At 32.8% G+C, this 72,089-nt stretch overlaps 6 protein-coding genes and 1 pseudogene across 16 annotated transcripts; all 7 read right to left on the reverse strand.

Moving 5' to 3' along the window:
* Window positions 1-8,178: 8,178 nt before the first annotated feature.
* LOC129309810 (transcription factor TCP14) lies at window positions 8,179-10,358 on the reverse strand. The gene is made up of 2 exons (XM_054951531.1): window positions 8,733-10,358; window positions 8,179-8,385 (listed from the first exon to the last, which is right to left on the reverse strand). Exon 1 carries the CDS (start codon window positions 9,985-9,987, stop codon window positions 8,794-8,796), a length of 1,194 nt encoding a protein of 397 aa, XP_054807506.1. The 5' UTR covers window positions 9,988-10,358; the 3' UTR covers window positions 8,179-8,385; window positions 8,733-8,793.
* Window positions 10,359-11,732: 1,374 nt separating this feature from the next.
* LOC129310192 (U6 spliceosomal RNA) lies at window positions 11,733-11,842 on the reverse strand (annotated as a pseudogene).
* Window positions 11,843-16,976: 5,134 nt separating this feature from the next.
* LOC129308695 (protein DOWNY MILDEW RESISTANCE 6-like) lies at window positions 16,977-19,327 on the reverse strand. 6 transcript variants are annotated; one of them, XM_054950011.1, is made up of 4 exons: window positions 18,362-19,325; window positions 17,970-18,291; window positions 17,797-17,845; window positions 17,289-17,428 (listed from the first exon to the last, which is right to left on the reverse strand). In XM_054950011.1, exons 1-3 carry the CDS (start codon window positions 18,706-18,708, stop codon window positions 17,813-17,815), a joined length of 702 nt encoding a protein of 233 aa, XP_054805986.1. In that variant the 5' UTR covers window positions 18,709-19,325; the 3' UTR covers window positions 17,289-17,428; window positions 17,797-17,812. The 6 variants fall into 6 exon arrangements, with proteins under 6 accessions (XP_054805983.1, XP_054805984.1, XP_054805982.1 ...); XM_054950012.1 differs by having other exon boundaries at window positions 17,320-17,458; window positions 18,362-19,327; XM_054950010.1 differs by having other exon boundaries at window positions 17,324-17,461.
* Window positions 19,328-19,760: 433 nt separating this feature from the next.
* LOC129308696 (NAP1-related protein 2-like) lies at window positions 19,761-23,916 on the reverse strand. Its single transcript, XM_054950013.1, has 10 exons — window positions 23,656-23,916; window positions 23,192-23,314; window positions 23,041-23,091; window positions 22,786-22,857; window positions 22,505-22,618; window positions 22,355-22,413; window positions 21,827-21,887; window positions 21,625-21,681; window positions 21,415-21,462; window positions 19,761-20,226 (listed from the first exon to the last, which is right to left on the reverse strand). The coding sequence occupies exons 1-10, from the start codon at window positions 23,776-23,778 to the stop codon at window positions 20,146-20,148; spliced, it is 789 nt and encodes a 262-aa protein (XP_054805988.1). The 5' UTR covers window positions 23,779-23,916; the 3' UTR covers window positions 19,761-20,145.
* A 3,198-nt stretch (window positions 23,917-27,114) lies between these two features.
* Window positions 27,115-34,422, reverse strand: LOC129308433 (zinc finger BED domain-containing protein RICESLEEPER 1-like). Of its 4 annotated transcripts, XM_054949540.1 has the most exons (3): window positions 31,353-34,422; window positions 27,806-29,976; window positions 27,121-27,699 (listed from the first exon to the last, which is right to left on the reverse strand). In XM_054949540.1, exons 2-3 carry the CDS (start codon window positions 29,277-29,279, stop codon window positions 27,653-27,655), a joined length of 1,521 nt encoding a protein of 506 aa, XP_054805515.1. In that variant the 5' UTR covers window positions 29,280-29,976; window positions 31,353-34,422; the 3' UTR covers window positions 27,121-27,652. The 4 variants fall into 4 exon arrangements, with proteins under 4 accessions (XP_054805517.1, XP_054805515.1, XP_054805516.1 ...); XM_054949542.1 differs by having other exon boundaries at window positions 27,115-27,205; window positions 27,806-34,422; XM_054949541.1 differs by having other exon boundaries at window positions 27,121-27,696; window positions 27,806-34,422.
* Window positions 34,423-37,425: 3,003 nt separating this feature from the next.
* Window positions 37,426-44,434, reverse strand: LOC129309098 (probable methyltransferase PMT2). 3 transcript variants are annotated; one of them, XM_054950476.1, is made up of 7 exons: window positions 44,295-44,434; window positions 42,609-43,381; window positions 42,286-42,496; window positions 41,451-41,739; window positions 40,386-40,754; window positions 40,078-40,155; window positions 37,426-39,868 (listed from the first exon to the last, which is right to left on the reverse strand). In XM_054950476.1, exons 2-7 carry the CDS (start codon window positions 43,245-43,247, stop codon window positions 39,637-39,639), a joined length of 1,818 nt encoding a protein of 605 aa, XP_054806451.1. In that variant the 5' UTR covers window positions 43,248-43,381; window positions 44,295-44,434; the 3' UTR covers window positions 37,426-39,636. The 3 variants fall into 3 exon arrangements, with proteins under 3 accessions (XP_054806451.1, XP_054806450.1, XP_054806449.1); XM_054950475.1 differs by lacking the exon at window positions 44,295-44,434 and adding an exon at window positions 43,907-44,106; XM_054950474.1 differs by lacking the exon at window positions 44,295-44,434 and having other exon boundaries at window positions 42,609-44,106.
* Window positions 44,435-66,694: 22,260 nt separating this feature from the next.
* Window positions 66,695-70,135, reverse strand: LOC129307968 (uncharacterized). Its single transcript, XM_054948923.1, has 4 exons — window positions 69,753-70,135; window positions 68,010-68,690; window positions 67,826-67,924; window positions 66,695-67,434 (listed from the first exon to the last, which is right to left on the reverse strand). The coding sequence occupies exons 1-4, from the start codon at window positions 69,906-69,908 to the stop codon at window positions 67,090-67,092; spliced, it is 1,281 nt and encodes a 426-aa protein (XP_054804898.1). The 5' UTR covers window positions 69,909-70,135; the 3' UTR covers window positions 66,695-67,089.
* Between the last annotated feature and the right edge of the window lie 1,954 nt (window positions 70,136-72,089).

Below are 72,089 nucleotides of genomic sequence, written 5' to 3' on the forward strand. Positions count from 1 at the left end.
TTCATTGTTATAATGAGTTTAACTAGATATCGAGAAAGTAATAGTTAAATAAAGGAGTATGACAATTTCATGTCTCACACTTGACTGAAATATCGTGTGACAAAAGAGATGTAATACAGTTACATGATAAATTATATTGGATCATTGATCCCCATATGACTTAGGTAGTTATAATGTCTTGTTAGAGGCCATTTGTGACTTATGGGCTAACAACATAATTAGCCTACTGCCAACTTCATGTAGGCTTATAAAGTTGTACACAAGAATAGTTCAACTTGAACTATAATGTTCAAGTTCATTAAATCTAAAATGTGTTTAAATTCAATAAATATAATGCTTTTCTAAGGTAAACGAATTATATATATATATATATATGAATATTTATTTGATAAATATTTGTATATATATATTTATATAAAATATAATGTGTGTGTGTGTGTGTGTGTGTGTGTGTGTGTGTGATTTTTTAAGGAGTTGAATGCTAAAAAATATAAGATATTTTTAGTCTTTTTAGGTGTAATTATTGTTTTTTTTAAAGTGCTCTTATTGATAATGACTTTATATTTATTATACAGTATTTAATAGGGATAAATATAAAAAAATAAGGTTAGTTAAAAAATAGATAACTATTTTATTAGGAGGTAAGATTTAGTTAAAAATGCTTTATATTTTTAAATGGAGGGAGTATAACATAATATATATATATTTCAAAAATATATGTGATATACATATTATCTTATATTGTGTTAGTTTTAAATTTAATTTTATATAATAGATTAAATTTAATAACTAACATGATATGAGAGAATATCATATCAGTTACATAATTTAAATTTATGAGATAAATTTAAATTAGGTATGATATGATATATTAAATTTATGAGATAAATTTAATTAAATTTTTGTGAGCTCTTCAAGTGGAAGGCGAAAACCCTAATCTATATACTATATATAGATAGGGATGTGCTTTAGAAAACCAGTAATAGTCAGAAAAGTCCGGATGGTAAAATGCAGTGAGAGTCACAAAAACACCCTAGAGAAAATATTGTTTGAGCATTGGCACGCCATTTAAGTTAAAAGCCATTCATGTGGATACTGGTAGAGGGAGTATATTTTATATTGTCAACTCTTGAGATTCAATTTCTTGAAGACAACATGTGAAAAGCTCACAATTAAAAAGGTAATTGTTATATTCATATTAACTTAGACGAGTTCATTTATTTGATCCGCATCAGGATAGAAATTTAAAATTTAATCTTCCGTTGTGCCTCCCTATCCAACACTCAATATATTCATGTAATGAGTGAATTCACCTTTATTTTTTATTTACACATAATATATCTTACTTGCAATTTTTTTTTTCCCGAATCATTGACGTGCTGCCATAATCAGGAACAAAACTTTTCCTCACTTTTGAAGCTTATGCATTGTATGGGCAAGAATGGAAAGAAATGTGTAGGGGTAGAAGAATGAAAGTTTAGTATTAGTTATTTTGTTGTTTCTTGTAATTATGATTAGTTTGGAGGCATTATAAATCATGACATTCTATAATGAAGACTAATACTGTATCATTTGCATTTTTAGAAGCAGACATGTTGTTCTTGTCATTTTAAATTATGTATTTTGGGACTTGTATTGAAGTAAATGTAATGCATTTTGTTATATAACTCTAATTTTATGTTTAATTTCATTATTGTTGAGCTGAAGTATCTGAATTTGCTTTGAAAACTAATAAACAAAAAAGGTACGCCTTTATATAAATTATAATATATGTGTGTATGTATAAAATGTAGTATGATTTATATATTTATAACATTTCTTCTATGAATATTTTACTTATATATAATATTTATCATCTATATAATATTTTTTTATATATTAAACATATGAGGAAATTAAAACACACAATTAAGTTTTTAATATATTTTAATTTAACTTTAATTTTTAGCAGTATTTTTGGCTTTTAAGCATAATTCTATTTCCATGTCTTACATACCAAATATACTTTTAAAATTTAATTCCATTTCAATTTTGATTCCAATTCTAATTTCATAAAAAACTATTCAATCATATTAAATGAGGCCTTAGTTTAGTTTTTTTCCTTTTCCTTTTCTTTTACTTTTTTACATTGAAATTCATATAAATTAATTAAAGAAAAATTATTAAAGTGCTCCCGCCATCCCAAATTATAAAATACTTTTAGATAAAATTTTATATATCAATAAATCTCATTAAATAAATTTAACAACTTTTTTTTTAAAATAAAAATATAAACTTCAAAAAATATTCAAATTTAATATATGGAAAAGAGAATAAATGTAAATTAATTATAAAGAGAGAAAAGGGTAATATTGAAATTAGTGTATTCAATGAAATCTTAATCTATCAAAAGTGTCTTATATTTTAGAATGGATAAACTCCTTCAAAAGTGCCTTATAATTTGGGATAAAGAGAGTATCTTATTTATTTTAATGTATTATTCATTCAAAATAATTTCTTATTATATCAAAGCAATAATTTATATGATATTTTAATAAAACATAACAAGAGTAAAAATGAATTTTATATATTTAAATAAGGATCATTATTCCCTATAATTTTACTAGACTTTGTTTTTACTACCCATGTGATTTGTTTTTTCAGTGTCTTTTAGTCATTGTAATTCCTATAATTTAACACTATCAGGAAATTAAGGAACAAATATCACCCAATTTTATTGAAACTATAAAGACAAAAAAAAAGAACTAAAAGTAAAATTATATGAACCAATCATTGGTTTTTTCTAATTTGAATGTGTATGGTGATTTTGCAAAAACTTAAAATTAATATTTTTTAGCTTTTGAATATTAAATCTCTTGATTTTACTCTTATACCACTTGAACTGTTGAACTAGCCTAGGTGACAATTAATTAATTCACTTAAAAGAACATTTTTTCCTTTTAATCTGCTAGCTAATCCTATCTTCGTATAAAGAGGACCTTACGCACATACACTTGATACACATACCTAGCGTGCGTCACAAAACAATCCTACATGAGAGTTTGATCTAGAACCTCTTGCTGCAAGAGGAAAGGCCATAAGAATGCAAATAATGTCACTAGATCAAAGGGTCATTGGCCACTAAAAAACATTTGATTCACTACAGAAAATACTTTTAAGAACGTGCTGGTGATAGAATAAATGTCATGGATATATCATATATTGTTGAGTCTGATTCATTAGAAAAATCTCAATTATTACTTTCCATTTATTAACGTTTCAACTGAATTGAAATGAATTGACTGACAACCAAATTGATAAATTAATGATATGAATATCCAAAAACATAATTTGTTTCTTTTTTTAATTGATTCCTAAGAAATTCACCGGACCCAATTCCATCATGGTTAGTACAATAAATTATCATCTAAATTTTGATTTGTTCGTCTTTATGGGTTGACTAGGTAAAATATTCATCTAACTTCACTTGAGAAAAAAAATAGAACTAATTAAGACGAACTCACAACTAAATGAATATTTCCCAACTCCAAAAACCCCCCTATTTCAGAGACGCACTTTTGAACGTGTCTATCTTCTCATATATCACAAATTAAAGAAAGATAAAACTTATGTACTTAGTTTTATATATTTAATATACTTTTATTTAGTCAAATTAAAACATATAGATTTTACTGTGTTAAAATATTATAAACAAGAGTTTATTATACAATAAATAATTTATAAAAGATTCACATATCTTGATTTAATTGAAAATAAGTATTTTAAGTAATAAGAATAAATATATACGTTTTACACACACATATAATCTGTGCGTATACATCCACTTATACATTTATATTTATGACCGTTATCATTTCTGTGGGCTAGCTTTTGAATGAAGTAATAACTTAGTTTGGCCATCTGATCTCTTTTAAGGTAAGTAGGTACGTAACTAACGAAAAAGATGAGTGAATTTGAATGAAAGGGGTGTAATTTACTTCCAGTTACTAACCATGATTCTTATTTCATTCGCTTTTTTATAAGTTACTTTCTAACATAATTTATTGAAACTAAAAAAAAAATCGTAGAACCCCTCAACCTTTAATACGTTATTAACTTTATCTCTATTTAAATATATGTACTTTTTCTTACCATCAACATTAAATTAATGAAGTGTAAAAAGGAGAAACATATATTAAAATTTAAAGTCAATATATATCTTATTATAAATCAAAGAATCGTTATTTCTCTACCTTCTAAATGAGATCGGAGGGGAGGAGTAACTTTATTCCTACCCGACCCCAAACTAAATTTTACGTAGGGACAAAAAAGCAGTGAATGTTGGGTTTAACATAGGTGGGATGGCAATGAACAAAAACAAGATTATATGGAAGTGATATAGAATAGGAGAGAGGAGAGACAGAATGATCAACGAGTAGATGAGGTGGTGGGTCTGTGTAGATCTATTATTGATAGAAATAATGTGCCAAAACTAGTAACCACCAACCTGTAGGCTAAGGAGCCACATGCTGTGCTGCTGCCGACCCTAAAATTCAGTCCACCTATATACCTCTGCCCATAAATATAATGGACCAAATCAGCAGCATTACATTCCATCTCAACACAAATCCCATTTCAATCACACAAAGTTGCATTGCTTGTCTGAAGATGATAGAGGACAAGAAAAAATGAAAATAAAGTGAACCAATATCATGTCTTAACCCAAAATCTTAATTACTAGTCAATTTATAGCTGGTCACATTTCAAAATTTAAACCACACTGACATGGGACTGATATGTGTGATTGATATCAGATTCTATTGTCAAAAACCAGTTAGCGTCAAATGGAATTATTGTTCGAGTATTGAAATTGAAATGTGCTGGATGGGGATCAAGTGGGGACATGATCACGTAACCAAATTACATCAAATAGTGTGTGGAGTTTAAAATCGGAGTCGATGCCCTAAATAATCCCGCAGATTTGCTCATCCTTTCCCAGCTACACCGTGTGGCTAGTGCGGAGCATATTTGATTTTGAAAAACATTAGATATGGATGTTTTTCTATAGCGGGACCATTTTTTGTTCCCCTGTGCAGCGTGTACGACACGGGATTAAATTCCATGTGAGCAATGGGTACGTACGCGACCCAGCTAGCTAGGTAGCATTTTCACTCAGACATTTAATGGTTTTGATGCTAAATAATGGCAAATCATGTGGTTATCAGACGAATTATTGAGGAAATTAAAGTTGTCTGCCTTGCATTTAATCTACGTGCTCGCTGGTGATATTAATATTCTGACGTATTTTTTTGATGCCATGCAGATAAAGTCTCAGTTTCAGTTAATCCGTAGTTTAAGATCAACCATACATTTCACCGCCACGTGCCCCTTCATATTTAACTCTTCATTTAATTACACATATCAACTTGTTATCCATTTTCTCCTTCAAGGTTTGAGATACAGGAGTATTTCTTTTCATCCCTATTATATGGTGCCTTTAAAAGAATTAATTATTTGATCTTTAATGTAAGGTGGTTGACAGGAGTATAATTATGTTTTTTTTTAAATTATTCCTTTTAAACTCATAAACAGTGAGTTGTATATATGAATTTTTCATTTAATAGGAAAAAAATTGAAAGTTTATTTTATTTTCAAATAAATTAATGACTTAACCACTTCTCATTTGCTAATAAGGTAGTTAAATGTATGTGCCTTATACTCCCTATTATAGGGCAAAGAAAAAAGATTTTTTTTTGTGGTTCCATTTATAAATCACCTTATTAAATTTTCAACATAAGTTTCTCTTTTACCCTCCATTAAATGTATATTAAATTTTTAAAAAGAAAAAATATGTTGTTAAATATATATATATAATATATATTTAATAGAGACAAAGTGGAGATTTTGTTAAATTTTAAAATAAAGTTAATGAATTTTAAAATTTTTCTTAATTTCAATAAAATATATTAAAAAAATTTATAAATAAGAACAAAGTAATCATAAAGACGGTAGGGTGCTACGTTAGTTGTAGCGCACGTACCTTCAGGATTTCAAATTAAATTTTAATCAAAATTCATGCTCCCAAAATCTGGATTATTTTCCTTTTTCCGTGAAAGGTAATTATCTGCGGGCAGAAATGAAATTTTTTTGTTGCTCTAGAAAGTGCTACAGTCTCAGTTGTCAATTTTCATTATGTACATATATTGATTCATCTATGCCACCAAACGAATAATGGAGGTAGAAAGAATTATCTTCTTTTTTCCAAATTTTAAAACCAAAACGAATTAGCTAGGGATATCATTTTTTTTCTTTTTGAATAAAAAGAAATATAACTTAAAGTTCTGTCCCCATATATGCCACCAAGAATTCATTGTTTTCTGGTCTTGTTGCTTTAAAATGGACAGTACATATTTAACAATGTGTCCTCAATCGCTATATATAATACGCAGCTGAAAGAGGAAATAGGTTCGATCAGAACACAATTAGCTTTGCATTCATACCTCATTTTCAAAAAAGTCCAACGTGGCTTCTCAACGAGTAGCTGTTCTATATTGATTTAAATCATGTCTGTACAATTTATACAATTAGATGAATGTGCTTTATAAATTAAAAACTGGTCCACATACGCAGTTATTACCATCTACCGCTCTCCTGACTTCTTGTGAAGGAGGTTTCGCCAGCGCCAAGTGATTTGAATTGAGAGACGTACGAGAAGACTGATAATATATATATATATATATATATGTAATGTATCGATAGCATAGCTACATATCTGTGACAAAATATAATTGAAACTCATGTTCTTTTTTCCTTAGCAGAATCTCATTATTCTTAACATGGCCAACCAGCTGGCGCTACAAAAATGATACCTCTGTGTGTGTGTGTGTGTGTGTGTGTTTATTATATATAATTTAAATACGGTTTTCGGGTCTGGCTGAGGTATACCTTATCCGATGGATATGAAATTGACAAAAGGATAATATGTTATACTAATGATACATGGGAATTGATTATGATTGAGGAACCATATTTTTAATTTGGTGGTTGCTTTAAAGTCGTGTCCGTATAAATAAAGGTAGCTTTGGATTGGGCAGAATAAAATTATATTAATTATAGTGGTGGGAATATCCTAAGCTAGTCTTGCCTTTTCCCTACCCAACTAATTTCAATGGGAGAATGATAATTAAGTTTCAAAAGATTGAATTAGTAATAATCAACTCCCCCATATGTTTTAAAAAAAAGTAAATTAAAAATATCAATTTAAACAAATGAAAATTTAAGAATTTCAAATATAATTTTTACATAATAATTAAAATTCTTATTTATAATTATCTACATTAATATTTGCAATTCATTTTTTTAAAAATTATTATTGATAATCTAATTGTGATTAATTTAATTTTTTCAGGAGTAGCTGTCATCCTCCAAATTTGAATTGTACCGATCATAAGTGTTTATTATATTTTAGTCAGGAAGGTAAGGGTATATAATTAGAGTGAGAAACATGGTTTTATAATCTGAGTGGAAACTAAAAGAAATTAAAGGTTTTTTTGGAGGGGGGGTGAAGAAATGCGGAGAGAGGCATCGCCAACTGGAGAGTAGCAGCAAACAAGGGAGGCCATGAAAATTGATATAGCGGAGAACCAATGATCAAATGCGACCATCGAAAGGATGGCCCACAGATTGAACGGTTCTGATTAATTGATGAGGGTAGTTGGTGGGCCCGTGTACCAGTAGGGGCATTATATTATTAGCTACTAGGATTTTTTTTTTTTCCCGCCTCAAAAAGGATTTAAGACTTACCATGGATCTTTCTGCAGTGCCGGCAACCACTGTTCCATGAGAAAGGGAAATTTTTGTTTTGTTTTTTTACAGAAATTAAAAAGAGAAAAAAAAAAAACAGAGAGAGAGAGAGAGAGGGAGACGGAGGAATGATCCACCTGTTTGTCAGTGAAATGGTACATTGGTTCAGGTAACCAGCAGCAGGTGGGGTCCACCACCTGAGGCAACACCCGGAACCGATAAGGTCACGGCCCCACAGTACTATTACCCCCCCCCCCCAAAAAAAAAAAATCACGCCTCCTCCGCTCTCTCCATCTGAAAAATCTTAATCATTGGTGCAGTAAAAGCCTCGAAATTTATGGCAAACTGTTGAGGATCTTAAGGATAAAAATTCCAAAAAGCGCTGCAAATTCAATACATTAATGCACTAAATAGCCACTGAATTTATATTTGCCTGGCGGTAACACTGTTCTATCCCTCTACTGTCACACGCACGAACTTGTGGCCCATAAAGGGAGTGACAGATTTTTTATTGTTTTTAGAAATAAAAGGAGGGAAAAACCCTAAATGCCAGTTAGGTAGGAAACTCACCAAAGGCCGGGGAAGTGAGTCGTTTTCCATCTTCTGTTGAACATCAAAAGCATAAATTACAAAGTAAAAGGCTTAGATATCAAAAGAAAAGAAAATTGCACAAACAATGATGGTAAGATATCGTGTAGTGAAACAATTCAAAAAAAGGAGACATTTCAAAAAAATAATAAGAATAAGAATAACAATAAAGAGCCACCCAAATACCCCATTCTTAAATGGTAGTGAATGTCATCTCTCTCGAACCCTAAAAAACCATCTTCTTCTCTCTTTCCTTCCTCACAGCTTCTCGTCCTCTCTTCCAAAATATTAATCACACCAAAAAAAATTTAATTTGGGAAGAAATAAATTAAACTGAATTTTTGAGAACAATCAAACCTCACTTGTGTCAATACATCATCAAACAACTACACATGTAAGGAAGCGCCCCATATTCGTGATCCTCTACGAGTGGTGGCTGGTGGTGTCATGCCGATCGTCGCCTCCGCGATGTGATTGGGACCCGCTAGCCTGAGACTCTGACAGCCCGATCACCGGCCGGTACGGGCTCAGCCCTGCCAGCATACTCAAATGTCCTTCGTTAATGTTACCGCCCGATACAACGCCACCGCCACTATTTATCGCCGACGAACCTAATTGTTGACCCGGCAATAGGGCCATAGGGGTAGGGAAGTTCATGAAATGCAACGCGCTCGACATGGTTCCTCTGTACAGCCCACTGTTGCTTACCGGCGGGAATGTCCATATAGGATCACCGCTCATGACCTGGTTGCTTGAATTCGTCACCATCCAAATGTTGGCCGGAATCTGAGCATGGCTCGCAGGGATCGCCCCCGCGCTCGACTGCAACAAATAACTCCCCATTTGATGCTGCGCTGACGACAAGTCCTGCTCCGCCGACCGCCGTTTTCTTCCCATCCCTTCTTCCGGTGACTCCGGTGACAAATCCAACGCTGTAGCAGCCAAAGGCGGACCCGCCCCGTCGCGAAGCTCTTGCTTGGCTTGCAACAGGTTCGTGGTCAGGTTACTGGATTGAAAATTTAGAAGCGTGGACGCTGCGGTATTATCGGAAGACAGACCAATTCCGGGGAACAAGCTCCGGCGCTGTTGGACAGGAAAATTGGGATTAAAGTAGGACGATCTCAGCTGTGACGGGACCGACATAGTGGATCCTGAGCTCCTCAACGATATGTTAAGCGAAGTGAAGTTAGCCGGGATGGTTCCCGTGCCGGTGGCGGCGATGACAGCAGGTTCTGCCTGCTGGAGCAGCCACTCGATGGTTTCACCGTCAGACTTGTGGCCGAGCTCGCGGGTGAGCTGGAAGACCCGAGCGGCACAGAGTGCAGGCATTCTAATGCGACGGCCACGTCCATCGACCTTGGTGTGGCGGTCCTTGGTGGAGGTTCTCTTGGGCGGGGGCTTCTTGCTGGAGGGTTCGGTGGAGGAGGGGACGATCTGGTTGGACAGATTCGGATTGGAGGAGTGAGGGTCAGCAGAGATGGCTAAGGAAGGATAAGGGGAAGAGGTGGAGCAAGAAGCAGCGTCCTGATCTTCTTTCTTCTCGAGGAGTTGAAATGGAAAAGTGGGACGGTAGTGGTGATGGTGGTGACGGTGGTGGAGATCATCACCTCCTTCCATTAAAGTAAGTGAAGCTGTTTAATTCGTGTGTTGGAGGGGAGAGAAGAGGGAGAAGAAGTGTGTGACAAGGGACGCTATATACTATACAGTTTAATCTCTGTGGTGGGTCTTTCTCATCAGTAGGGCTAGCTATATTTAGATTTTAGAGAAGAGACGAGCACGGGGTGAGAATGATAGGGGCGAGAGGGTTAATGAAATAATGAAAAAGCATGATTAATTTTGGTTGGGTGTGTGCAGAACGAGCAAAGATATCAAAAAGAAAAAAAAAATTGGGGAAGGCGAGGGCGAGGGGGAGGTTGGGGGCATTTTATTGTGGTTGGACAGCGTCTTTGGTTCAGAGTCCACGTGAGGTGCTCTTTTTTATCATTCAATCCATAAAGACAATGGAGGGGGAGGTGGGACCCGATCCCCAAGTCAAAAAAAAAAAAAATTTGGAGAGACCTGGAAAGTAGAAGGATTATGGGGGTGGGCCCCGCTCTCATTCAAGTCATCATTTCTCCTGTACCTTTGCCGGGGAGCCTCGGGATTCCACGGCTTGATTCTATTATAATAAAATTAAATTAAGTTAAACCCGGCCTTGCCCCTCACTCCAAACATCTTGGCCCCCAACTACTGCAACTATCAGTTTCAAGTCTCTCATGATCCATAATTAGCTTCCCGTACTCGTGTACATCCTTTTCACTTTCCAATCCCTTTTACTATAATAGGCATCTTTATGAGTTTATCAGTATCCCCTCCCTTATTTTTTTTACTGCACTTAACTATTAATTTTACTCGCCAACAGTGCTCCCAAGTCCCAAACCACCACCTGGGGCAAAAACGACAAGAGATGTATATATCTATTGCGAGTTCGGCCTGAGAGGAGGACCACCAGTAGCGAATGGCAATTGATGCAAATATACTTGGAACTAAAAGCCTTTCGGTTTTTTGAGTCAAACAGAAAAGTCTTTCGGTTTTTTGTTCATGAGGCTGACACTGTTGCTTCATTGAGTTCATTCTGATCAGCTCATGTCATGGGACTTCGTTTAGTCTTCGCATTTCTGATCATGGAATAGGTTGTGGCTAGTTTTCTTGCTACGATCTCCACCACGCCACACAATCCCAATATTACAATGACGCTTTATGATCCACTTAATAGATCCAGATGCGCGAGCTACCCAGTTATAGCCTTCCCCATCTCCCTTGTCCTTCTCCTCCTGGGTATGTCATTCTTCAGTGCTGTGTTATATTTAATTTTTGTTGTGTGTGACATTGAATCGAATTGGCCACGTACAGGCAGTAAAAAAATTGAACTTGTACAATGCGTTAAATAATTCATGGAGCAACTTCGGTTATTATCATCACATGCAATAATGCATCTTATATCTGTGAATGACGACAAAGAGAGTCATCGATACAAGTGGTACGTACATATCTACTGTGACATGCCAAAAGTAAACGAGTATCATATATAGATGATCAAAGTGCAGTATAATAACTTTTTTTTTCAAAAAAAAAAAAAGATAACAAGTGTGTGTGCGCCCTTTTTTTTTTTTTGCTGGCAACCGTGACTAATTTTTCTCGAGGCATTGATAACAAAAAATGGTGGCAAAAAAAAAAAACAACAACAAAAGATGAATCCCTATCAACTAGGTTCGTTAGCGAAAAACTTGGAGATAAGCCATTTAATAACTACTTGCTTAAAGAGACAAAACTCTTTTGCCAACTTAAATGAATCTTAAAACATAAACTTTAACCAAAATGGAAAAAAAGTAACTTTAGTTCCTGAATTTTTCTGGTGTGTCTCATTCTTGCACAGGGGTGATGCTAATCTTCTGAACATCATTCCGATTTTATTGGATGTCCTTGAATGGACCTAAATTTTTCTTCAATTATAGATTTACTATCTAAATTTTAACAGTACAATTTAATTCCTAAACTTTATTGGCTCAAAACAACTTGGGTCTTATAGTTTTCTTGACCACTATAACTTAGTTCCCATAATTTTTTAACTCAATAAATCAGAAAGATTGAGTTGTCATAGATTAAAGTTTAAGAACTAAATCAATAATTGAGAGTAAATATTAAGAACTACTACTATATTATCCCAAATATAATATATGTAATTGTAAAAGACTAAGAAAATCTATGCCAGATGAAACTTATAATATAGAAAAAATCTGTAAATAATAATAATTAAAAACTTAGAGAAAGCCAGTATATAATATATATATATATATATATATGTAACTGCGCATAGTACTGGGAAAAAAAATAAAAAGAATTCTTAAGTTGTGAGCGTTTCGAGGCATTATTATATTGATTAATTGATTGATTCCGAAGAAGTAATAGTATCAATGTATCATGATGGCGAGGCAGAATAAAAAGAAAGAAGTTATTCCAAAAGAAAAATAAATAAAAAGAAAGGAAATGGAGTGAAAATCAAATGTGTTTACTTTTTGGTTGTGAATTGAAATGGAAATTAGAAAAAGAAAATAAAATGTGGAGGACACAATGAAAAGTTGGCCACATGATTCCCCAGCTTTTGTACACCATATCTTGTCGCCAAATTACTTGTCAAGCCATGCAAAGACTAAACGTACCGACAAGTTGACTGAAAATTGGACGCTTTCTTTCATATTCTGATGATGACTCCTTCTTAGCTTAATTTGTGCTATCTAAATCAACCTTATTAACATTATTGCTATCTAAATCACTCGGGATATGTTTGTTACACGGCGCGATTAGTTTCGAAACTGTCTCCTCCTATATAATTTCTGCAAGTTAGTTACTACTCATATGTCATAATTTTAATTTTAATTTCAAAGCAAGTAGAAATATTTACGTTAGCATAAATGCCAAAGCCATGACGAGTAATTGATAATTTTTAGTGTGAATAGTATACTTCTCTCTCTCTTTCTCACTCCACCGCGCGTCCACACTCAAAAACTTTGTAATTTTTTACAATTATAATTGAAATTGAGATCAGCTCAATCAAGACAAAACTAACATGTATGTCACTTAAAAGTCAATTTCACCAGCCCTAAATGCAAAGTACAATACATCAAGTAAAAAATTGATAACAATGAAGTTGATCGTTATTCTTAAAATTTAGAATATACTTTCTAAATGTTAATATCATTATATGAATAATCCTTTTTCTCAAGTTCAAACTAAATTAATATTTCCTATAGATAAATATATTACATGTTCATAATATTAATATATACGTGTGTGTAGCTAGATTGATTATTACAATTTACAGTCCCTTTCATCCACTAACATATTTTTGGCGAAAAGTACCCTACTTGAGAACCAATAATTTTTTTTCAAAAAAAAAAAAAAGCACACTGAGATTTACGGTAATCAAAATTTACCATATATATGTATGTATGTATGTATGTATGTATGTATGAAGTGTTTTTGCTTTACCTTTTGTTTTTTTTTGTGGGGTAAAATTTACTTTTGGTATCTTAAAGGAGAGAATAGTCTTTGCCATCAATAAACAATACTTCCAGCTGGTCCCAAAATAAAAAAAAAAGATAAATTTATGTAATTCCTGAAAAATAAAACAAATCATGTTTTACTCTAAAATGTTTTTTTTTATCATGTTAATATTTGTTTTGCTCGAAAATGTTTTCTATCTTACATAAAATCATCACTAGAGGGAACTAAAAGGTAGGCACTAATAATTTGAAATTATATTTTACAAGTTGGATTGAATTCACAACCTCATACTTATAAAAGAATTTACAAGTTACTAGACTAGTCTACAAGGCCATTGGCGGAAAACTCCAATTTTGTCAATGATTAACTCTAACTTCCCTATGCTCAATTATTCTCGAGATTTATATATGATTCTAAAGTATTATTTATTTTACTACAAATGTAAAAAAAAAAAATTGAAAGCTAACTTTTCCCCAGACAAAAACAAATCATAAGATGGAAATTGCTTTAATTTAAAGTATTGACAATTGTTTTCTTTAAAATAAAATATATAAGGATGGAAAGAACAATTTAATAGTATTATAGTGATATTAAAAAAAAAACAGAGAGAGACATGCACTTACACACAAACCTATTACAACCTTCCGCATTGGGAAAGGAAAAACAGACCTTGGCGGATCATATAGTGATTATAATCCCAAGCAAGTGGAAGATTGTGGGCATTTTCAATTCATTGTAAATGCACAATTAAACACGAACATATATCCTCAGCGTGGATCATGCCTCAACACTCTACTCTTAATAAACTTATATATCTACGACCCCGATGAAATTGCGAATATTGTTAACAAATCTTTCGTACATGTATACCTACATTGTCCTCAAACACAAATTCTACCCAAAAAAAAAATCCAAAAATATAAAAAAAATATCAAACTCAAGAAGAACCAACTTTGCAGTGAGTTCAAGACAACTTACATACAGATTACATTGTATGCATGCTCAGACCGGTCACTTGAACACAACCATCCCATGTGTAAGAAATAATAATCATATATCTAAGAATCAAGGCAAAATGTAAAGCAAATTATAAGCAAGGCATTCAAATAAATTTGAACTAGATCGAGTTACGTGCTCAGAAGGGGGCGCGCGCGCGCGCGCGCACGTGTGGTGGTGTATATGCATGTATGTACGACCTGGGGGTGGACCACGGAGAAATTAACCATTGTTTCCATTTGTGAGACCACATGGCCTTGATAGCTTTTGTGTGTGTGTGTGTGTGTGTGTGGGGATGGGATCTCTAACAAGACAGGTTACTATCCACTAATCTAGGCACATTTACATCTCTCTGGTACTCCAACCTTCATTTCCTCTATAATTCCACAATCTGCTAGCTACCTTGCCTGCCTCCCTGTGTGTGTGTGTGTGTGTGTGAATCTCTCTTTCAGCCAATTCATTATAATACACGCGTTTTGCTCCCACCGCCTCTGCTCCATGCTAGTTGTCATCTATGACAATGATCTCTACCTAGGTTTTCATGTATTGTTTTCCTATTTTACAGCCTTTTTTTATTTTTATATATATATATATATATAATTCCAGACCCATGGCTAGCAAAAACTATACATGTAATATGAAGCATGCATCATCTTTTGAACACTCGCATTATATTTCGTCATCTTTGTGTGTGTGTGTGTGTGTTAGTTATTATATACGTACATAATATTATGGCATCATCTTTTGAACACTCGCATTATATTGCGTCATCTTTGTGTGTGTGTGTGTGTTATTAAATACGTACATAATATTATGGCGTCACTTAGCATAAAATATTTAGATTCTTTATAAAAGTCACAACAAATTATAGCTAATTCCCTTAAATATGAAATAAAAAGAAATGATTGGAGAAGAAGAGTTTAATTGAGGGTGTTAGTGTGTTGTGGGGAATGACGGAGGATTGGGACGATGAGTGGGCATGTGATGAAGGGCCACAGTGGGTAGACAGTTGGAATCTTTGCGAGCATGCAGACCCAGCAACCCCCTTCAACCTCCTTTGATTTTTCATCATTTCAATTATTAACATGTACTAATTCGGATAACTATAATTCTTCCAAACACCTTCTCTTTACATTCAACATCAACTTAAATTCGAGACCTGGCCTTATACTTAAGTAACCATAGATGTTTTTTCTTCTTCGAGATGTACTTCTATATATAAATAATAAGTTTGAGGATCATATTTACACTTTTAACATTTGAACCTCGTTAAAATGTGTGAAAAATATTTACAGAATAAAAACAATTTAAAAATGTATGAAATCTAATAAAATGGCTAGATACTGAAGGATCAAGAAAGCATTATCCAAAGCAATGCTATTCAAGTTTTTTAAACAACACAATTATTCATATTGATTTTTTTATTCATAATGACATTGATTGATGGTTTAGATTAATAAGTAACCGGGCTTCTGACTGAAGGTCTTTCCAACTTAAATTCGCAAAATCACCCTACAAATGATACAATGTTAAAGATAAAACGGTGCGAATGTCTTAAAATTTTGTCTCTAATCTAGCCATTTTTCATAAAAAAGCAAGACTCACATCGACTTCTTCCAAGCAAAAGAGATAGCACTGCTGCTAAAACATCTAGCCGTTTAGCCATTGACAAGTGTCATTGAGAAAGAAAGCATGCAATAAGCAGCGAGAAGTTTTAAGTTTTTTGGGATCCTTTGCATCCCAGTCAATAATATTATTATTTTACGCTGAATCTGAATTTATTCATTTGTTTTAGGGGCCAAAGAAGCAAAATGGTATTATTATTTTTTTATAGGATGGTTTCATTTTTTTTTGGTAATTTTTTAATTAACTATCAAAATTAGCATTTGTTAACAACAGAAATAATATTTTACCGTTTTGAAATATTGAAGGGAAACTTTGTTTCAAAAATAATTTTAAGATTTTAGATGCTCCTCACTTATAATTTAAAGATAAATCTGCATTTTAATTTTTTAATTTTATTTTTGCCTCATCCAATGCTTTTTTATGGGCCCGCTTTTCGGCTACCCCTTTTGGGCAATGGCCACATCAATGTACAGCTAGAACACTAAGCCCAAAAACAAAGAAAATTATATAGATGGACTGTAGATTCAAGATCAATTTTAACAAAATCCCTTACAATCATCATTTACAAGATTCCAAATATAAGAAAATTATAATGACAGTATCGAAATAAATTTATAGGGACATTTACCAACAAAAAAAAAAATAATATCCCTGAAAATCTCAATAATTCCTCATTAAAGTCAACTCATTTTCCATGCTCAATGGCCTCACGCCCAAACCAACTCTCAAACCACACATTTACTGATAATTACTCGACACAATTTCTCCCAAAAACCCCACTGTTCCTGGATTTGCATATTCATCAAATCGTTTTTAGTTGGTCCTCTACGTGGAAGATTACTACTAGGAACATGATAAAATGAGAAATTAACAATGCCTTTTTTCTGAAACTCAGAAAATAGTGGCAAGTATTGGAGAATAGAAGTTTCCACATTTAGTCATTAGAACATAGAATAGGAATATATAAAATTTGTAATGTATTTAACCAAGTAGCTTAAGCTATTTTAGTGAGGCAGACAATTCTCAAGTACGCTATAGATAATTTGACAGCAAGAAGCTCATTAAACACAGGTATACAAAGATGGTTCTGTTACTTACATAGACAGAATGCAGGGAAGCAAAACTAGTGAGTAATTGCATAATGAGAGATGTTGATGGCATCCTGAGGACAAGGGGGTGGATGAGTCTTGTTTCTGACGCGAAGCTGCTGGTAGTCCTTATACACAAACCCTCTGTATTTTGGTGCCTCTCCCGCCTCTTTTGTGAACTGTGCCAGTGGCTCCACCCACTTGTCTCCGTGCAAGTTGTAAAAGAACACTAACGAATACCGGCTTTTCCCTTTTGTTCTCACCACTCTGTGCGTCCCGCTCTTGAATTTCTCGTTGCTTAGCACCTTCCATGTTTCAACACAATCAAACCCAATCTTCTAATCATCACAAAAAAAGGTCTAAGCTTTCCAAGAGTACTCCCTTTGGTTGTTTGAAATAATATGAATGGAATAGAGTGATAGGAACTAAAATGATCGCGAATGGCAATAAAAGTATTCGAGAGGTGGGAATAATAATTGATATGTACAAGATTCTGATCACTATGGGAGGGATTATTTCCATGATTATAGTCACACTAGCATTATCTATATAGTTGGTGAACCAACTTTCAGTTAACAATATACTCAAAAGCTTAATCGTTGATAAAGTAAATATCATGCAATTCATGTAGCTATGTCATCCAGTGTGATAAAGCTTGTTATTGCTGTTGTACCTGTTTATAACTGTTTCTAGAAATCCCATGGAGCAGGTGCTTTTTTCTCCTAAACCCAGCATACATACAGTTTTAGTGCATAAAGAATGTCCAAATCTGAACAGATAAAGAAAAGACGGGGGAAAAAAAAAAGAAAAAGAGAAAGAGAAGAAAGAGAATAATTAAATGAAGACCTGGATAACATCGGCAATATTGAAGACGATGGTGCCTGGTGTAGGAACAACAGGAATCCAGGCACCATCGTGACGAACTTGGAGGCCTCCCACTTGGTCTGGAATCACGAAGCTAAAGCAATTCCCATCTTCATGTTCAGTGATTCCATTATCTTCACTTTCAGAAGCTGGGAAGTAACGCAGGGCAACCATGAAATCCCAGCTCCTGTCATCATTAAATTCTTTGAGGACATCTGGAGGCATCCCCAGACACTCATTTATTATGCCCTCCAAAAGCATACCCACCTTCTTCAACTCCTCAAATACTTCTTCCATTGCTTCCCTGCAAGCAAGCAACTAGAGTTACTTAAAAAGCTGTGTCCATTCACCATGGATTAAGAACTTGAAGTTACCTGAAGCGAGGAGGGTTTTGAGGGTAGACGTTGAAATCGGATCCAGGAGGAAAAACCAACAAGTACTCGTTCTTGTCTGGGGAGTGGGAAGGTTGCCGACTGTAGCCGGCGGGAAGTGGACCGTCGAAGCGAGGGCTGCTCTTTTGCTTTTCTTCATCGGAAGAATTAAAAAACGTCCTCGATAGATCCAGGCATCGCTCCATTAACTCCAAGGACACCTCGTGGTTCATGATCTGAAAGAAACCGTACTCACAACAAGCTTCCGTTATCTGTCTTATGGCTTTCGATTTGCCATCTTCATCGCCTTGTTTCAGGAAAGCTGAGATGTCGATGGTGGGAACAGCCATTCCTTTATTCCTTGATAACCGCAGCTTTGGGAAATCAATGTCTTGCAAATAAAACAAAGCTTAGACAGTTTTGTGCTTAATCATCTAATCTTTCACCGACATCATAATTTTAGCATTTCAAAGTTGGAATATATTTTGGCCCAAAAAAAAAAAAGTCGGAATATATCATTTTCCTTCTTCCCAGGCGACCGTCTCATACGAATGTGATTTCTCAGCAGGCGGTGCTAGAGTGATCCGCGAGGGCGCTTTGCATTGATAGTAAATTCATGACAAATCACGACAGGCAAATTCCTTCTTTGTGAGAAAGCATGGCTTTTACTCTTCCCCATTTATGTGAGATCAACCGACACAACAAAGAAACGTCGACCCCACCAATTTGTTTGAATGTGGCAGATGATGATGACCTGGTCGTATTGTACTTGAACACTGTTTTACACAATATTTAACCCTCACAATTTCATCATATTTTGTTTTTAATTCCTGTAGTATGTTTTCAATATTCAATTTTCATAATTTCAAAAAGATTAAATAATTTTTATTTTTTAAGCCCCTACAATTTTTATTTTTTTAATGATTTTCATTTCTATAAAAACTGAAAACACTAAAAAAATTATAAATAGTAGAAACGAAATATGATAAAATTATCATGACTAAATTGTTTCCTTTTTTTTTTTTAACTAAAGTAACACCACCCCACAAAACAATGGTCGTTCACCCTCCTCCTCTTCCCATTTAAAAAGAGGGAGGTTGATCAAATATTACAAAGTTTGAACATTTTCTTCCCATTTAGCGAATGTTCAGCTATATTACTTCGATGTATAGCCTCATTGCATCGGACAGAAGAGACGCGTTAACAGCAGCTCAAACTACTCTAATAAATTAGCAAGAGATCAAACATTCAAGATGGAATTAAATCAATCAGAACAAATGAACTATTTCTTTTCCCTTCTCTCTCTCTTCAAATGTATTACATTCATTAGCTTTCATGAATGCATGCAAATGAACTCAACTGATGATATAGGTAAATCCAAACGTTTAAAAGCACACGGAAGTTTGAGGGGGGAGAAAAAAAAAGTGATCACATTAAAATAGCTTTCGATACTAGAATCTTGCATACAAAGAGAAGCCAAACAGCTATTATACCCTAATTAATATTATAGTTAGCTCCAAATAGACAAGGGGAAAAAAGCTAATGTAACGTTAAAAGCTGGAGAAGTGCATCAGGGGATGAAACCAGCATGGCAGAAACAACCTCAAGATAATAAAATAAATAGAATAGGATCACAACCACCGACCAGCCTTCGTACACCTGCTGGCATTAGTTAACACCCAGAAAGTAGAATGGGTGGCCTGGTCACCATCCCCTAAAGCCCACTTTACATACTCCTATAACCACAAAAAAAGAAGGGAAAAGCAGCCCCACCATGAGATATTCTCTCACTTGCCATCATCTTCGTCACCCTCATCATCTTCCTCCTGGTCTTCATCATCGTCCTCAGAGTCATCTTCGTCCTTTCCCTGCCAATGAGGGGGCAAAAAATTGATGATGCATGCTAATATTGGCATCTACTATATCTAAAGTTCTGCCATCATTCACTTCAAATGCAAAGCATGCCAGACATGGAGATGGATCTATCGAGAAAAATATAATGGCGGATGTTTAGTGCACTAAAGGGGGTTGCATGCTCCCATTGAAGAAGTTTGCAATGTCGGTATTTTTCCTAATATGAGCATCAGTGTGATAGTCAGTCTGTCACAGTGCTCTACAGAGGCTTCAAAGCAACAGCAATCACTCGGATTCATCCCACTGACGAAAAAACTTTCTAGTCAACTTATCAAAACAACCTCGACAGGTAAATAGTGTGGCTCCTTGAGGACTGGGGGTTGGGGGAAATAAAGTGGAAAGAGGGAAATATTAGAAGTGGAAATAGGGTAATCCTACACAAGGCCATGTTTTCCGAGCTCTGCAGGAACCTTCTAGCCAATAGATTAAAAATGAACCAGTAGAAAACAACCGATTAACTTATAAAATAGAGGCTAATTTCACAGTTAAAGATTGCTTGAAATAACAAGCAACCTGCGCAGCTAATTTATTTTCAAACAGACAATATCTAATGCAAATCCCATAACTTTAGAATATGCTACTTTGTGACAAGTATTGTGCCTTTCTTTTTTTGGGGGGAGGGGGGAGGGGGATTGCAGTTCACTGATTGAACCAAAATCATGTATAGTCAAAAATAGCAATTATTTCTGTAGATTATCCCCAACCTTAATTTTCTTTATTTATCAAACATCTATCTTTGGTAAATACTATGGCTTGAGTCCATGAATATGATTCTGAATTTCAGCTTACATTGTATCCTCACAACCTTAAGCTCCAAATCTCTCTATGATCAACTTTTATATATTCGAAGACTGAAATAAAATTCCAAGTTTCAAACACACTAGACTATTCAAGTACAGATAGCATTGCTACAAGGCTCTCCTAAATGCTTGATGAGGACTCGGGCTATCAATGACTTTCTCCTCCTTTAATAAAGTTTTGACTATACCATCCACAAACAACATTACTATAAGACCTATATCCAACAATGAACCCAGTGATTACATTGCTCCAATAAAACATAAAACTTTTAAATTAACATCAACATTAAGAATACTTTTGGATCATCTAAGCTATTGTGACAAAAATAACACTTCAATTACCTCATCATCGCCATCTTCCTCATCAATATCCTCTTCATCAGGCTCCTCCTGCTCCATTAAAGTATCAAATACAATAAAAAAATGAGAAAACAGATATTCAGAGAGAGAGAGAGAGAGAGAGAGCAAATATGAAAGAATTCTTAAGCGTCGCTTAAAAGTACAATTGACATTAACAGGAGGAAAATATACAAAATTTAAAAGTAAACTCACATTATTAAAATAAGTTAGAGGATTGGGCCACAGATCATCCTTGATTAATTCTGCTATCTGCAATTTAGAATAAAACATAACATCAGGAACAATGAGGTAGAAAAGGAAACAAGCTGAAGGAAATATCTGTAACAGAGATACAGGATATCCATAGCAGGGATGTTCAACTCTAGAAATAATAATAGAAACGGGAAAATTTTACCTCATCATGCATGTCATCCATATCATCTTTTTGCTCAACATCACTGAACCAGCTAAAGAAACTGCACTCAAAAATTTGCAGAGTGAGGTGCATCAAAGAAATGCTAACTATATGTTGCATCAATTGAAGATGGAAAAAACTCTTCAGCTGTCTCATTCCTTTTTTATCGGTCAACTTCAGCTGTCTCAAATTCACATATCAGGTATGAGCAAAGTTCTATCTCTTACCTTGTTCTTTGGCACATCTTTTACGCCTCTTGCTTGTTACTGACTACAAGAGAAGATATAGAACTTTATCATATTCACATATCAAGGTATGTGCAAAGTTCTGTATCTTCCCTTGTAGTCAAAAACAAGCAAGAGGTGTAAAAGAAAGTGCCAACGAACACAAAAACAAGTAATAAAAGATCAAGTATTGGTAATTGGTCAGTAAAATAAAGGAAACATTGATTTCCTCTTTTTTTTTGTCTTTTTAATCAGATCAGGGTATAAAGAAACAATATTCAGAAAGAAAATAAATGACCCAAACCTATCATCAGTTGGAGCCCGCTTGTTCCCTTTCTTCTCATGGACTCCATTGGGTATGCCCTTAAATTTCCCCCCAAAAAATGTACCACGTTAAAACAAACACCACAAATAGCTCAGAAGCTACACAGGAAGAAAACAAAAGAAGCCTCACCTTGCCCTCTTTCCATTTTATAGGCGTAGCAGTGATCTTTGTTGTTCCTTCTTCAAGGAAGGTATAAGTCTTTGTAAGTTTTGTATCCTCAAAATATGGATTGGGATTGAAATTCTGAAAAAGAAATATTAAAAAACAGTTTACTATTCAATGAAATATACAATTTAGGGGCATTCAAGCATGCGATAAGTTTACACAGTCAACAAGTGATCTGCCATTAGTTTATAGCAATGAAACATCGACATAATGGAAGGAGAGAGCAAGAGAGAAATGCAACTTACAAAGGTAATTGAATAGCCCGATTTGACATCTTTAAAATCTTCAACCTCCAAAGAACTCAAATACTTAAAAATCTACTAAATAAGAATTCAATAAGTCACTAGACAAAGGCCCGTAATCAAACAAACAGAAATATGAGCACTTCCTCCAACGAACCTCACATAAACAAAAGAGACATTTACAAAAGTAACAAAACGATGCATGAAAGTGAGAGTATATAGTGATTTGCAAGATTCAAATTTTAGTGGTGTTCAAACCTTTTGATCTTCTTCATTCAGAACCTCACCAAGAGCAGGATGACTCAGAAACTGAAAATAGGAGCATGGTTTAGCAAAAAATTCCTAAATTAAAAGCACCAAAAAACTTCATTGCCAGAGTCAATTCATAGACGAAGAAATCAATACTGACAGCTGTTGTCCAGAAGTCAGGAATAGTTTTGATAATCTCATTCCGCTTCTCATAGACAGGCTTCCTTATCTCATTGTACTTCTGCTCTATTTCGAGAACTTTATCACTTGCCTCCTCATTAATCTACAATGTCCGTCAAAAGGGGAAAAATGAATATTCATTGCAGACTAGACGAGGTCAATATAACTCACAAGCCGTGGTACAATAGAACAAACCACAGCCGGACCTTGATGCTAGTGCATTCTTAAACATGAATTACTTTTACGTTTTTTAAATTCCGAGACCCCCCAAAAAAGAAGCAAATAACCAACCGCAAAGATATAATACCATCAATATTTCATTGTTCAAGTTAACATTCAGAAATAGCCATAGGATCTGACATGAAAGTTCGGAACTTTAATTTCGCAATGAACATACAAGGAGACCAATTATGACACACGAGCATCTGTTATTGGCTATGATACCTTTTCAAGCTCGTCCTGGGTCTCCTGCAGCTTCTCGATAGATAGGACAAGCTCTCCGTCAATTTCCTCTAGGTTCTCGCCCTTCTCGGCAACTTTCAACCTCTTGGTCTTGTCGGCCACCATCTTCGCCCTCCTCCTATTTTGCTCTCCTTTAGAGTAAAAAGAGGCAGTCACTGACTCCTCTAATTGTCTAAAACCCTAGCACTGTATCCTTCAAAATACAAGGGAAGAGCAGGGAAATGAGAGTCCGGGAACGAAGGCGTTAGGGTTTTGGGGTTTATATTTCGTCAGAAAGTGCGGCTTCATACTGTGGATCAACCACCGCTTGACAACTGTCGTTACGGGGTACATTCGTCATTGCACGACGATGAATCAAAGGAAAATAGATTTTTTTAAAATAATATTTAAGGATATTCAAAAAAAATTAATTACATTTAAAAAAAAAACAGCTGAAATTGGGCCTAATACAAAGAGTTAATATTTAACAACATGAATAATTAAGATTTAATAATTAATTTTTTAAATTAATTTTCAGCATTCATATGTAAGCTTTTTTATATTTAACTCTTACCTTTTCATGATTTTTTTTGGCCAAATTACCTTTTCATAATTTACTTTTAATATTTTCAATACTATTTTTTCAATTTTTTAATACTTAGATCTTTTTTCATATGCTAGATATCTAATGTGTTTTTATGGGCTATTTATTTCATTTAATTATGCTAGTGTAATAATATAAAATTGTTTACAAACTTGATATTCAATAATTAAATGGAGAATTAAGAATATTTGAATGCCCTAATGATTTAGATTTATTTTTAGTTTACAAAATGAATCATTTAAATTATGAGTCATTGTTCCATCGCTCTAAATCATAAAAGCATTTGGCAGAATGTGTTGAGATTTGGAAAAACTCAACTTTTTATGTTTTAATAAAGGTCATTGGCGAATGCAATCCTAACCCCAATTTCATCTATAAGAGATTACCCAATACCATTATCCCTTAGTATTAGAAAAACAATTGTGAGATTATGTTTTAAGCCAAAAATGCCCTTCACCCCATCCTTATGTGTGTTTATCTCCTTCGTCCACTATCGGTAACATCTTTGTCGACAATACTACCTTCCACCCACAGCAACATCCTTCATCCTTATCGATAGTGCTATTCATCTCCTAGAGGAATCATGAAGGCAAAGTTTGAGGCTATTTACCTTTGGTTTTCTTTGTCTTCACTGTTCGTAATTCTTTAATGGATCTAGAGGCTCATTGAGATGGCAAACTAACCTATTGAAGATAAAGTTGGACTACTAAATATAGCTAGGTTGATGGTGAATCCTTCAATCAATTTGTTTTGTTTTTTCTTTCAATCTATAATTTTTTTGGCAAGATCGATTTGGTTTTGATACAAATTGAGGTTGACGACAAACCATATGGTTTTGTTTGTAAGCTTGTCCTCCATCTCATTCATGTCAATTTGGTTGACTTTCATAAAGGAGAGGACTCAATTGGCTAGTATGATTTTTTGAGCTATTGGGTTGCACGAAGGAGGGAGCACGAGGGGAGAAAAATAAGGATAACTATGTCTTTTACCATCTTTCTTTAATTTGAGTAGTATCATCACCTCTTAAACATAATTTTTAAACTTATTCCCACTCTCATTTTTATGTGCGATCCCATTCCCAATTTTTTTAAAATCCAATGCCTCATACCAAACAAAATCTAAACAATAGACCTTTATAACTAGACGTCACTTAAAGTCTATCAAGTTGGTTTGACTAATAATATATGTATAATATTTAATAATTTATGTTTATATTATATTTAAAAAATGCATTGAACATTATTATAATGTAATATAGTTTAATATAATATAATTTATAGTATTATTTTGTTTTAATTTTAAAATAAACATACAATGATATAATATTACAATTCTTCATTATTAACATGTAAGTTTTAAATGGATTTAAAGCTTATTTAAAGCAGAAGGTTATCTATTTTTAACATATTTTATCCACAAGTTAGAGATGAATGTGAGAGAATGAGAGCTTTTAGAGCCAATGCCAGAAGAGAGAGATGCACTTATGTGGAGTAAGAAAAAGGTTCAAGCAGGGAAGGGATGTTTTTCCAATGATCAAAGTCTTGTTCCAAGGGTAGAACCTTAGATGAGGGATAAAGGAGAAAAGGTCAAGGGTGAGAAGGGAGTAGGTGCTAAGAATGGAGGTGATACAGCTAAAACCTGGAAGTCATACAAATAAGCCTTTATGAAAGGGAAGGATGAGATGAAAGAGGAAGAGGACTAGTACAGTGATGATAAGTAGAAGTCAAGAATTTTGGTGAAGATAATGCTAAGGGGACTAATGTTATCATCCCTCCATTATAAAAGGAGAGACTGGCCAAGAAATGAAAGAATACACTGATTGTTATGCTTTTAGGTTGTATGGTTAGATCTAAATATATGGAAAGCAAGCTTCAGCGAATGTGGGGATGGCTTGGTAAAGTTGCTATGATCAACATGGGCTTAGGATTTTTTGTGGTGCAATTTGAAAGAAAAGAGGACTACAATTTAGCTTTAAGAGGTGGGCTATGGTTATTGTTTGATCATTATTTGGCAGCATAACAATGGAAGGAAGATTTTGAACCAAATGAAGAAAAAATCACCAAAATTATAGCTTGGATTCGCATATCTCAACTCCCACTAGATTATTATGATAGAGGCATATTATACGTACCATGTTCTCAAGTTGGCCAAGTCCTGAAAGTTGATATGACCACAATAAAAAGGAAAAAAGGTTGATTGGCTATATTTGTGTAAAGTTAGATCTGACTGCCTCTCTGACTCCTATTATTCTTATTAATGGGAAAGAGAAAAGAATTCAATATAAGAGTATTCACTTGATTTGTCTTAACTGTGGTTAGGGGTGTTCACGGGACGGGACGGGACCGGGACACCCCTATCCCGTGGCCCGTCCCGAAAAATGATCGGGACTAAAAATTTGTCTCGTGTCCTGTCCCGTCCCGGAAGCTGTCCCGTCCCAAAAAGAGTCGGGACGGGACTGGGACGGGATCGGGATGTCTCAAATCAACGAGATTATTACAATCTTTCAACTTATTACTTGACAAGAAAAAGCATCCAGATCTTTTTGTTCACAACTCAACCATATAAATTAAATTTTTTTTGTAACTCAACACCCAGATCTTTTTCTTTGAAAATATTTTTCAACAATGTCCTAATGTTATAGGAGATTTGGAGAGAAAAAAATTACCTCATATTACTTCCATTTGAACAGCACTTGAATTCTTCCCAAATTCTCAGTCACTTCAAATTCCTTCCCTGCAAAATCATATTGAAATAAAAAATTCAGTCTTGCTGTTCACATGAAGTATTCCTATAATTAATTTATCATTAATTGCAGAATTGAAATTACTGTAAAAACACATTAAAGTTTTGAGAAAGAACCTATTTTTAGCATGCCCCTGTAATTTATAAGTGTTTCACTGTACTCTTTAGGAAGCTCTTTCACATCATAACCCTAATACTTAAAAATTGCTATGGCAAAGAAAGAAACAAATTAGAGGACAAATTAGAAAACACAAATTGACTGCATGCTTTGCAAGCAAAGCTATACTATATCAACTATCAAGGTACTAAACCTGCTACTTTTTCTCGACCTTCGTCATGTAATGTAGTCTCAACTAATTATGCCATCATCTTAAATATCAAAATTTTGGAAATATCAAGATTTTGGAAATACCAAGATTTTGGAAATATCAAGATTTCCTACTAAAGGACAAAAAAGCAGTAATAGAAAATCAAATTAAATCAAGTCTACGAAGAACATTTCAACAGGCAGCAGCAACATTCAAAAGACAAATAACAACAATAATTCAACAAATACAGCTTAACAAAGACAAGTAACTTCTAAGTAATAAGTGCAACAACAAGTCAAGAATCAACAATTTAAGCCCTAAGTACAACTTCAACTTCAACTTTAACTCATTGCTCTTCCTCTTCAACTGAGATATTTGCAGCTAATGATTCTTCTGAAAATAAAACAATAAACACAATATAAACAAAAATGATTAAATATATATAAACAAAAAGTTAAATCATATTAAAAGAAATAATCAAATATAAAAATGATATTACCTTCCACAGCTTGCTCTGTATTGTTAAAATTATCAATATCAACACCTTTCAGTTTTGCAGTTGATGGAGATAGCCAGTTTTGGGCACAAATTAGTGCCTCAACCATCTTTGGAGATAGGGAGCTCCTAAAATCATTAATTACACGACCTCCTGTGCTAAATGCAGATTCTGAAGACACAGTGGAAACAGGCATGGCCAATACATCACGTGCAATCAATGAAAGGACTTTATATTTAGCCGAATTCAATTTCCACCATGTTAAAATGTCAAAATTTAGATCAAGTGCTTCAGCTAACTCATCGTGCAAATACTTGTCCACCTCTGCATACTTATCTGCTTGAACCTCAATCTCTTTTTGGGCAAGAAACCTTTGAAATGAAGCCCTAAACATAGAACTTGAGAAAGTTAAAGGCCTACGATCTGATCTAAGTGATTGAGTCAAACTACTTTCACTTGCTCCTTGTGCCTGACTTTGACTCTGACTTTGAGTCTGAGATGTGTCAACCCCACTTGAATAATGATCATATAAATGATACAAGATATCTGAGACCTTTTTTGTCATAGCTTCACGTTGTGTAGTCTCAGGAAACATATCCTCAAAAGCAAACTGCAAATATTTCATTTTATACCTTAGGTCAAGTACCACTGCTACCACAAGCAAAAGATTAAGTTTCTTTAAGTTCTCCCAATACTTATTATACTTGGTCAATATGCTCTTAGCCATATCACAAAGCAAGGAATCATGATTGTTTGCATTTTCATATAAAATTGCAAAGACATCAACTATCTGTTGAAAGCAAACATTTGAGGTCACATAAAGTGATCCTGAAAATTGCAAAGTAATATCATAGAACACCTTCAAAAAGATCACAAAATCTTTTGCATCCTTCCAATCATTTTCATTAGGGGGACCAATCAAATTTTTATCTAAGAAGAAGTTTCTGTAATCATTATCTTGCTGCTCCATCCTCTCAAAAACGCTGCAAAATTTAATAGCACTCTCTAACATGATGTAAGTTGAATTCCATCTAGTTGGACAATCCATGCTTAGTAGCCTCTTTGAATCAATTTTCATTTTTTCCACAAGCTCCTTGAATTTATGAAACCTTGATGGAGAAGATCTCACATATTTAATGGCATTTCGAATGCCTTCAATACACTTGTGCATATCCTTCACACCATCAGAAACAATCAAATTTAAGATATGTGCACAACAATGCAAGTGCAAGAACTCCCCATCACAAACTAAACCATTCCAATGCCTCAAGACCCCCTTTAAAGATGCCAAAGCAGTGTCATTAGAAGAAGCATTATCAACTGTGATTGTAAACACCTTATCAATGCTCCAAAACAGCAAGCATTTCTCAATTTCTTGAGTAATTGTTTCTCCCTTATGATTTTCAACTACACAAAAATTCAAGATTCGCTTTTGATATGTCCAATGCTCATCAACCCAGTGAGCAGTTAAGCACATATAATTGGCATTTTGATTGGAAGTCTAAGTATCAGTAGTGAGTGAAACACGGATTTGAGATTTTTTAAAATACCTTTTCAACTTTCTAGCTTCTTCAAGGTACAACTTGTAGCAATCCCTAGTAAATGTCGCTCTTGAAGGGACTTAAAAGCGAGGTTCTAACCTTCTCATCATCTTTTTAAAACCATCACCTTCCACAACATTAAAAGGCATCTCATCCAATATCACAAATATCGCAATGGCTTGTTTGCAATCAAGTTGATTAAATAGATGATGACTCAAAGTTTTAGATGACCCTAATTAAGAGCCCGATAGCAAAGATTGTGCCAACTTATTTGCTTTGTTTGGATTTCTGAGACATCTTTTTACATGTTTTCTCATTTCATTTGTACCATGTCTTGTAGAGTCACAACCAATTGTTGTTGGGCAATACTTGCACTTAGCACGGGGTTCTCCATTAGTTTTGTTCAATGGCAACCTTTCAAAATGTACCCAAATAGCTGATTTATGTCTCTTTCTTCCACTGTCTCCTTCATTCTTTGACTCATTTCCCTTATTTTCCTCTTCAGTATCAGGTGATAAAGCATTTTCAGGATCTCCTTCTATTGTTTCAACATTTTCTTGAAGGGTGGGTGTAGTGGCCATTTTTCTTTGCAATGTAGATTTAGCCAATAGCAGCAGCAACAACAACCCTTAACTGATTAAAACCTCATATTAAATATTCAAATAGATTTGAAAGAGACCAGTCTGACATAGTAAGCACGATAAATCATCAAAACTTTCAACAAATTGGTAGAGAGATATAATCCATTAAATCTCACAGCAAACAAAAAAAAGTAAGCAATTAATATATTGTTGTAGCACTATTTTCAGCAAGCATAACAAAAGCAGAATTAAAATATCACCTTCCTGGAAAGAAGATGGAATTAAATGATATTAACACATTTCCTAACCAATATTTATTTTTCTTAAAAACAAGAATAAATAGAATGGGCATATAAACATATCACCGAGATAATAGATTTACCTCTTTGCAATTTAGAACAATTGTCTTGTGAAAGTTTGCTATAGTATTATTTATAAATTATAAATACTATAGTATAGAACTCTAACTTTTATGATTTAGAAATTAGAATGTATGGAAGGAGTGAGATTTATTAGTTAGATAGATTCCAAAACTCGTGTAGGTTCTTTTTGGTTGGTGTGTTTACTGTGAAGTAGTGCAGGTCCATTATAAGCAACAGTATATTTGTTTTGGTAGAACTTAGCAAGAGTACAGTTTGGATCCATTTCTTTACAAATTGAGAAATGAAGGGTGGGCACATGGGTGAGTCGGCCCACATGAAACTGAGGATTTGCCAAATCTAAATGACCATGTGCGCCAAACGGTGTGTGCCCCATGAAACAACTTTGATTCAACCATCCATAAGCAAACCTCAAGGGATTAAATTAAAATCACTCATCATTCTGTGATGCTTTAATATTAAATTATATTTAATTAAAGCTTAACTTTTTGTGATTGGGTAACAATGTATCTAAAAGGCCTTTCTCAACTAAAATGCACCAACATGAAATCTTTTCCTAATCGAGTAACAATATTGAACCGTTCTTTAAACATGATTGTAAATGCATATCTAAATAATTAAAAGGATTTTTTTTAATATGCCTATTTACTTAGATTAAATTTAAGCATTGTCAAGCTTACCTAAGGGTAACTCTTTCACATATGTTTTGTATATTTATATTGATTCGAGTATGAAATCTCATATCCTTTTCATTGAGATTAACCTTTGTTAATTAAAAAAAATATTTTAAAAACTGAAAAGTCATACAAGTAACTATTTAAACCACTAAGAGGTGTCATTTTCATACTGCTCAAACATATCAATCTCAAGTTCTCAACCATAAAGGAAGCTCAATTTCCTTTACCCTCTTTAAACATCCAATTGCACAATAGAAGTAAAATTTCCTCCCCTCACCCACGACATTACGGTGTTCCAAGAACAATAAAGAACAAATGAGTCTCACAATTAGATGCAATGCCATATCTAGAAGAGAATTACGAATCCTCACCTCTAACCAATCATGATGAAGCAAGTAGAAAAATTTAGAACTCCCTCAAATAGAACAGCGTCGAAGAGCAGGGGAAGGAGACAATGGCGAAGTATAGCATTAAAGGAATGAGTTGGGTGTTTGATGGAGACTCCTACGTCTTTAAAAGACGGTGACTCATTTCATGGGAGGAAGACATTACCGGCGCACCCTTGTAGCTGCTCAAACGGAGGAGAAAGATGAAACTTCAACAATATAAGGCAGGGGAGGACCAAAACCATGAACTTGACGGTGCAACCGACAGAAATATGAGGCAACGCTGGGAGCCTGGGACAAAGATTTGGGTAGAGATCTGGGTTGAGGCAACAGATACCTTACACTACAGCTCGAGACGGAGGCATGGAGGTGGGGATAGAGGTATGGTCCAGGTCGCGAAGGCAGAGGCGTCAGCTCTAATCTTTGTGTGTTGAAACTCGAGTAGAAAGATAATGTAACTGAAGGACTGAAGGTTTGCTACTCTGCTTTGTCTCTGTGGCTGGGCGACTGATCTGCGGCGGAGGGATCTTTGGAGTTGGAGTTGGAGGCTTGGAGCTTTGGAATGGAAGGGAAAGATGGAAACCGAACTGAGCTTTGGAATGGCGGAGGCGGAGGGATCTGGATCTGGATTTGGAAAGTGGAAACTGGAAAGGGAAAAGGAACTTCAAAAATCAAAATGGTCTCTCTGCTGCTGTGTGCCCGTGCCACGTGTCTGTCTCAGAAAAGCTAAAAATAATATTAAAAATCAAATAATCAATTTAATTAAAATAAATAAATAATAGTTAAATTTAAAAATATATATATTTATATATACTGAATAAACGGGATGGGACGGGACGTCTCGATGGATGGCTCGTGTCCCGTCCCGTCCCGTCCCTATTTTGTCCCTATCCCAAAAAAGTCCCGTCCCAAATTTTTTCAGACTAGGACAGACCCGTCCCAATATGATCGGGACGAGCACGGGCCGGTACAGGTCAGTCGGGCCGGGTACATCTTGAACACTCCTAACTGTGGTAAGTATGACTATGACAACGATTGTTGTTCAAAGAAGGTACAAACGTCGGAGAAAGAAGAAATGCAGAAGAGTTCTTAAGTGAATGTAAATGTGACGAGTGCAATTATGGCTGTAAGTAGTGAATAATCAAATGAAGGAGGAAAGGATGGTGATGACAGAGGAGAGGTGATACCATCTGAGGTTAATTATGATGCTTGGATGACAGTTCAAAGGCGACGATGGCTTTGGCGAGGTGGTTGGTTGAAGGGTTAGGGGAATAACCTAAAGTGGGATATTAGGGAAAAATCACTAAAAAAGGGGCTTAAAATCACATTATTCAATTTTAAAGGATCAAGAGGAAGTATGGAGGAGGTTATTCCAAGAAAACAAGAGGGAAAAGCCCCGTTAGGAGATATTACTAATCTAAATAAAGGAAAAAAAGCCAGCTGTTTTAGTAATAAGAATGTGGGAATAAGTGTACCAAAACAAAAAATGGAGCAAAAGGGGAAGTATCAACATAATGGGCCTAGTACCAGTAACTTTGAGAATGGGCCAGCTTCAAAATCAAAGGCATCGAGTGGTATGAAAGAATTAAACAAGGCTAAGGAGAAGTTGGGCCTTCATAAATTAAGAAGTAGGGATAAGCAGGTGGCCCATAGAAGTATGGATTTGGACTAGGATGGAGTGATGGAGGATAAGTTAGGATATGAATCTAAAAAGTCAATGATGATAATCCTATGAATCTAGGTGCTAATAAACAAGTAGACTTTTTTGTACACTCTAATCCTTTATCTATGGGCTCGTTTGAGGAGGATATGGAGGAGCTTGTAGTTAATGCGGATTATGGCCTGTAGGTTGGTCTAAGCTATTTCTCTTTTCATATAATATTTTTTTATGGATTGTCAAATTCATAATTATAATATTCTTATCTGGAATGTAAGGAGAGTGGGAGGATGAGGTTTTTAGAATTTTCTCTTAGAATCATATCGTAGATATAAGGTTCAATATCTAGCCGTTTTGGAAACAAGACATGATAGTTCGAAAGCCAGAGTAATAGCTCATAAGATTGGCTTGTTGAAGTTTGATTGTGTGAAAGCTAACAGGTTTAATATTGGAATCTGGTCCTTCTAGGGGGAAGATGTTAAATTTTAAGTCAAGGAGAAGCATGATCAAGTGTTGCACGGTTGATTTGATGAGGGAACTAATGAAGAATGTGATTTTTCTATTGTTTATGGGCACCCTTATAATGCTTAATAGAGTATGTTATAGGAAAGCTTATGTTAGATTGAAAGGAATGGGGTGTAGAGATGGTGTATTGGAGGAGACTATAATGCTATACTTAGTGAAGAGGAACGTTTTTCCTTGTCTTCTTCACTACTGAGACCTGATAGGCATTTTAGAAATTGATTTACTGAAACTGGCTTGATAGATTTGGGGCTCTAGGGACCTTAATTTACTTGGAGTAATAGGAAGTCACGAAGTAGAATTGGTTGTATATGTGTTAATGCCTCGTGATTTGAGTACTTTCTTGAGGCTTCAGTAGTCCACCTGCCCAAAACTAAATTTGACCATTATCTTATTCTCTTGAAGTTAAGAAAAGAATGTGAACAACCTAGAAAGGAGTATTCCTTCTATTTCATTACACCATAGGTTACACATGATGGCTTCAATGATATGGTTAAAGGTTCCTGGTGCAGTTCGGATAGTTAGGAAGGAAATGTGAATTGATTTATTTCAAATGCTATGGATTGGAACAAGCATGTGTTTGGAAATGTAAACAAGGAAAAGGTTGATTTGCTTTTTAAGCTTGAAGATATTAATAGTAAAAGAAAGGGGAATATGAATTCAATAGCATTGGAGAATGAATGTCATGATACCTAGTACAAGTTGGAGGGGATTCTTGTTCAAGAGGAAATCATATGGCTATAACAATCAATATGTAATTAGTATTCTCTGAGAGATGAAAACACCATGTATTTTCATACTATGACTAATTGTTGTAAAATGAGGAAAATGATTGAAGCTCTTAAGAATGATAATGGTGAGTGGATTTACGATAGAGAAGTGTTAAAGAACATAGATACTGATTATTTGACTAGTCTTTATTTTGAAGAGGTTGGTGATTTTAATAAGATTATCTTTGAAAAGGGTTATCCCTTAATTCAACAAGATTATATTAAAATGCTGGGTAATGCAGTCAATTTACAGGAAGTGGAGAATGCTATTTTCTTTTATGGGGCTACTTAAAGCTTCGGGACCTAATGGTTTAAATCCTATCTTCTTCCAACACCAATAGGAGATTATTGGTGATTCTTTATTTGGCCTTGTGCAATAAATTTTTCATAATCCTAAGTTGGTGGGTTGCATTAATGACACTAATATTGATTCTTAAAAACAAGACTCTTGAAACTATGAAAGATTTCAGGCCTATCAGTCTTTGTAATGTTGTGTATAAAGTGGTGATTAAAATTTTGGCTACCAAGTTGAAGGGTATTATGCTTAAGATTGTTAGCCCTAATTAATGTAGTTTTATTCCAGGGAGGCAGAGCACAGATAATATCATTATGGCTTAAGAGATTATTCATTCATTTCTTAGAGGTAAGGGACAAAGAGGATTTATGGCCTTAAAAATTGACTTGGAGAAAGCATACAACAAGGTTAGTGTCACATCCTGAAAAATGGGAGTGACCAGCATGGGATGTGAACTATATCACACATCCCTTAAGCCTCAAATAAAAAAAATATTCTATTTTTCAAACATAGTTAGATTTATATTGTAATTTTGACATCCTTAATAATATTCATTATAATAAAAGCTTCAACATTTTTTTTTTTGCAAAATTTTGACAAAATCTCCCTTATAAATAGAGTCTTTCAAAATCTATATAGCAAAAAGTATTACAACATGTATTCAATAGTTCAAAGTTACGCTCCCCAGCAACAAATAGTCAACATAGTAAAATAAAATCAGGATTCTTTCTATAGTTAATGTGGATCCTCTAAAACATAATTGCAAAATAAATCACATAATCAAATATTTACATCAAAGAAAAAGCATTTAAAAAAATAAAAAAACAAAAACAAAAACAAACAAACATTCACCTAACATAGTTGTAGGCCCCTCAATGACAAGCAGGAGGTCTAACATCAGCTAATGAATTTAAGATCAAAATATTTTTCAGTGAATAGCATCCTTAAAAATAAACTTCAAAAGAGTAACATAACATAATAAACTCAAATAATTAAGTAAAATAATTGAAGAGATGATAAATCAATATAATAAAATCAATAAATCTTTAAGTTTAATCATAACCATAAAATGAGAGTGAATTAAAAATTTCTTTATTCTATCTTAAAGAAATCAAATTATTCATATGTAAATCAAAGTAATAAATTCATTAATTGAAATCATTGAAATTTCAAATACCAAATATTAAGTAAAAATTTAAAATTTTGAGGACTTAACAGAACAATTAACAAACGTGGACACATAGTCCATGAGGGTAAATAACTAAATGTGGCTTATGCCACGAAAATAAATATGGACACACAGTCCACGAAAATAAGTAACCAAATGCAGCCTGAGCTACGAAATAAACGTGGATACACAATCTACGAGGATAATGCTAACCAAACGACGCCAAAGACACGAAACAAACGTGAGTACAACACCCGCGAAATAACAAACGTGAGAACAGAGTTCACGAAAATCAAACTAGCTAATCATTGATCAAGATGCGCCAAGGGCTAACGGAGCTGCTGTTAGCAACTAATGTTCTATATAAAGTCTCCTTCAAATTCATTTTCAAACATGCGAGAAAATAATCACTTTTCAAAATATAAAATCCTCTTTTTAGTACCAAACTCGCATGAATCAATTCAAAATAATCAATCTTCTCAGTGTAAAAATTCATAACTAACATCCTATAAACTTTTTCACCAATTTTCATTATTATCTTTATTGAGTAAAGGAACATTAAAATTTGTAAAAATCATTTTCGTTAATCTTTTAAGTATATCTCTTAAGAAAAGTACTAACACAAATCATAATTTAATTAACAAGGTAATTAATATTCATCATAGTTGTCAATAAGAATAATATGCATAAAAAATGTAATAATTTCAATGAAAGACTTTTATTGACAAGTTGACTAGGATGCTATTCACTCACCTAAAGGGTTTTAAAATATAATTTGCTTCCAACTTAATCTTCTTGTAATGATACTTGGTCTTTCATCTCCTAGTGTCCAAATAATACTATAATCATTTTTTCTAAATACACTTTACAACCCAATATCTATAGTTCAATTTAATTCAACAAAGAAAGACAGATAAATTTTAACTCCAACAAATTTTTTTCCCTATTATATCCATTATTTAATAGAAATTCTAAAGACTAACATATTAATAGTAATATAGTTTATGAATTACCAATTATGAAACCCATTCCCAACATCTCCAATTTCAGACTCAACTTCCTTTATGAATTGTCTTTTATAAAAATTTAACTAACAATAATATAATCATCACAAGTATCTTGTCTTTATATGTTAAAATTTCTCTAACAAACATCTTACCAAGCTTTCTTCCCTTCCCATCTTATAATATTCAATAAGATTTTTATTACATTTTTTATGAGTTCAGTAAACTTCTTTTTAACACAACATAGTTGATTCCAACAATTCAGATTTTCCTAAACATCATCATTTATATCACAAAGCTTTTCCATATATCTTTGACCATAGCTAAATTATTAAATGGAAAGAAAATCCTCTCACAGACCTTTCAACAAACACCTGGTAGGTATCAATTTCTAGTTCATTCAATGGATCTTCCTAACCTCAATCACTGGCCCAATAATTTATCAGCATCAATAATCAGTCCAACTTCAACTAAAATTCAAAACCACTTCATCATTTCATTTTTTTCATTTCCTTTTTTTTGTTCTTTATATAAACAATTTCAGCTTAAATCAATTTCCCTTTCATACTCAAACATAGACAGTAGCACAAGGCAATAAAAAATTCTACAGCCTTAGTCATTATAGTGCACACACGCCTCATGGATTCAAATCTCCCAAACACTATAGCATTCCAAGAGTTAAAGGAAACATCGAAGCCCCATTGTCAGACTCATAAATTCCATAAAGTGGAAGAGAGAAAAATTTAAATCCTCACCACAGACCAATCACGATGGAGCAGGAAAAAAAATTCAAAGCTCCTTTTAATCAGTTCAGCAACAGTAAAGAAATAGAAGGGGAAGGAGTCGGTGAACCATAAAAACATACTAGAATAGGGAGAGACCTTTGACGAGTTACATGAAGAGGAAAAATAGAGGAAAGAAGTCGAAGCTCCCTCCATGACAACCACACAACACAATGCAGCATCTAAGGAAGGAGGAGGAGGCCTGCAATGTAGAAGGAAGAGGAAGAAGAAGACCCGACAACGACACAAGGGAGGAGAAAAATCCAAGAACTTGACAGAACTCCCTGCTATAGACGAATGGCTACTTGCAACCACACTGGCGATGGCTGAAGCCGGAGAAGGAAGGTAGGAGAAAAGAGGTGTGATTAGAGGTCTCTCTCTCTCTCTATCACTCGATTCTAGAAAAATTGACAATGGGTATGAAGGAGACTGAAGTGTGTGGACATTTATATATATATATATATATATTTCAGAGCTATTTGTTTTTTTTTCTAGCAATTTTTTTATTTTGCTGCACTAACAAAATAAAATATTTACTTTCTAAACCAATAAATAAAGACTAGGGAAGATTTTCATTAAGCTACTAGTTTAATTTATTATAACTACCCCAAAATTTATATAGACATAATCAAAATATATATATATATATATTATTTTTATTAATTAATTTTTTTATTAATTAATTAATTGATTTTATATTTTTATTATTTATTATTATTTTTTAGGGCTATTACAGTTAGATGGAGCTTTGTGATTTGGTGTTTTGAAGAGCTTAAAGTTCCCAACAATTTTGTTGATTTAATTGCTAATTGTCTCTCTACTGTTGCAATGCAAGTACTTTGAAATGGTGAGAAGGGAGCTAATTTTTTTCCATCTAGAGGCTTGAGGCAAGGAGACCCAATTTCTCCTTACTTATTTGTTTTAGTCATGGAGAAGCTGGGGCATTTGATACAAAGGGAAGTAGAGAATGAAAATATGATGCCGTTCATATTAAAAAGAAAAAGGGTTGTTATATCCCACTTATTTCTTTACTGATGATTTATTACTCTTTGTTGAAGCTAGCATGGATCAGGCTAGGTTGATCAAGGCATGTTTTGATAATTTTTGTATTATTTCAAGAGAGAAGGTGGATAGTGCTAAATCAAGAATATTCTTCTCTAAGAATGTAAGACATACCCAAGCTAATGAGATTAGCAATTTCTTGGAATTCACTCCTACTTCTAACCTTGGGAAGTGTTTAAGAGTTCTTTTGCATCATAAGAGACTCTCAAAGAGCACCTGACAGCATGTATTAGACAAGATGGATAGTCATCTATCATCTTGGAAAGCTAATTCCCTATCATTGGCAGCTAGACACATGCTTGTTTCTGCTATGATTGCTGCTATTCCAACGTACACTATGCAATCTACTTCTTTGTCAGTTCACACTTGTAATGAGATTGATAAGAAGTGTTGTAGATTTCTTTAGGAAGGTACCAGCTTGAGATAAAAGTTACACTTGGTGGCATGGGATGGTGTTTGCCATAGAAAAGAATAAGGCGGTTTGGGGTTAAGGAAAGCACATTATCATAATAAAGCTTTTATGATAAAGCTTGGTTGGGGCCTTATTAATCACAAAGATGCTTTATGGGTTAATTTCATGAGAGAGAACTATAAGTGTGATGAGAACTATACACATATATTATCCAAACACCTTACCCTCTTTCATCACACTCTCTCATTGCTCAACTCTATCAACCAATTATTTCTCACCCGTGCATTGCACGGGGTTAAATACTAGTTTTAATGAATTTTCTGTTTCCTCTCCAATAAATTGAGGGTTATTAAAATCCCTCCTCCTCTACTGAAATCACTCTCCCTTGTTCCTCCCTTTCTATTGGACCAAACTCTGCGTAAGCGGAGGATGCCTATGAATTCTATTTAACAAGGATGCACCCATGCCCTTTCATGATATACAGACGCTGGCAGTGGAGGAAATTCATAGGCATCTTGATTCTCCACAAGTTTGTAGAAGCATTTGATCATTATCTGCATAACAAATCTTCCATTTTCCTTCCTTCACCTCCAGGTATCACTTTGAACTTGGGACGCTGTCACCTGCAACCCAGTATTTCTTGACAGCAAACAGCACCTTCTCTGAAACAAGAGGACCATCCTCATGATCCTCCATCTTAGTATTCCATCTCATTCCTTTTGCAACCCTCTTCACCTGCATTAGCACCCCTACTTGATCTCGGATTATTACTGCTCCTTCAGGCCGTAATATACGGTCCATCTCCAATAATATGTCTTCTGTTCTACATCTGCATTGATAATCCAAGTTAGGGAAAACTCAGCGTAATTTCCCACCCCCGTCTCCAAGTTTGTTCTGTTTCTATTACATGGACTATAATTGTTCATCGATTTGTACAATCTTTCTGTTTATAAAACTTGCACCAGTCTTCCCATGGGATAACGATTCTTCTGAAAAAGGCAGAGATTCCAAAAGGAGGAGAGAAAGAAAAGAACATACTTATCCTTGTACAAGCTGAAAACACCATTTGCATGGATAAGATCATATGCCCTTGGATATGTGGAGAAGGCTTCACACCTGACACAAATATACAAAGTTATTAGATAGAATAAACGCTCTTTCTTATCACTTCTTTACTAAATATGAGAAGGCAACTGCATTTGATTAACCCACAAAACTCAACAATGCCATATGGTTTTCAAGTTATAGTCAAGTAGAAACGACAAGGCAACTTAGTCCTTGACAACTTTGTACAAGTTACATTTGCAGAGGAGGGACTAAATAGAAAAAAATGTCACAGAAGTTACCAGTCATGATAAATGCCAATCAATCCACGCTCGAATATAGCACCTAGGGTATCTTTCTCAGTGGTTGTAGGCATAACATTCATGACCCACAGTTTGGGAGATTCCAAGGCAGCAGCAAAGCTTCCTAGACCAGCGTTCATGTCCATGATGTTGCGATACCTGCCCGAGTCGATAATTTTGTTAATTCGCTTATAAGCACTCGCATGCTTCTTCCATGACCGGTTGTCATCTTCATATACCTCCACGGATATTCCAGGAATGGATCCACTAGATATTCTGAAAGGGACTTCATAGAGTCTCTTTGGGTATGGCTTCCATGAGTCAACAGCTTCGTGAGAAAGAGTTACACAATTTTCCATCTTCTTGTACCTAGACAGCAGTGAAACTTTCAGAGAAGCGTTGAAAGAAAAAAAATCCAAAAGATAGGGATTATACTAGAAGTTTATACATTATAAAGGACCAAAAATCCCTGGTCCCCCAGGAAAACTTCCCAGACCAATACTTATTGTCTCATAAGATATGATTTTTGCAGCCACAACGTTAATTTTAATGTGGCAGATAAAATGAACTACCAACTTCTCATTACTCTCTCCGTCCCATTTTATAAGACATTTTTGGAGGTGATTCGGTGTTGTAAAATATAAGACACTAATAAGAATAAGGTTTCATTAATCATACTATTTCAATATTACCCTTCTCTCCTTGTTATTTTCTCTCTCTCTCTTTAATGTTACACAAATAAAGTTATATTAAATAAAGGATACTTTTGAAAATTTATATTTGTGTTTTAAAAATAGAAGGTAAGCATAATTTTGTCTAAAAGTATCTCATAGACAGAGGGAGTACTTTCTAGCACTGGTGGAAAGTCTTAAAATTTTCAACAGGTTCTGCGCTTCACTGCTCATAAACACGAAATGAGGAGAAATTCGAGCAGGCATTAAAAATTAGAAACGACAATACTTTCTAGTTGCCGAACATAAAATTTGGTGTAAGAGCGAGAGGTAATCACCGAACCATGAGTTAAGAAATCAGGAAGGGACAAAAAAGAGAAGTAAAAGATTTTACCAGACATCATTTGCATTTACAAATTCACATCTTGTAGGCTGGGTATCTTGTTCAGGGCATTCATCATTATTTAATCTTTTTCTCCAGATGGCAATTTCACCTTTTTCATGTTTCTTTTCCCAGCACAGAAGTTTAGCAATATCTTCAATCTTCCTTTGCTCCTCCTCAAGTTCCGCTTCAGAACGTTGCCAAGCTTGGTAGTTATTCCTCCAGTTAATTGGAGGACCAGAAAGTATCCAGTAACCACCAGGTCTAAGAACTCGGTCCACTTCCATCATGTACATTCCACCTGTGGAAAGGAATCCAAAAATTGAATATTTAAAAAAAAAATCATATGTTCACTGAAAAATACTGCTATTCTTTGTTAAGGCACCACTGAACAGTCAAGAAAGACAACAAGAAACATGTTGCACCTTTTTAGAACATCAGCACGTAAGAAAAAGAGTGCGCTTTGATAACCATTACAAATTGGCAGAGCAAAGATTTTTAAATAAATATCATCAATATAAAATATAAAAAAAGTGTAGGAAGATACACTGTTCACAAGTCATGAACAATGCAACTCATTTTCAGCTCCATATAAATGCATGGGGTCTACATTAGTTCAAATTATGGGAACTTCTCATGACCACTTTGAACAAATTAAAGATAAGATGATTAGATTAAATGCAAGCCCAGTTGGAGCAGGCCTTAAGTCATTATGATGTGCATATTGTCAAATTCTGTTCACTACTCGTTCAGGAAAGCCCCGCCCTGTTGGCTCACAAAATTAATTCTATTGAGCCGATTGAAAGATTGTATAGTGAAATGCCTGAAACATCATGATTATTCTCACCATTTGAACCCCATGGAATTGAAAAGAGAGAACAATGAGCCATGTCAAAAGATCCGGCAGGGAAGGGCAGCTTTATGGTTCCAAGAACACCAATAATCGCTGGAACACCTCTTTCCAAAGCAAATTGAACTTGTGCTTCATGAGAATCCCTTGGCGCAATTGACATTGTAATCACCTTTTTCTTAAACAGGTATGCACCCAGACTAGCAACCTAAGGACCATCAGTGAGCAAAATATGAGCTACAGCATAGAAAAATCAAAGACAGAATCACAAAAATAGGTTAAAAAATAATATAATGATGTTTGCATATGATTTGACTCACCCCACAACCAATATCTAACGCAGTTCTAACCATCCCATTGTCCAATGGGATAACAGATGCAAGTTCATCAATATAAGCATCAGCTCCTTGGGGAAATTGTGTTCCTCCACCAGGGAACCTGAAAACACTCCCTTCATACTGAATCCAATTCTGTACAGCCTTCTCTACAGTCAGGCTCTTATAAGGCACATTTGCATATGGTACGTAATCCCGGCTCAAGGGCCATGGAAATGGTGTTACATAACCTCTAGGTGCAGGTATGAGACAATGCAGCTTTTCTTCTTCAGAAGGACAGTGCCTTTCTCTATAAACCATATTCTCTCTGGGGAATGTCATTGCTTGCATTTGATCATGACAGGGAGTGTAATCTATGTAGCGATCTTCACATGGCTTGAACTTTACTTTTAATTTAGGATCATCAAGTGTTCCATCAAAATCATGGTGGGTTTCATAATTTAAGTTAGAGAGAATGCTGCAATCTGTCTGCTTAGTGATCTCCCACGCTATGCTATCTCCCTTCCCAAAACCACTCCGTTGCCATGCACCCAATATATAGAAGAAACCACACAAGCCAACTATGATGAAAACTGATCTCGAAACCCTCCTTCTCTTGTCTCCTGGGTTTCCTTTTGTTGCCATGATGGACCTTTATTTTTCTCCAAACTAGACAGAAATGCTACAGATTTGAAGCAGAAGGTACTGATGCACAAACATTTAGTATTTACTGCGTTCCAAAGCTGGTATAATGATGCAGGATGAACATAATTATGTTACTTTTGAACATGCAAAAAGGAAAAAGAACCGGTCAGAGTTTCACTCTTGATAAAACAATCTACATAAATCCTAGTTTTCAAGCATCAAATACACGCATGTAACACAACCAAGCGCTGCTTAGTTATTACACGTTTCTAATGAAAATTTGAGCGAAACACTTAATCACTAAATAAATCGTTATGCCGAATTTATCTAACTAAAGCCACCAGCCAGGGTCAACTTAAATACATGAAACTAGCAATTAGAACAACTGCAGCATAAAACATAAACACAAACTCTTCTGATTTCCCTTGTGGCATCTCGTTAACCACAAACAAACAAACCTAAATTCCAGCAAAACCATAAGGAGACCGAGTAAAAGTTTTGGGGTTTGATCAGATAAACAATTGCGATCATCAAATCCACTATCCCTCTGAAAAAAAATCAGAAGAAAACAAGAATGGGAAAAGAAGAAAGAACAACTTTTAGCAGTCCCAATCGTTAGAATGGTCAAAACATGTGGATGAGGAGGGAAGAATTCGCACTGATCTCAGACGAATCAGAGAGTGTGCCAGGTCAAAATCAAAGACACATCTTCAGAGATAATCAATCGAAAGATTAAGAAGGATCTGCAGCATATGTTATCTCTGTAGTTGATAGCTTTATACCCAAACGCAGACCCTCCGCTTCGCATCAGTAGGAGGAGCCGCCCGCTATGAAGTAGAAAAGGCCGAAGTCCAAAACTAACCAACGAGTATTCAAATTTAAATTTTTAAAAATTATTAATAAAAATTACTGACAATGTAACACTATGCCTATCCTTTACTGCAATAATCTAATTATACCGTTAAATTACATGTTGATTATTTGGCTGCGATTTAATCTATGCTTCAACTTCACCTCAGATATTCAAGTAGTTGATTTTGTTCATACCTATGGGCCACCAAACAGAAGTGCTGACTCGTTTGTTGATTTCGATCCTTTCTTGCCACTTAAATGACTTCGGTATCTGTTTCTGGTTCTTCTCGTTTTTCTTTCTTTTGGTTACACCAACCAGAACAAATCTGGGAATACTATTATCGTCAACGTCAATGCAAATCAATATATATATATATATATATATATATATGGACACAATAAAATAAAGTAATAAAGCATAATAAATCACTGTAGGTAAATAGATCTTTGAATATTACTACAGTCTCGTTTTACTTTTTATTCAACAAATTATGTATAAAAAATTAAGTAACTTAACGTTGCATGCAAAAAATGTGTCGTGACGTGATTGACATTAAAAAAATTAATTTATATTTTTAAATTATTTTTTAAGAAATAGGAAATGTAAAAAAGAACTTTCAACATAAATAAGAAATTTTAAAATAAAATATATATGTCATTTTTTTAATATGAGAGGGTAACTAGTTATAAAGTATAACAATTTGTTATCTAAATTTTAATTTATCTAAGAATAACAACATCAAATAGCAAATTATTCTCTATATTTTTAATATATATATATATATATATATAAAAGTAACAAATCATAACAAATTGAAGTTGTTGCTTTTTATAAAAAGATAAAAGTAACAAATCATAAAGTCATTTGTGAGAAGAATAAAATAAAGAAAGAATAACAGGGTAGTCTCAAAAGACTCATTTAATATAAGTAAAGTTTCAAAAAAATTTGAAAAGTCAATAAACTCCCATGAGTCTTTAAGTGTGAAATCGTAATCTTAAATGACTTAAATACTTTTAGTAATTATTTAAAAAAAATTATTTCCGATGGATGAATCCATCGACTTGCCCCAAAGATTGTCCCAATCGCAGAGCAAGGGAGAAAACCTCTATGACATTCTATCTCACATAATGATAAAGACGCATAGATGCCAAAAGAAGCGGAGAACAGTGAGAGGTGGAGAATGCCAAACATTTTGTTATGGACAAAAGCTGATAAAGAAGTTAACATTCAACACTTGCATTTCAACCAGTGCCTATTGCTACTATGACAAAATAGGCCATTTCAACCGTATTTCTAAACCAGTTCATATGCATATGGTTTAAAAAGTAAATGCAATAATATTATTGTAAATAAATAAAAGGTTGAGATGATATTTAAATTGATTTCTTGTATAATTGATTTAGAAAATAATATTTAAATTGCTTATAATGTATAATCGATACACATATCTATTATATTTTAAAAATTTTTTTATTCTGAAGAGACATCTAAACAGGTTATAAAATATAACTAGTTTATATATTAATTTTTTTATTTTTTAAAAATAATTTTTTTAACATAACTAAATTGGTTATTAAAAAAATTCCTTTTTAATATATCTAAACCAATTTTTATTTATAACCAGTTTTGATATATTTTTTAAATTTCAAAAAAACCCTCTTTATTAGTTCATGGTCATTCACACTCAAAAGCACAACACGCATAAACCGCTATTTAGAATCATCTTCAAACCCAAAATTAGTTCATCACCATTCAAAATTAGTTCTTTGCCTTGTTTCGTGCTTGTGCCCTAACCTAGAATCAGTTCTTGTGCTCGTGTTCTTCATCTTCTACCTCCATTATTTGTCTTCAAGCTCGTTTGAAACACTCGAAACAAAAAGCTTGAAGCTAAAATCCCAAAGCTTCAAACCCTAAACCCCATGCTCATGCATTAAAACCAAAGCTTCAAACCCTTGTGCTTGTGTGATTCATGTGCTCTAGCTATTACCTAGATATTTTTTTTTAAGTTTTTGCTTTTTATTTTTCAAATTATAAGCCCATGTTCTATGGGTCTCACCATGATTTTTTCTTGAATTAGGTAATCCATGATCTTATGACTTTCTTGTCGTGGTTTTGCTGATTTTGGCTTCCTTGGATTTCTTCGCTGATTCTAGCTTCCTTGTATTGTATTAGTTCATTTTGTTAAGTTCATTTTTGCATAAAATACTTCTTGTATGATAAAATTTTAGCTTAGACTTGAGTATTTGAATATTTGAACCTTGCCTTTAAATATGAAATAATGGAATAGTGGTTGTAAATATGAATTTTTGTGTTGTTAATAATTAAGAAACTTGAGGACCTACATTAAATTGATCACTCGAGATGCCAACAGTGCCATATGAATTTAATCTTCACTAACTCCACTAGAGTAACCTCCCATCTTTTAACATGCCACATTTCACTACATATCTCTACTTGACCATATATAATTACTTTCTAAACAAATATAATAAATCTTACCACTTACTTCAAAAATATGAAATTTCACATATCAATACTCCACACATTTTCTAAAATACTTAACTTTTACAAAATCTATGTATGTATAGATAACCAATCATACAAAACAACTTGTGAATAACTTATACAAGATAATAAATAATGTAAATTATCTAGTTATCTTAACCCTTTTGTTACAAAAAGGGTTACTCGTGGTACTAAATCTCCTCTTGAGTCACAACAAGTTTTCCCCCATACCTCAATCTACAATAATAAGTACCATATGTTAATTTTCAATCAACACAGGAAATATTAACTACCTATATCACCCTAAATCTTCACCTTCTCACTCCTATCCTTAACATAAAGAAACTAGTCAAGGATACAACTAGCTCACTGTTGGATAGAGAGGCGCAGCGGAAGATTAAAATTTTAAAGTTCTTATCTTGATATGGACCGAATGACCTAGGTTAAAATATCAATGAGGGAAAAATTCTAAAAACTATGAACTTTTGAAGACCCATTATAATTTTGTCTGTTTGAGATAATCTTTAAAGACTTATTCTTATTTTTTGTATAAAAGTCTCTTGAAAGCTTAAATTATTGCCTGTAACAGCTTAGATTTTGGTGTTATATGATGTGTGAAGATTGCTTATGATGTGGCAAGTCCAAATTTTAGACATGCTTGATTAATTTTATAATTTTAAAATCTAAATTTGCAAGCTGTGATTGATTATAGATACAAAAATTGAATAGTTTGCAATTGAATAATTTTTAGGAACTCCAACTTTTAAGAAAAATTTTACGCATGTTAAGTCAAATATGTTAGCGTACTTCTTGAAAAAATATATATATTATCTATGATTGATTGAAGTTATTAGTGTTGGTTTATATGATTTTATTTTAGATTAATTGATTTTCACAGTGTTAGCATGCCTTTGGCCTGCATAAATCCTATTAACATACTTGCTTTCTATATTTTAATATTAAATTATTGTGACTACATGACTAATTTATTTTTATTTAAGAAAATTTAACTATGAAAAAGGCATAAATGTGCTCTGTTTTCATTGATTTATAAGTTACAAAGAATCAAATTTTTATAGATAAGAGATTAGGAAGAATTCACCCTAACCTTGTGATTCCAAAAGAAATATATATAAGTATATTTATATAAAGATTAATAAGTGATTAACGATGGTCACTAGCTGAAATGCAAGTGTTGAATGTTAATTTCTTCCTCTGCTTTTGCCCATGACAAAATGCTTGGCATCCTCCACCCCTCTCCATGTTCTTCGCTTCTCTTAGCATCCATGTACTTTTGTCATTGCGCGAGATTGAGTGCTATGGAGGTTTTCTCTTGTTGTGATTGGGACGATCTCTAGGGCAAGTCGACGGTTTCATCCGCCGAATATAAGAGAGAGATTTTTTTTAAATAAAAAAATTATTGAGGGTATTTAAGTATTAGGCCAAAAAAAATTTAAGTCATTTAAAATATTTGGCCAAAAAATTAAATAATTACTTATGGTATTTAAGTCATTTTAAGATTATGGTTTAACACTTCAAGACCCATGAGACTTTATTGGCTTTTCAAAATTTTTGGGGACTTTATTCGTATTAAATGAGCCTTCTGGGACTAATCTATCATTTTTCCTAAAATAAATTGTTAACATTCTAAATTTTTTAAACTAATTTTTTTCGAATAAACATGTAATTAGTCAAAACTCAACCGGTAATTATTTAACATGGCAGAAAAGTGTTTATTATGATAATAAAGGGTTTGATTTACTTTTTAAAACTGATAAAATTTATTATGGTAGAAAGAACAAAAGGTGACATTTTAAAATCTCACAATGGTAAAAAAAGGTTATCATGATAAGTAAGATTGTAAGAGTCAAAACAACTTTATGAAAACTTACTATGGTAGAGAAGAATTTTTCTTACAACTAAAACATTTATTAAAAATTGACTACCATAGTGGAAAAAGATATACTATAATAGAAAAGAGTTAAACATAACAAATCAAGCCTATTATGATAATTTAGGAAGAAATTGGGTTAAATAAGTATCCTAAATGGGATTCCATTGAAAATACTCATTTTAAATCCTGAAAGATTTTACAAAACTTATTTAGTAGTGAAGCATGATTTTTAGGGGCTAAAATTACCCAAAACAAGTTTAAAAATGGGTAAAGAGATAATTTTAAAAAACAAAGTTTGAACAAGGGCATTTATATCCCAGGCATGTCATATGTCGCAAAGCATGATATAGAGAAGACATTCTCCTCTTTGTGCCATACGTTGCAATGCAATCATGATAGTATAAACAAGTACAATGATTTTTAAATGGGCATAATTTTTTCTATAAATATTCAAATTTGATGATTCAAGTATTCACACAAAATTATTAGATAATTTAACTAATGATTTTAGTTTGGTGCAAAAATTCTCCTATATGAGAATTTTATCTACAAAGTCTCGTAATGGGTCCAAAACACAATTTCTAAACCCTTTTAACTTCCCAAACCCATACTAAAGGGAAAAACCATCATGCAAGACACTTGACCATTCCACATACATCCCAAACAATAATTTAAACTTATGAATTTGCCTCAAAATTCTCATAAAAAATCAACATAAATGAACATAAGCTAATTTTCTACTTCAAACAAATTGTAAATCATATGAACATATCAAAACATGGCTATGAATGTGAAAAACTAGCTCATGGTTATCAAATACAAATTTGATAAAAAATGAGGAGTCACATGTTCATTAACACAAAATATACCCTATAATTGGCAAAATATACATGGAAAGACATAAAGAGGCCTACAATGCTAAAATGGTGGCTCCACACACCATATTATGTCTCAAGTGCTTCTCCCGCCTGACTATTCTTTGAAAAATTGTTAAACATGAAGAATGAGACATAAATGCCTAGTAACCAATACAAAGATGCTATAATGCATATAATACAACTAATCATGCAATTATTAAGTGAGATATACAAAACATTTTTCAAACATACTATAACTAAACAAATCGAACAATAAATGCATGACTACATCTTATCTCTTCCTTACACTATGCTCAAAATCTACCTCATTTGGTCAAATGTAAGTTGGTCTAAGCTACAAGCTACTTATTGGGTCCAATGAAGGTGTATCATGTAGTAGGTAATATCAGAAAAAATTCCTGTTATCATTTCAAACCTAACAAGTCATATGAATAATGTATCCGAATGAGAAAACATACCCAAACAATTTACATGCTTTCAAACATATCAATTTATACCAAATATAATCATATGAAATTTTTCCCCACTTGGCAATAAGCTTTCTAAACAAAATGATATACATTTCCAAACACAATATTATATATGTAACAATTATTTTCAACTAAACATGCATATAATCAATCATAAAGCAAAACACCATAATAAATTAGTAAAGGTACATTGATCAATTTTTAAAGCTCAGCCCTTATTTGAAAGGTTTAGGGCCGGAACCATAAGCCCGTTTTATTTTTAAAAAAAATAAAAAAGTTAAAAATTAAATAAATAAAATAATACAAATAAAGATATGGAATCTTAATCAAGTTTTAAAATGAAAATCAAAATTTTCAATCCAGATCAAACTTATCAAATTCGATAAATATAAAAACTCGTGTGGCATATAGTACAACATTAATCAAAATCAAGAAATAAACCTTACAAAGTAATCATGTTTAAGAAATTAATAAAAAAAATCTATCAATATTTTGTTAAAATAAATGGTAAAAGAATCAATATTAATTATTTTGACAACACAATACTTGAAAGATCACTAATTTTTTAGGGAATAGGGCTTCAAGGGCTGCCCGACCTTTAGCCTTATCCTTTTTTTCCAGGATCATCAGGACTAGGCCTAAAAGCCTAGTTTTCCAATAAACCATCAATTTTTCAAGCTCAAACCCTTATCGAAATAAGGTCTCTAATTCTGACCCTTCAGGCTTGACCCTTATTTCCTATTCTAAAGTTACTTTACCTTTAGCAAGTAAATTTCTTTGGATAAGTGAGTTACCACCTTTTATGGCATTAGTATCAAATCTACACACAATATGATACTAATAATCATTAATACAACACTAATTAAGACTAATAAAAGTGATTACTATAACATCACGAAAAATTTAACCCCTCATTAATTGAAGAAATGATGCTAATTAAGTAAATTAATGTGATATGTGGTTATAGAGTGCTAATGGATGTTATAGATTATAATTTTAGTCCTAGGATTGAGTATAGAGCAAAGTCGAGCCACCCAAATGTCAAAAAGTGAGAAAACAAAGGAAAACAGCTTTGCGTTATATGTCGTGGCGCGTACATGGCATGCCACAATGCACAAGTTATCAGAGCATTGAGATTCTTTCTCTATACCATATGCCACAATGTGACGCATCAACAAAATTCTACAAAGATAAGAGTTATATCATATGTAAAAAATAAAAAAAACAAAAGAGGAATGAAAGAAATGTGAGGAGCTCTGCTAGGGCTTTAGATTTAGAAGTATTGAGAGTATTTTAAAGCTTTCAAACACTAAAGGTAAGTTCTCTAAGTCTAAATCTTCCTCCCTCTTACATTTTCTTGATGTTAGGAGTTTGGGTTTGTTTAAGAAGGTTGATTTTCAGACTTATGGGGCTATAAGTCTGAACCCATTGACTTAAATAGAGTTAAGAGAGTTGTTTAATATATTTAAACCCTCTTAAGAGCAATAAATGTGTTTTGTTAGTTGGGGGATCATTCATACCTAAAATTTGCCATCAATGAGAGTAGTCAGAGGTGTTTGATGGCCATTAATGGTTGTTTAATGGTTCATCAATAATAATGTGAGTTAAAAAAAGCTAGTAAACCTAATAGGTATTTTTAAAAGTGAAATTGTGTAAGGTCTCTCTTACTAATCTTCAATTAACTCCACTATTAAGGTAATCAAGGGGCTAACTCAAGAGGATTACCAAGTTTGAAAATTTTACAAATCAGGAACCTTAAGTTTTCAAAATTTAAACACTTTAATATAGCTTTGCAAGTTAATAATCAGAGTTAAGGACATATGCAAAAGTATGAGATCTTAAACAAATCAAGGCATTTGTAATAAAGTTGAAAACTAAAAATAATGCAGTAGAAAACAGAGGCGTGCCATGGCTTATTTCATGTGCACTGCGACACAGTTGCCTCTGTACTATGTGTTGCAGTGTATTATACAGTTTTGACAGCATTGTTGCTATCATATGACAACAATTAAGGCGAACTTCCGACATGCCCAAGTCTTTATCCAATATCTAATTAAAGCGTTCTTTCTCCTAACTCTAGCTAATGATACTAGTTTCACAATCAATTTATTTTTCAATCAAAAAACTAGGCGTTCTTTTCTCAACCCACTCTTTTTCACATTTCGAACATAACTTAGGTGTCCAAATCCCATTCCAAGTGCCAAAAGCCTAATGTTTACCTTAAACCATGCTTAATAGACTATAACGGACCTATGCAATACACTACATTACACATTTAACACATACAAATATGTTTTCAATGTTCAACCCCTTAATCACAAAAACAGATGGGGAAGCTCCAAATTCAATAAAACACCATAATCATTCCATAACAATCACATTTTTCTCATTCCTTACTTGCACTAGTATTTTGGCTTTTTTATAGAATTCACAATTAATACATGCATATCTTAAGGTCTAAAATACACAATTAAATTTGAAAATCAACTAGTACAAGTAAACCAATAACACACACTTTCCCAGTTGGCAATATCATGCAAATTATACACATAATAATCAAAATGAAAGTAAGGCTTACATATAGGATAGGAATCTTATGCCTCAGGCTGTTTCCCTCATTCTTGACCTGATGAGGTTGGTCTTATAATATTGAAGAGGAAAGGTTGAGTACATCTACTTAGTAATTAAGTTATTTCTAACTTATACTAATGTATGTCAATCAATTTAAATACAAGTAGTAATTTATCATTTCACACCATTTTAGCACATTCAAAATACATATTCACATTTCATGTCCATAATAGCATATGTTCCTGAGATAATAATATGATAACTCAAATTCACATTGATATAAAGCTAATCACATGATTTTTGTCACGAAGGTCACAATATAACCAACCATGTACCCTTAACCACAATATGTATGATCATGCCTCCCTTATATCCTCCTTATACATTTGACATGAAACTGTGGGCTATTACACACTAAGATCATCTAGATGATGAGACTACCCTAGCCAATCACGCATGAGAAGTTACCTGACTAAAGTTATCTAACTCACTTATAGGTTACAGTTTCTCCTAAATCTCATAATATGAGGTGTCATTAGGGGTAAGTAGATAACCCATAACTCACTGAACCCGCCTATACATGGTGTAAATAGGCAGGCTAAAACTCGCCTATTAAAGAGAAAAAATAGGTGGGTTGTAATTACGGGCTAACCCATATTTATTGTAAATGGGTGGGATAAGTTACCCTTTGGGTTGCCTGTCCTGGCCCATTTAGGCATTTATAATAAAAAAATATAGGCACATAACTACTGGGTTCATTACATGGGCTGGAGGGATTCTGTAAGACAGAAGGCCTTTGTTAAGACTTAAGAATCTTAGGCTTGACGCTGTGTTTACTTAGACTATTAAAGTTTAATAATTATTCCCAAACCAAAAATTTTAAAAAGTTGAAGCCCCTCGGTTCTTAATCCCTTGCTTCTTCAGTCTTCACTCTTCAAGTCTTCATTGTTGCCTTGCCTTAAACTTTGCTACTTGCTGGTTGTCATTGCTGGTGCTACCTTGCTTTGTCTCTCATCTCAATCTTAGTCTCTCTATTCACTCACTGTCACCACCTCACTAGCTGCTGGCACTACCTCACCTTATCTCTCATCTCAGTCTTAGTCTTTCTTCCCACAGCACAAGCTCGGTACTAGCTTAAGTAGGCTCATAGCACTCACTTGGTCAGACCCAGTCCTACAACAGTACAACACAAAGTCACAGACCTAGTGTAACAGTCACACCCCCCCGAGCCCACTGCTGCGAGTGGTGGACTGGGCCGTAACCACCTCACAGCAACCCAGCCGGCTTTCCCCATGGTAGTTCAGGGGTTATTCCCCGCACCCACTGTGCTAAGGGAGCCTTCCCAGGTTCGATCCTCCAACCTCTCCTACATAGCGAAGTTGAGGCTGAACCTGGTACCATTGAGTCACTTAACTCAATGGTACCAGGTTCAGCCTCAACTTCGCTATGTAGGAGAGGTTGGAGGATCGAACCTGGGAAGGCTCCCTTAGCGCAGTGGGTGCGGGGAATAACCCATGAACTACCATGGGGAAAGCCGGCTGGTGGTTGCCGTGAGGTGGCACGGCCCAGTCCACCACTCGCAGCAGTGGGCTCGGGGGGGTGTGACTGTTACACCCAGTCCCTTTCAATCTCGTCTCTCGACTCTCTTGGCGTCACGTTATCATCCTTATCTCTCCTTTATCTTGCTCGTGCGCTTTTGCCTGCCAAGACTAGGTAAGTTAACTATAAACTTTGTGGTGATGACTCTCTGCCTTTGCTCTACACTCTAGTGATTGTAATATGTATGAGTATGATAATAATTATTTTTTAATCTGATTACCCTAGCAATGTTTAAATATATATATATATATATATTAACTTTAAGACTACCAACTTTTTGTTCTTTAAGTTATGTGAACAAAATTTAGCAGATTTATTAATTATAAGATAGTTAGAAGCAAATTACTTTAATTTAAGACTTGTACTACTGTCGCCTGATCTTAATCAATGGTCTAATCTTAATATGCATAAATTTAATTAGTGGAGCATTGAATACACGGAATAAATTAAGTATGATTTATATTGATTGTTTATTACTCTGATTAAATAACGTGATCAATCATAAGCAATGGTGGGAACAGGTGATTTTGTTTTTATTATGAGATTATGTGGCTACCTTATTAAAGTGAATTTGATAATGGTGATATTTGAATTGTTTAACAAGTAAAATTAGAAGAATTATAAATGTAGAATTTTTTTAGGCATAAAAAGGGGCTATTTGTCCAAAATGGGTTGGCCAGCCCACCCAGCCTATTTTCTAACAAGCTAAAACGGGCCACGAACAAGGTACGAGGCTATCCTAGCCTATTTAGACAAAATGGGACAGGCCACGGGCAGCCTGACAGGTCAGTTGTCCTACCCATAATAACCCTAGATGCCGTTCTCCTTAAATTAGCCTTCTCAATAAATAAGTAAAAATATGAATAGGTTTAGTCCCTAATTTCATAATGGGATAGTCTCTCATTAAGCAAGTGGAACAATAAATATAAATAAATCCAAGCAAACTATTGAGCTCCAATGATAGTCTTACCACGTGGATTTAACTATTTACTCATCTTTCTAGACAAACTCTCACCTCTCATGGTCATGTAGTGCATAAAAATACAATATTTTACAGCATGTAAATAATCATTGTATAAGCATGCATAATATCATCATTGTACTCAAGCCATAAATAGACCTCACATAAACAAATATAAGTAAGTTATTAAACTCCACTCCACTTTACATCATCAAACTCCTTACTATAAGCATTTATTGAACTCCATACATAATCATATCATTGAACTCTATACAATCATACCATTGAACTCCATACTAACATATCACTGAACTCCATACACAATTATATCATTAAACTCCATATAATCATATCATGGTACTCCATACTAACATATCATTGAACTCCATACAATCATATCATTAAACTCCATATATCATGGTACTCCGCATAATCATGTCATTCAACTCCTCACATTTATTTTCAATACATAATCAATTATATTACTTGATTTTAAATATTTCATACCACACTTACAATTTAAATAATTTCATTCACTTCAATTATAATGCATAAATCAATAAATCAATTAATACATAAAAGCACAAGAGAGATTTCACCCAATTACCTCTAACCTTTGAGCGGTTACAAATTTACCCTTCAAATACACACTTCCAAAGCTTTCATGAAGCTAGAATGGTGCCTAATATAATTAATGTACATTTAATCACAATATTAATCATTAATATCCCTTTTGTAGAGAATTTTCAATATCTATTTCTACATTTCAACGCTCTCACAGTTTAATCCCCTCATATACAAAGGTATTTATAAGATTTTTTTAGCTTATTCTAGCTCATATTAGTTTTATTAAACTCCTAACTAACTATTAATGGCTTCACATTGCTCCAACCATCTCATTTATGGTGGATTTTCGGGTAATTATTACTCCATAACTACTAAAACTCACATTGCCATAAATTCTAAGTTTAAATAATCTAAACAACTCTCATTAATTCTATTTAAATTAATAGGTTTAAACTCATAACCTTTATGGGCCAAAAATTATCTTTTCTATCAAACCCAAACTTCCATATTCAAGAAAAATGGAAAACGAAGAAAGTAGAGGACTTAGGAGACTTACCTTAATATTTAGAAGCTTCAAAACACTCCCAATGCTTCAATCTTTCAAGCCCTAGTAGAGCTCCTCGCTTCTCTTTCGTTTATCTTTCATTTTCTCTCTATTTTTTACATCTGATACAAGCTTATTTCTGTAGAATCGTGGTCTTGCAAGCACCACGGCATGCGGAATAAAGCCATTTCTCATTGTTTTTCTCACTTTTTGACATTTGAGTGCCCCAACTTCATTCTGGACTTAATCCTAAGGTTAAAATTACAACTTAAAACATCTGTTAACTCTTTATAACTAGATGCTACATTAATTTACTTAATTAACTTCATTTACTTAGCTAATTAGGGATTAAATTTTCTAAGATGTTACAGGTTGTGATTTTGGGTAAGTGGGTATGTTGAGAGTGAGTGTGGAATTTATCCTAATAAGTGTTAGATAAGGAGACGCAGCAGAAAATTAAAATTTTAAATTCTCTATCTAGATATAGACCAAATGAAATCTTTTAAGTCAAGGTGGAAAGAAGAGTTGCCTTTCTCTTTTCGTGTTTCACATGCATTCTCTTGAGGAGTTTAGATTCTAGGAGCCAATAATGTAAATCTACTCCCTCTATCGATATCCACACAAACAGCTTTCTAACTCGAACAGCGTGCTAACGTTCTTAACATCCGTTTTTCTTTGAACGTTGGTTTTCCTTTCTGAGGTATTTTATGGCTCTTAAAATATTTGGCTGTCAGAACTTTTCTATCTCTCTCTATACAGTACGCCCCCTCTTATATCATATATATATAGATTAAGGTTTATGTCTTCTTTTAATGAGCCAACAAAAGTTTAATTAAATTTAATGTATTATATAAAATTAAATTTAAAACAAACACAATATAATATAATATACATATTATATTATATACACACACATAATATATATATACACACACATATATATTTTGAAAATATATATATATATATATATGTTATGTATTTAATTTCATATAGCACATATATACATACATACCTATATATCAGATATACACACATGAATATATATATATATATATTTTTACAAAAATATATATATCTATATATATAATTATATTTTAAATTTTATATTTCATATAAATATTCAAATATATATATATATATATATATCTATATTTATAATTCATTCACCTTATATTACATTCATTGAATCTAAATATATTCTAGATTCAATGAATTTAGATATTATAACTCGAGTTGGACTATTCTTGTGTGCGACCTGTAGACCCATATGAAGTTGGCAGTAGGTTAATTACGCCATTAGCCATAAGTTATAAGTGGTCTCTAGCAAGACATTACAACTATCCAATTTATATGGGGATTGATTATCTAATTTAACCTATCATACAACCGTATCACATTCTTTTTATCACATGATATTTTAGTTAAGTATAAGATATGAAATTGTCATTCTCCTTTACCTAACCATTACTTTCTCGATCTTTGAGTGGGCTAATATAATAATGGAAAAATGGCTATATATTTTCTAAATCTTACTCATTGATGAGTCTAATAATATCTTTCAACTAATATGAGGGACAAATTCTATCTTGATTACTCATATTCCTCTGTATGAATATCACTAAACTCAATCATAGCCTTCATGATCATCCGTCAAAGGTGACTTTTAACTAGGTCAAAGTTTAATAGTTATTATATAGGAATCCATGATGATCTCAAGTCAAAAGGCTTAGTGATATGGTTACATATGAGATAAGGTTATGATTTATACCATGCAGCTTTCTCATAACAGGTTAGTCCAACACCTTATACTCTTTCAAATGCTTATAACTTTGATTTATATCTCTATAATTAATTAAAATCATACTAGTCTTGTTTCATCTATAATCCCTCATAGATGACTGACCAAGGACATTTAAGACAATCGCTATAGTTTGTCCAAAGATATAGTTATTATAGTGAACATACAATTGATATGAAAATAAAAGAAAAATTTATTAAATAACAAAGTGCATAGTACAATGATTGACCCTAAGGTATAATTTCCAACAATAAGGATATTAATAATGGTTAATGTGATTAATTGTAGACTAATCACTAGTTAGCACCATTCAAGATTTGTAAAACTTTAGAAGTAAGTAATTGAGGGATAAATCTTTGACCTCTCAAATGTTTAAAATAATTAGGGAAAATCTCTCTTATACTTTTGTGTGTTAATTAATTTTTTTGATTTATACACCTTAAGTGACACGTATGAAATTAATTAAAATGCAAGTGTGAAATGAACTATTTCAAAATGAAATATTATGATTTATAAGGTATTGAAAGTAAATGCTTGTAATGTGAAGTCCAATGATGTAATATTTTAGGGAAGTCTAATAATATGATTTTACAGAGTTCAATGATATGATGTTATGGAGTTTAATGATGCAAAGTGATGTAGAGTTCAATAACTTGTTGATAAGTGTTTATGTGACATTCATATATGTTGTGAGTATGAGATGTTATTAAGCATGCTTGTATAGTGATTGCCTAACATGATATGAAATATTACATTTTTATGCATTGCATGATCATACGAGGTGAGAGTTCGCCTAGGAAGAGGAGTAGTGAGTTTAAAATTTATGTGATAAGACTACCATTAGAGCTTGATAGTTTGCCTAGTATTACTATTTTTATTGTCCCACTTGTTCGACAAAGTATTATCCCATTATATAATAAGAGACTTGAACCTACTTTTCTTTTTGTTTGTTCGATAAGGAAGTTGGTTTAGGAAGAATGGCACCCTATAGTGTGAGATTTAGGAAAAATTATAATCCACAAATAAGTTAAGCAGCCTTAGCCAGGTAGCTTCTCAGGTGTGACTGGCTAGGATAGTCTTATTACTTAAAAGATCCTAGTGTGCATTGAATGAAAAATTGAATTGGCTTAGTAACCTGGTGAACCAGCCATATTGTCAGTTTAGTCGAGTTCTTAAACTGGAAGGAAATCAACTTGGATTGAATCGAGCAACCCGAAAACAACCTTAATCAACCCATCTAACTCGATGTGTCAACCGAGTTAGACAGGTTGCTTTTTGGCTTTCAAATTACACCATGCTAGCTTAAAGAAATTTTTTTAAAAAAAAAACTCAAAACCTAACCACCACCTCTTTTATCTTCAACCTTCATCTTTTATACTGAGTTTTGGGATTGATTTTCCCATTGTGTTGATTGCATCGCTTTCTCCTATGTGTTCTTGGTTCCATCATTGTGACCTTAGTATGGGATTGTGGGTTTTTTGATTCCATCATGCTGCTTGTCCCTTAGTATGGGATTGTATGTTTGAGTGTGACCTCGCCAAGATCCCTCTTTTACACTCACATCTGATATGGAAGATTGAAATAGAAAGCGAAGGCAAGCCGTTGTCTAGAGGAAATGAATGAGAAATGGAGCATGAGAAGTTCAAGATGTATTCTCTTATTATTTTATTATTCTTTTTCGAGATTTTTCACTCTTCCTCTCCTAATCTTTGATGGTGTATTTTAGGCTTTGTCTCTTAGATTTCATTTTTTCTTACTCAAATAAGGCATCAGTCTGTCAAATACATTAGGGCTGTTTGAAACTATTTTTATTTTATTGTCTTGAGAACTAGTGTTTTGTAGAACATGTTTTGAAAAATAAAAAAAATAATGAAAATAGGTGTTCTTCTCATTCTCCATTATTCTTTAGAATAATATTTCTAAAACATCTAAAAGTTGTTTTCATTTTTTATTCTCCAAAATAATATTTTATTTTTTTATTTTTCAAAACACTTTTTAAAAACACGTTATGAGATAGATTTTTTTGTTCTCTTGTTTTGGAAAATAGAAAATTATTTTAAGAACTAGTTTTCAAACAGGTCCATTATTCCACTCACCCTCTCCCCAAACACGTTTTCTATCACCTCTCCCAATGCATTATTTATTTATTTTTTTATCTATATATTTTTTATTTAGATTTCTTTTTTAATTATATGTTTATATTTTATTACGTTTTTTTAAAATCTTATTTATTACTATTATTTGAAATTTATTTATATTATAGTTTTTATTCTTACTTAAGATTTTTTATTTGAAATATTTATATAAAATTAAAAATAGATTAATTTGCATAAGATCGATTTGATCCAGGTTCAACCTTAGTTAAACCACTAACCCTTAACCTAATACTTTGATCGGTTTATTGATCGATCCAGTTTTTAATACCTTTTCAGTGTGTAATAGCTCATGATTTTTTTAGAGGGATAAGGAGGATATAAGAGAGGTGTAATCATATATATTGTGATAAAAAGGGCACATGATTGTCTCCTCGTAATGAAATCATGTGAGTAGTTATGTTACAATGTGAAAAATGAGTTTTCATATCGTAACTTTTTGGATATATGCTCTTGATGTTGAAAAAGGAAAGTATGTGATTTTGAATATGGTAATAACTTTCACTTGTATCTAAATTATTTGACATGTATTATTATAAATTAGACAAATCTTAGTTATTGAGTGGTTGTACTCACTCCTCTCGCTTTAATTTTATAGGAGTTAGCTCATCTGGTCAAGATTAAGGGAAACAATCTGAGACATAATATATCCATCCTATATATAGATATGCAATCTCATTTCCACTTTAATATATCCAAGGGTTGCAACATTCTAACTAGCTTATGGTGTTCTATCTTAATCTTCTGATAGGTCAAACATTGAGAAATGAACTCTATCACCTCTTTCTTCATGTTTGACCACCATCAACCTCACTTCAAATCATGGTATTTAAGTCATTTTAAGATTATGGTTTACTACTAGAAGACCCAGGAGACTTTATTGGCTTTATTCCTATTAAATTGGCCTTCTTGGACTAATTTGCCATTCTCCTTAAACTAAATTGTTCGTTATATATTTAGTACATAAAAGAATAAAAAAATTTAAAACAAAAGAATTATTGTTTGTATTTTTAAAAGTTAAAGGGCTATTGAGTAAAAAAATTTAAAACAAAAGAATCATTGTTTGTATTTTTAAGGGTTAAAGGTCAATTTCACCTTTAAACCAAGTGATGTGTACTAGTCACTTAAGCACCTAAACTAAACAAAGAAACACCCTAATGAATAAAGGGCACAACTTAGGTTGAATTTCTCATAGAATTGATTAAAAATTAAAACCTTAGTTATATAAATTAACCAAGAATAGTAACAATATGATGGGTTTTGTTTGATTAGGAATTAAACAAGTAAAGACTAAATGAAAACCAATTTTTTTGGTATTTTTTCAAGACTAGACAGATTTGAAAAATTGATTGGTTTGTGATTGAAATACAATGTCATGGCCTTCTTTGGCACATAAACCCCCTCTCTTATTCTTACTTCATCTAATTAATTTTCTCTTAACTCCAATTGGTTTAAAAGACATCCTATTAACTACTAGAAATTAATACTCTTAGGTTTTTTAGAATAACTAGAACCATAAATTAACATTTAGAATTAATTATACTCAAAGAAAACCAATTGATTATAAAGGTAATTACCAATTCCAACTCTTATCTTAACCAAATGAGACCTCAATTAATTAAGAAAAATGATTATCCAACCCTAAGTGTGCTTAATGCACAATCATGACTCACAAGTTCACAAGAAGCAACTAGAAATTAAATGTAATAAGGGATTGAATAAAATTACATTTGAACAATACCAAAATCACTCCAACAACACCTCAATTGAAAAATGAACAATATAATAGACTCATATAATATTCAATCACGTATCATAAAGTTCAACTCCAACACCTATTGTCATATGCATCAAAGTTTAAGGAATTAAACAAAAGGTAAGAGATAAGATAAACTCTTGAAATCAAAGAGCTCAAAGAGAGATTATCCATAAAGCCTAAGAAGGTTGAGCATGCCTAGCCACTCTTCATTAGTATCCCCATAGCTTCTCCTTATTGACCAACTTTGAAAACCACCATAGATAAAGACCTTAAGGTTTGGCCAAGATGGAAATAAAGTGGATGATTGATTTTTTTAATGGGTTATCGTGCAAAGTGTTAGGGAATTTAAATGGTGGGTTTGGATGGTGAAACAAAGGGGTTTAAGATGGAGAAATGATGGAAGGGGTTCTATGATTTATGGGTGGTCCCAAGAGAAAAGATAAAAATGAATGGAGGTGGAAGATAAATGAAAAATGTAAATGAGGGGACTGTTAAATGTGGAGCACAATATTATGATGTTTGGGGGAGTTTGAGGCTCCAAATGATTGGTCCAAGGGTTAGGATTCATGCACACCAAGTGGCCTAAAGTAATATAAGCCTTGCTTGCATCTATGAGTCCTTTTATATGGTGTTTCATACATGGTTATGAATTTTGAAAATGAATTATTTGAATGATAATAAATGAAAATGAAAAACATCTAATAATCTAAACATTGAAGGAGAAATTTAAAAATAACATGATAAGGATGACAAAAAAATGCATGACAAAAATGAAAAAAAAGAGAATTGAAATTGAAAAGTGAAATTGTCATGACTATCCTTGTATTTTTTTGAGATTTCATCAACTATTGATAAACTTTTGATCATCCAATTAACTAATCCAAGGACTCCAATATCATGCAAGGGGCTGCCATTATCAATTAAGAACTTCCCATGGCCTAAAAAAAATATAATGAACTTATTAAATAGTAAGTTATGTACACTTAATTTTATACGTCTTATGAATTTATCTAACTCAATCGTAAATTTAAAAATGTGATAAAGTGAATTAAAGTAATAAAATAGAAGATTAGGAGATGAAATTAGTATGACAAATTTCCTAAAAGTTCTTGCTTACAAAAACTAAATCTAATACACTTCTAAAGTTTATAGAAAATGCAATTAAAGAACAAAAAGTGTGTACTTTAAATGATATTTTAGTGAATAATTTTTAATCTAAGTTGAATCAAACCAAATTAACCTCATGAGATTAATGAAGATCTAAAAATTAGCAAATGATAAAAAATAAATTCAGAAATTATTTTCAAAAATTACAGTTGCCCTTAAACTTTTAGAAATTTATATTTTTGTCCCAAAAAGTTTTAGAAATTACACAGTTGGCTCATAAGATCTAAAATGCTTTTAATAAATACAAAATACTTCTAAAAAGTGTCAAAAGCTAGAAAAATGATATAAATAAATAATAGTTATCACCAAGAGCATTTTAAATTTCTTTTTAATATAATTAACCTTTTCAACTTTTAAAAAGAACGCAATATTGTTATTACTATTAACAAATAACATTTAACAGAAAATTACAACAATAAATTATAAAAATTAAAAGGTATTCTCTCTGTTAAAAAAATATAAAGTATTTTTTAAAAAGTTAGATGTTCATAAATATAAGGCATTTTTAGTCTTTCTAGGTGTAATCATTGCCTTTTTTTAAAAAGTAATTTTATTGATGAATGACTTTATATTTATTGTAGTGTGTTTAATAGGGATAAATAGAAAAAAATAGAGTTAGTTTGAAAGTAGATAACTACTTCATTAGAAAATAAAATTTAATTAAAAATACCTTATATTTTCAAACAGAAAGAGTATATAAAAGTGCCTAAAAGTTATCAACGGTGAGATAACATTGCCTTGTTTTTAAAAGAAAAAATAAAACATTGTATCAAAAATAAGTTTAAAATCTCAAACGCTTATGGGCATATCATATAAAGACAAATTTTTCATTTAATCTTATTTTTAATATGGATGAAATGATAAATTTTAAATTAGAAAAACTTGTTATTTAAACAGTAATATTTTCATTTTTTTTATTTTTAGGAAAAAACTTTGTTTAAAAAAATTAAGCAACTAAGGAAACGTGTTTTTCAATATATTTGCCTAAATTGTTTTTAAGAAATAAGAAATGAAAAAATAACTTTTAACACGATAAGCACATTTGGTAATAAATTCTAAAATAAATTATGATGTTTAAATTTTTAATATGCACTAGTAGATTATGAAATAGAACAAGTTGATCTATATTTTAATTGGCGCGTTATTGTTTAAGTTTTAATTTGTCTGAAGATAATATGTTTTGAAATAATAAACTGTTGTTTATATTTTTTAATAGGTACATGATAACAAATTCTAAAGCAAATTGTGGGGAACAAAATAAGTTATTGCAAAAAAAATTATTATTCATATTATGAATATGTACGGGATAATAAATTTTAAAATAAAATAATATTTTTATATAAAGAAGTTTATGTTTATTTTTAACTTTTGATTTAAATACTAAAAACATCCGTGTGTATTATATAGAGAATAAGTATTATTTTTTTACTTTTAACATCATTATTAAAATTATTTATTTATAATTACTTATACAATCGTATTTTGCACGTTTTTAGTATGACTGCTTTTCGTAAAAGTTATTAATTTAATATTTACTCAATTTTTGACTTGTGTGTTTTTAATGTGCTCATACATGGATCCAAAATCTAGCTTAGGTTTAAAAATTGTTGAAAAAATGTTTAGATTTAAAAATATACCATTTATTCAAATTATCAGAAAAATGAAATTATTGAATGTATTCAATTTTTAAAAACTGCATAAGTTACAAAAAAATAACATTCCAAGAACAAAATTTAAAAAGAACAAATCTTTCAATGGAAGGGACTTGAGGGGAATAAAAAAAATGTAAAGCATTTTTCGAGAAGTTAGATATTAAAAAATGTAAAATATTTTTAATCTTTTGAAGTATAATCATTACTTTTTTTTTTCTAAAAGTGCCGCTATTAATAATGACTTTATATTTATTATAAAATATTTAATAGGGGTAATATAAAAAGATAGGATTGATTGTAAAGTATGTCACTATTTTATTGGGAGATGATATTTGGTTAAAAATATCTTATATTTTTAAACGGATGAAATATATATATATATATATATAGACTAAAAACAATGAAAGTGAAAGCTTATAGAAAAACAAAGTAATAAATAAATTTAAGAAAGAATTACTTTGAGTCCCTCATAATACATTTAAATAATGAATGCTATCAAGTCTGTTGATACATTTAAGGGAGAATTGCTTTTATTTAAATATATTGTGTAGGACTTATATATAATTCTTCTCAAATTTAACTCATGAATCTAATAAGAATATCGATTTTTGTTATTTTTTCATTCCATTTTTTTAAAACATATTTTATTATTGAAAAATCATAGGTTTGACAAAAATATTAAAAATAATAACATTAGTATTAAAATGTCAAAATATAACATTTTTCAAATTATTGAGTATCAACAGTATGTTAAATTTAATGTTTAGTAACTGCATAACTAAAGAAAATTAACATTCCAATGTTGAGAAGTTGACTTGTCTCAACCAAAAAAACTTGCTTTATTTATTTTCGGGAAAATAAACTATTTAGTGCTTTTTATCTAAATAAAAATAATTTTTTTTAAATAGCTTTCTCTCTTCAAAATAATGGTAGCGATATGTTAGGCAGCAAATAATAGGAAAATTAACATATCACAACTAAAAAAAAAAAAAATCCATCATATAAAGTTAAGGAACTTATTATTTTTGGTTGGCATTGTAGAAGTTAATAACAATAACAATATATGAAGAATTCCAGCCTGGCAACCAAGGATGGTCTAATTGGTAAGAGTTTTAGGATAAATTGGAAATTTATGCATATATTATATATAAAATGATATTAAAAGGCTTTGGTAGAGAAACATTCGTTGTAAAACAATAAAAAGTATTTGCATTTTTGTCTTTTGCCCCTCTTTTACATTTGAGGGCGAGGTAAAAATTGGGAGAGGGGATGGCAATTGTTTGCATACATGCTTTATAGTCTACTATTTCTAAAGAATCAAGGGCCTCTACATAAATATCTAAAATGTTCACATTAAATAGTTGATATTTATAGATATTGATTTTTTTGCCATCATATCAATTATTGTTTTAAATTGATACTTTCTATAAATTAAATTATGGAGATAAGATTTTTAGAAGTATATGAAAAGCTACACTATTTTTAACTTTCGAGTAATTGTTTTTTATGAAATTTATATTACATAGTGAATATATAGGGTTAATAAAATTTTAAGACTAACATTTTTTAGCATAACATTTTTCCTATATTTAACTATATACCATGTAATATTGGATCAAAAAAGTTAAAAAGAAACACAATTAGGGTACACTTCAACTAAAACAATTGTGAATCACTGAATCTAATATATTGGAAGAGGCTGCTGGTAAATCATCAATATCAATATTTTTCCTTTTTATATTAACATCAATACGTCATTAATACTGTATAATTCAAAACTACACAGAGTAAACTACTCGTATGCCATGGTTGGGGGCTTCGGGCCTGGATACATGCAATCATTTATGCTTCTTAAATTCATTCTTTATATATTTTATTGGACTCTTGTATAATTTTTTTTTTCCATGCAATATTTATTCACATATTTAAATTCAAATATAAATTATACTTGAAAAGCATTTAAGTCTATCTCTCTCCCTCTCATGAATCTCTCAGGGACCGTTTTGGTTGGAGGGGAGGGGAGGCATTTTGTCCCCTCCCCTTGTTTGGCTTGAAAATTAGAGAGTAGGGGTAAAATTTTTCATACCTTGGCCAATGACCAATATGCCCTCTGTGATAAGTTGAAAAAATGTAGATACACTTTTTCAGTATCTCAACAATAATAAAATAAGAGTAAAATTGTTCATATATAATTATTTTTCCTCCAGTCTCCTCTCCTAAATCAAACAAGATAACATCAAACTCCTACCCCACCCTCCATTAAAGCCCCTCCCTTCCCCTCAAACCAAACACATTCTCAGTGTATTGGGAAAAAATATCTAATTTATAAGCTTGATTTCATTTGCTACTAAGGAAAAATAGTAGTATTAACACTATTTTCTAGGTTTAGATGCAGCAGTTAAGAACACCAGGGAACAGAGATCCCTAAAAGCCGTGTACTATACTATACCTCACCCATAATCCAATAAACACTAACCATCATCTCCAGCGCGCAGCCCACCATTTCCTGAAGGAACTTGCCTAGAGAGAGAGTTCCCATTTGAATCTGTTGCCAATTGGCTTTCCATCAGAAAATATTTCAAGTGATTACTATCATGCTGCACCTTCCCCGTGATCTCCAAGCATAAACCCTTGTTCAGCAATTTCTTTGGTTGTCTGTCTTTCCCGGACTTGCTACTCAAGCCCGGGTCCACAAAAATTGGTTGGATCTTAAGATTTGGATTTGGTTTGACCCGGTTCACTTCCCTTTCATCTGGCGGACGCATTATTCTATTTTCAGACTGTAATTCTGAAACCTCATCTTCATTCAGAAGCACCTGTAAGATTGATGACAGAGTCCAGGTGAAAGAATGGACAAACACAAGACTGGGTTTGCTTGTAAACAAGCATGCAAAGGCAGGTATATATGATCAACATCAGAGGAAGACGTAAGGAATCAAATGAATCTGATGCTTCCTCAAACAAAAGTTCACACACAACTAATCTTAGGAAGCATCTAAACTAATAAGCCTTCTGCATTTCACTATCAAGTATTCAGCCATTAAATAAAAACACAAAAAAGTAAACCAATAAAACAAATAAGCAAGATAACTTCAGATATATCAATAGATTCATGGACTGAAAGATACATTTGTTTTTAATCCTACTCATAAGATAATTCAAGCAGCATGAAATTCAAGCAGTGACTTTAATAATGTTAAAATAAACCTTGCGGCCAACTAGATCAAAAGTCACAACAACTTTACTCCGCTTGGCTCGCTCAGCATCTTCCATCTCCTCTTGTTTCTTCTTCAAAAGTTCTTTTTCCTGAGGAAATTGGAAAAAATTTCACCCACCCACCAAATGATATGCCAATGATAGGCAATGACAAGTTACGAACAAAATAAAATACCTCCTTCGATAACCAACTATTTCCATCAATCTCATAGTAGTCACTTTGGTCATCAAAAACTGTTGTTCGAGCAGCAGAGTTTCGGTCATAATCAACCAGCCTCTTAGCATAAGCTTCAGCAGCAGCTTCTGCTTCTGACAAGGGAGGCAACCCTTCTTCCAGACCAGCATACGTGCTCCCCTCTCTCAAGACAAGAGAACCACAGAAATTGCAAGGTCCCTCTCCTTCCTGTTCACAAACTATCTTGCCACAAGATAAGCAATTGCTGACTAGCCTGTGTTGACGTGCTTGACATGAGCATGGTCTTCCCTGCCGAAATACAATTGATCCTTTGGCAGCCTCAGCAAGTGAAACAGCTTTCCCACCTTTCTTCTTTTTAGAATTCACTTGATTTCCTTTATTTGATGTTTTTGATTCACTTTCGAGACTTGGAATCTGATTTTCCTGATTCTTAGCAACCGCATTTTGTTTGGGATCCACCTGATGGCTGGAGACTGTCACTGCTTTTGGTGTTCTCAATGATTTTTTACTTCCACCTGCAGATGCTTCGACTGAAGGTGGTTTGACATAGGTATGTAACTTAGATGTAGGAACATCTGATTTGTTGCTAAATTCTGACTGACCTCTCCGCCTTAAGTATTCTTCAATCACACTTTTACCTGCTTCTTGACCGATTATATTCTGCAATAAAAATAAAGATTAAGCCATTTAGACCTGCATTTTCTTGTCTACATTCAACTAGTAATTGCCTTTACCAATCGGGGGAGGATGCCAGGCCCCCTACAACAATTCATCTAGGCAAAGTGCTTTAATACGTTTGCAATAGTCTAATGTTAAAAGTTAACGTCTGCACAAAATCCATTCAAACGTTAAATTGCAAGAACATGTTTATTGGTAGTATAGTCATAATCTTAAGTTGAATTTGAAGGGAGTAGTAATCTGGCTGAGCCAGCCATGGGTCCAATGGACCAGTGGCTCTAAAACCAATAACAGGGAAGAATGAAAAAGGAAAAGAAGGGTGAGAGGAAAAAGAATTGCCAACCTGAAATCTTATTCCCCTACTAACTTCCTTTATTATTCATATTCATAACTAATAATGGTAGCCTTCTTAGGCTAATACGCTTAACAATCAGACAGTGTTAACTTTTATGGTAAATGCACCGCACATTGTGCCTTGCATAATGACTAAAAGGATTTGCCAACCAGACAGTATGTAAATGAAAAGTGAAAGCTAATATTGCCTATAAACGAAGACATAAATCCTACTTGAAATGATAGAAGACCTAGTCGGCTGTAGATTGTGGTAGAACGTGTCCCAAGGGAAAAATCCCACCATTATTAATTGATTCCATGGCTTCCACTTCAGAATTGCTTGCTCAATCAAAGGGGAAAAAATCATAAATAGATATTCAGACATTCTTCTTTCCTCTCAAAGTCTACCTCCTTCACCGTTCAGTTGGATTTCAATTGTCCCCGGTAAAGTTACAAATTTGGACTTTATTCATCGCCGTAGGACCTAAATAACGTAAGATAGTTACTGAAATACTATTACTTAATGAACTCAATTCCACAGAGGCGCATTCACAAAGATTTCAGAAAGGCTCGTACGTTGTTGAACCATAGAATACCCAGTAAGCAGAAATCAAGGATTAATATAATCTAATCGCACTGAACAAGAACTAGAAAGGAAACAAAACCATCAATCGGTGGACTATGGGAAAAGAAGAGAGAGAGAGGGATTACATCAAGGTACTCTTTGGCATCACAGGGATCAGCAAGGTCGCAGTAAGAAACAAGACCAGAAATAATATCTTTATCGAGGCCTAAGCCCAAACCAGTTTCAATCCTTCGGCACAGATCAAACAAGGCCTTCTCCAACCACTCTCCCGGCGATTCCATCTCCGAAACCTTCCCAAGCGGCTCCGGCTATGGAGACCGAAAACACTCTGAGTTCTTAATTCGCCGCCAGATCTTGCCAGGCTTGTCCCGGGGCCTTGCGAAGAGACCCGCACTGCTGCAACAAACCGAGAACTCTCTTTCTTTTACCCAAAAATCCAAAAACAAGGGTTCGTATCAACTATGACACACAACTTAGCCAGGATCCTGCGTCGTACGTGTTGGATTAGAAAATTTGAAACAATTACTAGAGATAAGCACCAAAGTTACGAATTGGATCGCGTGTTCATATTAATATCATTCTTTAATACATATTTATAAAGTACTAAATAAAATTAAAATATTATTTTTTTTAATTTAAAACTTTTTATTTTTGATGGGTATCCAATTTTTCTAGATTGTGAGTCAATATTTCAATATTGATACAAGAAATTTTTTGACAAATTAAATGTTATTAAATATTATGAAATTAAATTTTATATTACTAATATCTATTTGGAGACATTAGTGTAGATTAAAGGAATGGCTTTGATGGTGCTAAACGTATCTCTTAATAAATTAGATATAGAAACTATCCTTCTTTCAGATGATGGTCAAGGAGGAAAAAATATTAATACTATATCTATTAATAAGTATTAAGTGATAAGCAATTAGGTATAAATAGAATAAAAATATGATTAATAATTATTTTTGCTTGGTATTACTATAAATACTACAGAAAATTAATTCAATGGCTTTAAAAAATACAACTCTCATAAATTATTAATGAAGTTTTTGAATATTTTAAAATATAACTCATTTATAAAATTAATTAGATGTGTTTTTCCTTTTTTATCCTTAGAATAAATTTATTATTAAAACAGAATATATTTAAGTTAACTAATCTTTAACTTATTGGATCTTTTATTTTTATGAACAAAAATTGTATTGTGCATACTCCCTCTCTGATTTATTATCTCTGAATATTTTCTTCATCAGATTTTTTGATCTGATTTTTCTGAATCATTATATTCATTTTTTGTATAGTGCTTTTTTCATTATAATTTTTGATCTAATTTGTCCGAATCATCATCTTCATTATAGAGCTTTTCCTCTCAATTTTTCCCAAATGTTATAAAGAGGATATTAGACATTGAAGATGATACTCCATTACTGATATGTGATACTGTATCATTAATATACGACTGTATATCAATAATAAACAAATTGATAAGTTTTTGCTGATGTGGCTAATATATCAATGATATATATCATAGATCAATATAACCAAATAATTAAACATAAATTTATTTATAATTGATATACACCATATATTAATGAGATAGTATTGTAAATCAGTAAGATTCAAAAACACATAATCATTTATTCAAAATAAATCAAACATAGTTCACAAAAAATTTTGGACTCTTAGCTTATTACAGAAAATCAAATGCCCAAATTAATAAAATAAAAAATCATGAATCTGTCGCTTCATTTTTCCGCCGATGTGTTCCGTTTCATCGAGTACCGTTGATGTATTTCACCTCACTTTTATCCCTTGCCATCGTGACTGTGGCTTACTCATACCGCTCTGCTATCTCGCATTCGTCTCTCTCACATTGAGTTTCATTTTCTTTTTCGCATTTGTCTCTCTCGTTTGAGAGATTTCTTATGTTTTAAATTTCTTGATATTTTAAAAAATAGATATTAAAAGGGCAGTTTAGTAAATTAATTATAATTTAAATATTAAAAATGTCATTTTTAAAATTTTTAAAATGATAAATTATTTCTTTTATTTACTCTTATAATATGGGCTATTTGTGTAAAAATCCCAAATAACTATACATGTATAATAGTTTGGATATTTTTTAAATTGAAATTATATTTTTAATATTTCCATTATTTATATACACATACGTATTAAAAATATATCATATTTTATATTTTTATAAATGAAAGTATAGAGGTATTGTATTTGTGCATAATAGATTAGAAGCATTGCATGACTCTTAATTAGGAATTATTGTTGTCGTCTCATATGACATGATCATCTACACTTTTTGTTGTACGGCTTTGAAAGAAGAACATTGATTTTCATTGTAAAATAAAATTTGTAGTGTCCAATATTTCAATCGGAAAAAAAGAAAAAACTCTTCTCTCATTAATCCCCAAGCACTTGGTTTGTCTCCATTTTTTTAATATATT

Source organism: Prosopis cineraria, unplaced genomic scaffold (assembly GCF_029017545.1).
Source record: "Prosopis cineraria cultivar Desert tree isolate PC_DT_omini unplaced genomic scaffold, ASM2901754v1 PC4, whole genome shotgun sequence".
NCBI classification, from domain to species: domain Eukaryota; kingdom Viridiplantae; phylum Streptophyta; class Magnoliopsida; order Fabales; family Fabaceae; genus Prosopis; species Prosopis cineraria.

Coding starts and splice junctions, on each gene's coding strand:
- LOC129308695 (XM_054950007.1), bottom strand. CDS start 18,708: ATGGCTGTTCCCACCATCGACATCTCAGCTTTCCTGAAACAAGGCGAT. Junction 18,292..18,361: donor CAAAACCCTCCTCGCTTCAG/GTAACTTCAAGT, acceptor GCTTGCTTGCAG/GGAAGCAATGGAAGAAGTAT. Junction 17,462..17,969: donor ATATTGCCGATGTTATCCAG/GTCTTCATTTAA, acceptor TGTGATGATTAG/AAGATTGGGTTTGATTGTGT.
- LOC129308433 (XM_054949540.1), bottom strand. CDS start 29,279: ATGTGCTTAACTGCTCACTGGGTTGATGAGCATTGGACATATCAAAAG. Junction 27,700..27,805: donor TACAGAGCAAGCTGTGGAAG/GTAATATCATTT, acceptor TTTTATTTTCAG/AAGAATCATTAGCTGCAAAT.
- LOC129307968 (XM_054948923.1), bottom strand. CDS start 69,908: ATGGAATCGCCGGGAGAGTGGTTGGAGAAGGCCTTGTTTGATCTGTGC. Junction 67,925..68,009: donor ATAGTTGGTTATCGAAGGAG/GTATTTTATTTT, acceptor CAATTTCCTCAG/GAAAAAGAACTTTTGAAGAA. Junction 67,435..67,825: donor TTGATCTAGTTGGCCGCAAG/GTTTATTTTAAC, acceptor TCAATCTTACAG/GTGCTTCTGAATGAAGATGA.
- LOC129308696 (XM_054950013.1), bottom strand. CDS start 23,778: ATGGTGGCCGACAAGACCAAGAGGTTGAAAGTTGCCGAGAAGGGCGAG. Junction 23,092..23,191: donor CTGACTTCTGGACAACAGCT/GTCAGTATTGAT, acceptor TCCTATTTTCAG/TTTCTGAGTCATCCTGCTCT. Junction 21,682..21,826: donor TGGATGACATGCATGATGAG/GTAAAATTTTCC, acceptor TCTAAATTGCAG/ATAGCAGAATTAATCAAGGA.
- LOC129309098 (XM_054950476.1), bottom strand. CDS start 43,247: ATGGCAACAAAAGGAAACCCAGGAGACAAGAGAAGGAGGGTTTCGAGA. Junction 41,740..42,285: donor AATTCCATGGGGTTCAAATG/GTGAGAATAATC, acceptor TCCTTTCCACAG/GTGGAATGTACATGATGGAA. Junction 40,755..41,450: donor GTAAATGCAAATGATGTCTG/GTAAAATCTTTT, acceptor ACTGCTGTCTAG/GTACAAGAAGATGGAAAATT.
- LOC129309810 (XM_054951531.1), bottom strand. CDS start 9,987: ATGGAAGGAGGTGATGATCTCCACCACCGTCACCACCATCACCACTAC.